The sequence below is a fragment of the Pleurodeles waltl genome, chromosome 2_1, assembly GCF_031143425.1.
Source record: "Pleurodeles waltl isolate 20211129_DDA chromosome 2_1, aPleWal1.hap1.20221129, whole genome shotgun sequence".
Taxonomy (NCBI): domain Eukaryota; kingdom Metazoa; phylum Chordata; class Amphibia; order Caudata; family Salamandridae; genus Pleurodeles; species Pleurodeles waltl.
Genome location: NC_090438.1, coordinates 225,734,497 through 225,806,585, shown reverse-complemented (window position 1 = coordinate 225,806,585; position 72,089 = coordinate 225,734,497).

Genomic DNA, 72,089 nt, shown 5'->3' with positions numbered 1-72,089 from the left:
ACTGAACTAGCAAAACATGGATTAGCAAAATAGATGTATTCCTAGATCCAAAATGATGAAAACTTCCAGCCAAGTTGCCTATGCACAATCATGTACCCAAAACATACATGCCTGTTTTCCTGGCATGTACCATGTGTTCTGCATGTTGCCGGACACACTTAAATATGGTAGACAAACAAGTTTTCACAAGATTCTCCTTGTTACGCCTGTCTGGGGATGCGCAAATGATAGTGTTGTAAAATGCCCTTTTTTGGATGGAAAGCCCCCACTTTTTGCTGTTGGATGGTGTTGTTTTTGATCTTAAAGTGTACAGAGGCCTGATAATCAGAGCCCAGGGACAGTGCTTATTCTTTTTAAATGTATTTTGATTGGTAACCCCAATTGGCAAGGACGTTAATACCCCTGTAGTCTCCTAGTAAATAATTCCAGTGGCACCCAGGACAGGTATGATAAAGGGGTAACTGGGTCTGTAGCACTGATTGTGCCACTCTTCTTGCCCCAATTATAAACAAACCATGCAGAGCAGCCAGCTCAGTCACCCCTTAAGAAGCACTCCTAAAGCCCAGGAAGTAGGGTGCATTGTGTTATGAGTTTAGATATAGTTGGGCAAGCATATATGACCCTCAGTCAGCATTTAAAACATAATGCTACCACATAGAACTGCCAGTCTGTAGGATACCATGTGCAAGCACACAGCCATGTCCCAGATGTCCAGCTCCATGATGTGCCAAATGAATTCCCTTATGTTTTGTATGAAACACACTTCTATTTGATCCCTGAACACATTTATCGTGACCAGGATTACCTAGCATTTACCCAGGTGGCGTCATTAGAGGATGTCAACTGAGTTGCCACCTTTCTCCTGCCTTGGTGGGCTTCCACAAGTGTTTGCAACCAAGACAGAGGGTGTCATTTTGACCCTGGCGGTAAAACCGCCTACTGCCGCGGCGACGGTCTTTTGGCTACCAGCCGTCCACCCTATTATGACCACAGCTGGATTTCCGCCAGGAGGATGGTGGAAATCCAGCTGTGGCCATGCCGGCGGATGGCGGTAGGATGGCGCAGCAGCGCCACGCCAATAGAACGCTGCAGGGACATGATACGGCCTGACTGTGTTCTGCTGGCGGACGCTGCTGCTGACAGCAGCGCTCCATCCCATCCCCTGCTGGAGGACCCCCTCACAACAGGTAAGTCGGGTGTTCCGACAAGGGAAGACGGTGGGGGGGTGTTGTGTGTGTGGGTGGGGGCTGTGTATTTCTGTGTGTGCATGAATGCAGGTGTGTGTTGTGTGTTGTATGTGTGTGCATGTATGCATGTGTGAGTGCATGTATGTTATGTTATATGAATGTGTGTGTGCTTGAATGTATGTAAGTGTGTGCTGATGTATGTGTGAATGGATGTCTGCATGCGTGGATGAATGTGGGAATGAATGTGTGAATATGTGTGTGTTTGTGTGTGTGTGTGTGAATGAAGTTGTTTGTATGAAGGGGGCTGGAGAGGAAGGGGTGGGGAAGAATCTGTGGAGGGGGAGGTGGGGCAGGGAAGACCCCTATCAGTGACAGAAAAGGGATTCCCTGTCACTGATAGTACCTACCGCGATAGGTTTCATGGCGGTAAGGTTGCTACGAAAACCATGGCAGTAGGTGGGGGTCATAATCCCGCAGGCGGGCAAGTGACGGCCGCCAGGTTGGAGAGTGAAGTCTCCAGCCCGGCAGTCCTTACCGCCGTGGCGGGTGGTGTGGTACATAGGCAGTTTGGCTTGAGACAAACTGCCAATGTCTTACTATGGAGAAAAGTACTGCCAGCCTGTTGGCAGTACTTTCCTCCATGTTAATGCCGTCCACCGGGGTCATAATGACCCCCAGAGTTCTGCCCCCATGTTGGGATGTGTGTGCCACTCCCAGAGGTTTGAACTAAGGCCTGTACAGGTTACATCTCCGCCCTGCCAGGGTGGCTAGTGATTAGGCCCATCATGACGCTGACCGTTGAAGGCTGCACTGCTACTGCTGGACAGAGGAATTTGTCAACCACTCGAAGACATAGCTATCATGTTCCCAGGCACCTTCTGAGGTGGGCATGTGGGAAATGTAGCTAGTTAGGAGGTAGCCGCTCCCCTAGAATTGACCACCCACCCCTAAGGTGGGCCAGCTGGTATAGACTGATGGACTGTGGTAGATGGCCTCTGCCATCTTGAAAAGGCTTAAGAATAATGGGTCCTGGGTAGCTAAGTGATGCTCTCCCACTTTATGTGGTCATCTCTGGGTCATGGTAGCTTCAGGACTAGATGCCCAATGGCCACTAGTCCTTACTCCCCTACATGTAAGAATTAAGGGTCACCCCTGACACCAGAACCTTAGATCTGCTGTGAAACAAGAAGAGACCCAACTCTAAGACAAGGCAGAACACCACAAAGAGGAGGCACAGTACCTTCACCTGTGGCAGCCGCTCTGCAGACTGCTCGACTTCGACTCACACCGGATCAGAGACTGGTTCCAAAAGTAAAGGTGAACCCTTTATAGCCAGACCTCTTCACCAGGACTCTCTAGGACTAAAATAACTATCCCCCTAATGATGGCAGGAGCAGATTGCATCCTTCACCTTGTCTTCTGGAAGTAGGTTTTTCAAACCGCTTGATCAATCTGAACACTACCTGCTTTACTCAACACTCCAGGCCCAAAGAAACATTGTCACTGTGCAACCATACAGTTCTGGGGCTCTGTTTTCCAGTCTTTTAGTCTCTTTTCTGCCTGCATTGGCACACCTGTTAAAGCCAGCACCTGCAGATCCTGTTCAATCCTGTTCGTCACTCAGGACATCCAAGATCACTCAAGTCTCACAAAGTGTCACCGCCTGGAGAGTTCTGATATGAGGCGAGCTCTCTGCTCAAATACCCAAGGTCTTTGCTAACCTGAGCTGCAAGATATGTTTTGCTAAGGTGCCACTCAAAGATCACAAGTCCTGCTCAGCACCAAGGACAGCCAGCACCACTCTGCAGCCTGGTCCCATGAGTCAGGTAAAATTATGTGGCTTGTTGTTGCTTGGTCTGAGGGCTCACAAGACATTGAACCCAGGTTTTCACAGAACTAGCCCCACGAATGAAAGATTTCATACTGTGTTTTCTGCCATTGACCGTAATGATAGAGTCTGACCTTTGAGGTTATGTACGGCTATGCGGACTTGTACAACTAGTGTGAATAAGAGTCCTGAACATCATTACATTCAAGAAAGGTAGTTTCCTTTGGGGCTGGATCCGTCAATATAAAGAGCATAATGACATGAAATGTCTAATCTACTGCCTCAAGTAGGTACCAGTCTGCATCAACATTGCCCCTTTATTGGTACACAACAATTACCCAACTGAAAATTGACACACGAGCCAGGAAAGAGATACCCCCCTTGCGTGTGTCTCAGTAACATTAATACTCCACTGTATCCAGTGCAGCAATGTGTCACTATTAATTCTGAAATGCAGGGATGATTGTCTTTGTGCAGGAAGAAACACCTTGCTGCACATAAGGAATCACAAAAGGCATTTTACTCTTCCAATGTGTGCTGTAGTATGAAGCACACATAGAAAAATTAAGAAACATTGAGAAATTAAGGTATTTACCCTTGTAGTGCCTCCCTTATGCCTCCCCTGGGGAAGCACAGGTTTGTGACACATTCCCAGGTTTACAAAACCTTGTAAATGTGGGAATGCTCAAAATATATGGGTTTGCATGGGACCACCCAATGCAGCACCCAAGTAACATCTCTTTAATACAAAATGAGGCAAGGCAGAAAATTGTGTCACTTTGCCTTACTCAGTGCCTACAAGGCCATGAAAAACCATGCAAAGTTGCATTTCATGGCCTTCTAGATGTGGTCACACAGCCTGCGCTGTCGGAGCATCAAAAACATTATGCACCGGTGGCACAAGATACTTTTATTTATAGCTCAAAGACCCTCATTACAACCCTGGCGGTCGGTGTTAAAGCGGCGGTAAGACCGCCAACAGGCCGGAGGTAAAAAAAATGGAATCACGACCATGGCGGAAACAGCCAACATAGATAGCCACTTTAACACTCCGACCGCCACGGCGGTACAAACAAACAGCATGGCGGTCACCGCCAACAGACAGGTGGAAGACAATGTACCACCCACACTATTATGAGAGGTCAATCCGCCACCTTTGCCGGGGCGGATTCAACGCAAATAAAAACACAGCGGGAACAGGACTTGGAAGGGAAAACACTCACCTCAACACAACCCACGAGGAACCAGGACGCCATGGAGCCTGAACTCCAAATACTCCCTGCGATAGTATTCCTGCTCCTCTACCATGAGCACGAAAGACGGCGGCAACAACCACGGTGAGCACTGCACCTACAACACAGGGGAGGGGGGAGGAAAAAGAGAGTGAGACACACACACAACATGCAAAACCCCCACTCCCACCCTCACCACCAACAACATACACAGAAATACATGCTGCAACATTGCATTTACACCCACCCCCACCCCTCTGGAAGAATGCAAGGACAAAAGGAAATCAGTTGAACGATTGTAATCAATAAAAATCCATCAGTCAAAACTTTATATACAGTATAAACAATTATGTACACCAACCAAACAAGTCCGGGAAGTGCCCAAAATGCATGGGCGAGGCCCACACTCGATACCAGACTCGAAACGGAGAGAACACTGCTGGGGCATCAGATCGAAATGAAACAGGCACCTCAGGCGGAAGGGAAAGGGGGCACCTCAGCCAGATGAGTGCACGATGCCAGCTCCATGAGGGGGCTCCATGCCCATTGATGTATCCTGGGGAGTGCAAAGCCACAGTCTCTCAAGTCTCTCCAGTGGGTGGGTTGCCCACTGCTTTATCCTGGGGAGTGCAAAGCCACAGTTTTTCAAGTGGATAACAGTCTCCACTGGTTCTGGAGGGTGCCTGGTGCCCAGAGTGCTTCATCCTGCCAAGTACTGAGGTAGTGAATGTGAATCTCCACTGGTTTTGGAGGGGGCTTTGTGCCCAGAGTGCTTCATCTTGCCAAGGACTGAGGTAGTGGATGTGAATATCCACTGGTTCTGGAGGGTGCTTTGTGCCCAGAGTGCTTCATCCTGCCAAGGACTGAGGTAGTGGCTGCCTTTCTCCACTGGTTCTGGAGGGGGCTTTGTGCCCAGAGTGCTTCATCCTGCCAAGGACAGAGGTAGTGGATGCCTTTCTCCATTGGTTCTGGAGGGGGCTTTGTGCCCAGAGTGCTTCATCCTGCCAAGGACAGAGGTAGTGGATGCCTTTCTCCACTGGTTCTGGAGGGGGCTTTGTGCCCAGAGTGTTTTATCCTGCCAAGGACTGAGGTAGTGGATGTCATTCTCCACTGGTTCTGGAGGGGGCTTTGTACCCAGAGTGCTTAATCCTGCCAAGGACTGAGGTAGTGGATGTGAATCTCCACTGACGGTGGTGCAACATGCAAGCTGCCCAGGCCCCTGGAACTGACCACCAGCCTCATACGAATGACCACTGCGGATGGCAGCCATGTCTGTGGTGGTGCCACTGGCTCAGGATGTTGCGGGGCCGCTGGCGGTGCTGGTGGCAGGGTCAGTAGCAGTGGTGCTTGCGGTGGGCTCTGTGGCATTGGTGCTGGCGGCGGTCATTATGGCTGCGGTGCTGGTGGCGGGCTCACTTCCTGCAGTGCTGGTGGCGGGCTCACTGACTGCGATGCTGGCGGTGGTGTCACTAGCGTCGGTGCTGGTGGCGGGCTCACTGACTGCGGTGCTGGCGGCGGTGTCAGCAGCGGCGGTGCTGGTGGCAGGCTCACTGACTGTGGGGCTGGAGGTGGTGTCAATAGAGGCGGTGCTGGTAGCGGGCTCACTGACTGCGGTGCTGGCAGCGGTGTCAGTAGCGGCGGTGCTGGTTACGGGACCATTGAATGCGATGCTGGTGAAGGGCACAGTGTCTGAGGTGCTGGTGAAGGGCTCAGTGTCTGGGGTGCTGGTGAAGGGCTCAGTATCTGGGGTGCTGGCGGTGGTGTAGGTGGTGGTGCCGGTGGCGGTCTTGTCCGCCGTGCAGGTTGGTGTTGATGTGGACTCGCCTTTCATTTTCAGGCCCTTCCCCACCTTGGATGGTGGCGCAGCTGTCTTACCACTTTCAACTTTTGTCTTGCCTGAGCCCTTGGTGGCAGGTGTTTTCACCTTCTCCCTCCGGGATGAAGGCACCTTTTTCTGTTTTGGAGGTGGCGTAATGTCATTGCCCTCGCTCCTTGGGACACTGGCAGCACTGTTGCTTGGCGCACTCCAAAATCCGGCTATTGCTGGCACCACTGTGCCCGGTGATGTGGTGGCTGAGGTGCTGGGTTGGGACCTGGAAAGGCAGGCCCTAGGGGAAGGAGCGGGGGAGGTGTAGGGAAGAGGTCAAAATTTGCTAGGAAAAGTTTTTTAGACACACTGGGACGGGTAGATGGAGGGGGGGGTTTGGGAGTGGAGGAAGAGGTAGTGGTTGTAGGAGGTGTTCGTTTGGTGACTTTGGGTGAAGGTGCATGGGCTGGAGGATGTTGTGAGGTGGATGGCTGTTGGGTGGGTGTGTGACTGCGTTTGTGTACTTTGGGAGGAGGGCTCACAGACTGGTAGAGAACACAAGGGATGTGTGAATGGTAGTGGGGGTGGTGAGTGCACGTGATCAGTGTGTGGTGATGGGCGTGCTGGTGATGGAGGTAGTGGCTGAGGATGTAGTGCATGCAGGTGTGAGTGGAGACATGACAGGGAGGAATGAGGGAGACGTGGAGGAGGGGGACACAGTGGAGGCAGTGGATGTTGGTATGTGTGCATGGGTATGATGCTTATGTGAGTGCCTGTGGGATGTGTGGTGCTTATGTTTGCCAGAGCCACCCTTGTGTGTTGAGGTGTGTGCATGCTGGTCTGATGGTGGGCTTGGGATAGGCTGAGGTACAGGGGATTGGGTCTGGGTGGAGGAAGTTGGAGGGGGAGGCTGGACACAGGGACAATGGCTGCCATCAGTGCTGAGGCCAGAGCCTGAAATGCTCTCTGTTGGGCTGCCTGGCCAGAATGAATGCCCTCCAGGTATACATTTGTTTGTTACAACTGCCTCTGTACACCCTGGATGGCATTCAGAATGGTAGACTGCCCAACAGTGAGCGATCTAAGGAGGTCAATGGCCTCCTCACTGCGGGCAGCAGGGCTGACTGGGACAGGGCCTGAGGTGCCTGGGGCGAAGGAGATGCCCACCCTCCTGGGTGAATGGCCACGGGACTGCTGGGAGGGTGTTGCTGGTAGGGAGGGTGGCAGATGTACCTGTAGATGTGGTGGGCACAGAGGGGCCTGCCACCGCAAGGGAGCTCCCATCAGATGAGGAGTCAGTGTCGCTGGTCTCTGCTCCTGTCCCCGCCGTGGAGTTCCCCTCGCCCTCCGCCCCACTGGTGACTTCAGACTCCATTGTCTCGCTCTCCAGGGCCATGTGGGATGCAGCTCCCTCCTGCTCCGGTGGCACTGCTCCTCCGCCTGATGATGCTAATGCACACAAGAACAGGGAGACCACAAAAAGGGGGGGGAGAAAGAAGTAAGACATGTTCAGTGCATGCAATACCGCTACCGTTGGCAGACACTAGAGACACAGCAGCCCTCTGTACTACGCCATGCACTTAGAGTTCCCTAATTAGTCACAGGGACATGTGGTACATGCCCTATGCCCGATTGCTGCACACATGGAAATCACAGGAGCCTGACTAGGTGTAGATGGCTCTTACCCCTCGTGGGGTTGGGGTGCCACTTAGCCTGCCTCACAATGGGTCCTTGCCTACAAAGCTCGCCCTAAACTAGGGGAACCCACTGCCCACCTCCCCAACCAGACACCTCCTAATGCAGGCAGAGTCAGATGGATGTGACAGTACTCAACCCCTTGTGGCTGCTGTGATGCCCTCAAGCACCTATCCAACTCCAGATACGCCACCGCCAGGATCCGGAACATCAGGGGGGTCATGGTGCGACGGGCACCCCTCCCACATTGGGAGGCCATCCCCAGCTGGGCCTCTGCCATCTTGTTGCTCCAGCGGCGAATGTCCTCCCATCTTTTCCGGCAGTGGGTGCTCCGTCTGTGGTGGACCCCCAGGGTCCAGACGTCCTTGGTGATGGCACGCCAAATATCCTTCTTCTGGTTGGCGCTGACCTAGAGGAATAGTACAGGAGAAAATGAAAAACGTTAACCTCCCGGACCATCACAGTCATTGTCCCATGTTCCCACCCTTACCTTGACGCAGATACACTCACCGTCCGCTCATGCATGCCTCATCCCCCCACCCATATCTTCCATCCACACCACTCCAAACAGGCATTGCCCATACAGCATGCTCACAGTGTACTCACCTGTTTGTCTGCAGGACCGTAGAGTAGCGTGTACTGGGGGAGGACCCCATCTACTAGTTTATCCAACTTCTCCGAAGTGAAGGCAGGGGCCCTTTCCCCAGACACATGAGCCATCGTCGCTTCCAGACTGAGGTCACACCAGCACTTGCAGTGTAGGTCCTCTCCTGTTGAAGCTGGACTAGCTCTGGAGCCTGTGGACAGTGAAGAAGAGGAGGCAGAAGAAGAGGATATTGACAACAGAAACAACGTGATCCAGCAATACTTCCAGTGAGACACAGGTAAGAAGACATCACTGCCTCCTACATCTCATACAATTGTTAGACCTATCATATGTCTGTCACTTTCACCCAGTGTATGGACCCTGACCTGTCACTTTGCCTTTCCATTTCACAGATGTGGGTTCCACCGTATGACCTCTGTTATGCTACCTCTTGGACTAGAGCTGTGTGACATAGGTATGTTGACAATACAATGGACATTGCTATTTTCCTCAGTTATTGCAAATACACGTTTGTGAAAGCACAGACTGACTCCAGATTGTTTTGTGATTCAAGGCTGTTTATTTAAGTGCAAAATAGTGGAGGGGGTTGTAAAATGGTCAGGGGTGATGGTGGTGGAATGTCCATGGCAGAGTCCAGTTATTAGTCTCACAGGTGCATTGTCCAAAGGGGCATAGGAAGTCGAGCTAGGGCAGTTTAATGATGGACAGGGTGACGAAGTGGGACAGAAGGATGACATTCAGGTTGGTCTTGGCATTGTTCTCTGTCTTTGTCCTGGATCTCAGGGACCGTTTGCGGGGTGTTTCTCCATCTGCAGGGGGTGGGGTGCTGGTGTTGTGGTCCTGTGGTGGTGCCTCCTGTCCAAAAGCACCGGCGGAGGTGGTGGGCTAGTGTCAGGGGCCCCTTGTTGTGCCACAGTGTCCCTCCTGGTGTTCTCAAGGTCCTTCAGCAACCCTACAATGGTGGCCAGGGTGGTGTTGATGGACTTGAGTTCCTTCTTGATCCCCAAATACTGTTCCTCCTGCAGCCGCTGGGTCTCCTGAAACTTGGCCAGTAGCATTGCCATCGTCTCCTAGGAATGATGGTACGCTCCCATGATGTTGAAGGGGGCCTCATGGAGAGTGGGTTCTCTGGGCCTGTCCGCCCCCTGTCGCACAGCAGTCCTCCCAGTTCCCCTGTTTTCCTGTTCCTCTGTCCCCTGAACCGTGTGCCCACTGCCACTACCCCCGGGTCCCTGTTATTCTTGGGTTGGTGGGTTTGCCTGGGTTCCCTGTAGTGGTGGACACACTGCTGCTTGACGTGTCCTGGGGAAAGAGGGATGGGCCCGCTGGGTGGGTGCTGTGCTGGTGTTTCCTGAGGTGGGAGGCTCTGTGGTGGCATGTGCCAGTGTGTGGGGAACCGACTGTCTCAAGGTCCCAGATGGGCCGGGCTGGTCATCTTGATCCAGTTGGACAGAGCTGCTGTCATCACTGTGGGCCTCTTCTGTGGGAGGTGGACATTGCTGGCACCTCCTGTCCGGTAACGTTGGGTAGGGGCCCTGCAGGGGTGTAAAGGCATGATTATTGCATCTGTGTGTGCCATCGTGTGCAATGGGTGGGTGACCCTGTACCCCAGTTCTTACATTCTTGTGTAGGACCTTGTGTGATCATTGTTTTGGGGTCTGTGTGGGTATCTGTAGTGGACATGCTTTGTTGATGGGTGTACATGCTTTGTTGGTGCATGTAGGGCTTGGTGTTGGGATGGGTGGTTTGTGATAGTGGGACATATGTGAGGTGTTGGAGTGATGGGGTGAGGGTGGGGGTATGTGATAGCATGGAGGTGGGGGGGATATGGTAGTAAAGAGTTGACTTACCAGAGTCCATTCCTCCTGCTACTCCAGCGAGGCCCTCAGGATGCAGTATAGCCAAGACCTGCTCCTCCCATCTTGTTAGTTGTGGGGGAGGAGGTAGGGGTCCGCCGCCAGTCCTCTGAACTGCAATCTGGTATCTTGATACCACAGAACGCACCTTCCCCCGTAGGTTGTTCCACCTCTTCCTGATGTCATCCTGTGTTCTTGGATGCTGTCCCACTGCGTTGACCCTGTCCACAATTCTGCGCCATAGCTCCATCTGCCTAGCTATGGAGGTGTGCGGCACCTGTGATCCGAATAGCTGTGGCTCTACCAGGATGATTCCCTCCACCATGATCCTGAGCTCCTCCTTATAAAACCTGGGGTGTCTTTGCAGTGCCATGGGGTGGTGTGGGTGATGTGTGAGGTGCTGTGTGTTGTGATGTGTGAGGGGATATGTTTGTGTGTGTTGTGTGAGGTGCGTGGATGTTGTGTGAGTGATATTGTTACACACGTCGCTGGACCTACCATTCCTAGAAATATGTACGGATATCTTGTCCACATCTGTCAAGTTGATTGCCATTGGTTGACAGGATGCCGAGAGTGATTGTGTTCAGACATGTTGAACCCACTGCTGTTCTGATTACAATTAATCCCCAGGTTGGTTGCATTCCCTGTAGCAGTATTCATCTCACTGATCCTTAGCATCTGATGTTGCTCTGCCCATGATGTTGGTATGATCCAGCAATCTTGGTTTCACGCTGTACACTATGAGACTCTGCCCTGCTGGTTACCATGCGCATCATATATCGATGTGTTCGGGGGTTGCATTTTTTACACTAATCCTGCACAACACTTCACACATTAGAAACGTCTTAGCCTGCAGACATGTGTGCAGGCATGTATTTGCCATGAAGTTCCTATTTCTGTTGCCAAAGTCTTAAGATCTGCATAAACATGTGAGCCCATCATTGTTGACAATAGGCACTAAGTCCACGTTCTTAGGATATGGTGAATGTCACACTAGGACCCATAGTTACAAATGGCCTGTGCCGCTAATGCATCACTCTTTGTGCTGCACCAGCAGCACAGGCTGCACACCCATATCTACAAGGAGTGTCTTTACATAGCCTTGTAGATATGGAGGAAGGCAATGTAGCACAAGTCACTGCGTTGCCTTACTTTGCACCAGGGAGCCGTTGCCATGGGGTTGCATGGGAGGTCCCATGCAAAACCAATGGGTTTTGATGCATTCACCGATTTACAAGGTTTACTAAACCTGGTAATACGTCAAAAACGTACCCCTCCCCAGGGGTATTGTAAGAGTGGGCAATGGGAAAAAAAAATATTATTTTTCCCCATTTTTTCCTCTTTCTTCACACCACCTCTTGTGATTTCTTTTGTACAGAAAAGTGCCCCTTTCTGAATAAAAACAATCATCCCCACAACACAAACACCCTTGCACCAGTGTGCAAGGGTGTCTGCATTGGCACATGGCATCAATTTGTGCAGCAGTGCAGAGGGAGAGGACAAAAATGTGATATATTTGATAGATACAGTGCATGTCTGCCCTTTCACAGTGGTGCATGGCAGTGTAAATATAGCCCTAGGAATGTTTGTAGCACTGACAGTCATCCGAGTTAATACGTGGTCTATTTGAGTTTCAGCACCGGGTGACACATCATTCAACTGAATTCTATTAACTTGGATATTTACATGCCTCCTCTATAACTCATCGTTTTGGGTAAGGTACAATATTTACTACCACATAGTGATGCCCCTCAGGTCAATACATTTGCCTGCAACACCACCAATATGTCTTACCATGTGCTAAATGCTGACATGTCTGTCTTCTATTAAGGAATTCAGTCCAATCTGTACCCCACATGCTAGTTACACTGGAAACGATGAAATGTATCAAACTGTTTTTTTGCAACATTACTGATAGCATCCACCTCAGTATCCAAACATCACTCACTCCTGCCCTTTGAGTTGGCAGGCTTTTTTTTACATGTCCCATGACAGATCCATGTTTAACATGATACAACTGGGAGATGTCTGGCAAGTTGACTGATTTTTTCTAGTCAGAATCCCTCTTGCCTGATGCTACTTCTTCACCCAGGACAACATTACTTATAGGATGTTGTACCTCAATGGCCCGTTCTATGTCATTCTTTCCCAGCTGCAACAAAGGTGTGGCACTGTCAGACACATCAGTGCATGTGTATTGTTTAGCTTACCTTTCAGGACACACATCCATTAACTTATTCTGGCTATTCACTGTCGAACCATTCAAACACAGTGGCAGTTCCATCTACACAAACATCGCTTACAACCCTCCTAGCACCACCAGAGCTTCACAATTTTTAAAATTCCAGTGGTGCACTGTGCTGGCCCATATTTAAAAGGCCATGCAAAGTCACTGTGCGTGGCTTTTCATGTCCTTGTAATTATGGACCCCATTCACACACCACTGGGCACATGCGCCATGGTGTACTTTGTTTTTAATATGACCCATCCATGGCATAGGATTCTGTCATACTGGGGCACAAGTTTTTTTGATGCATCACTGATGCAATGCGGCACATCTTGTAAATATGGCCCATAGTCTGTTCTAGGTGGGACTATGTAAACTCTATATATATTGGACTGCCTTAAATGATGATTCACAGACTGCAGGATAACCAAAGTCAGATAGCTAGAATGATTTATAATCATCCAAGAAACTCTCATGTCATGCCCATTTTGAGGGATCCCCAATGGCTGCATATAGAATGGAAAAATACATTTAAAGTGCACTGTCTCACGTTTAGGGCTCTTCAGATAAGAGCAAATAGAATCATTCCCACCCCACAAACTTAATTTGTTGTCATCTATTCTTGTAGTTATGCCCAGTTTCTGGAAGGAACATATAGGAGGGTGCAGTTTTTCTGTCCTGGTGGCAATTTTATGGAAATTCTTACTGCTACACCTACAACTTCCACCCAACTTAACTCCCTCAGCAAATCTCTGAAACTGGCTCTTTAGACAAGCTTTTTAGCTGTGTTATTCTTTTGTCTTTCTACTATTTATCAGCACCTAGTGGTAAGAAACAACTAAATGTGTACTGTACATGTTCTATTGATGTTACATGAGATTTGGCCCGGGACCAGGGTTCAATTCCTGCCTCAGCGGGTCTTGGGCTCAATTCCCTTGGACCAGATCACTCTCGCCTCGGTGCCTAATCTAATTAATGGGTCCCACTCTGTAACTCTGGGCAATAGCTTGCTTAATCTCCACAACGGCCCTGACAGCGCTCAGATGCCTAACTTCACCCTGGGGGTTGTCCAGGAGTGGGCGCCTCACAGGGAAAAGCCAGGAGGGGTTCCACAGCGGTATGCGTACAGCTCCTTGAGACCCTAATGGTTGAGTAGTGCGCTATACAAATGCAAAGTTTAGTTTTTAAATAACATAACATACTGTGGCAAACTTGAAATGGCAATGCCTCCTAATACTTCTCACTCAAGGTCCATGTTACCACACTGCAATCGGTTTCTTATTAACTATTTGTTATTATGAGGATAATTGTAATCTGACACTTCATTTTGCAGCACTTTGCTGAATTGTAGTTTAGAGACTTGTTAGAAATGGCGTTTTTGGTTGACAGTCAGGATACCCCCTTTTCAAGCAAGGACCCTCACTCTAGTAGGGTAAAAGAGAATCACCCTCAGCTAACCCCTGCTTAACCCCTTGGTAGCTTGGCAGAGCAGTAGGCTTAACTTCAGACTGCTAGGTGTAAAGTATTTGTACCAACACACACAGGTGGTCATTCTGACCTCGGCGGTAAAAGGCGCCTACCGCCGGTCAGAAATCCTCCATAATTCCGCCGCGGTCGCGGTAACCCACCACGGTCATTCTGACCCACAGCAGCCAAACCTCCGAAAAACCGACAGCCACAACAGACCGCCAGACCAGCGGTCGGCGGAAAAGTGGAGGTGACCAAACCTCCACCGTCACGCCAACAGAAATACGCCCATGCCATTACGACCCACGAATCCACGCGGCGGTCTTTCAAACGCGGTTTTCCATTGGCGGTACACACCGCCGCGGTCAGAATACACACAAACGAACAAAACTCAGCCACATTGGCCGATTTGAATTCCACACACCTGATACACATACACACACCACTCCCACACACACAATACAATATAAAACACACACCCACATCACCCACAAACCCCTTCGACCAAAATCCAAAAAGAAGCACTGAGAGACACAGCAGCGATCACAGAACACCATCACACAGAGGCACACTACACCATCACCCACACAATATCCACACACAAAACAACACACACCACCACACTCAACACACTTAACTATACATACTCCACCCCACACATCATACACACCACTCCATGGCACCCCAAAGACACCCCCGCTTCTCAGACGAAGAACTCAGGGTCATGGTGGAGGAAATCGTTCGGGTAGAGCCCCAGCTCTTCGGCACACAGATCCAATACACCAGCATTGCCCGGAGGACGGAGCTATGGCAGAGGATTGTCGACAGGGTCAACGCTGTGGGACAGCACCCCAGAAATCGGGAAGACATCAGGAAGCGATGGAACGACCTACGGGGGAAGGTGCGTTCCATGGTATCCAGGCACAACATCGCCGTGCAGAAGACTGGCGGAGGACCCCCACCTCAACCCCCACAATTTACAACATGGGAGGAGGAAGTCTTGAACATCCTGCATCCTGACGGCCTCGCAGGAGTCGGCGGAGGAATGGATTCTGGTAAGTTGAAGCTTCACTACTGCTTCCCCCCCACCTGCATGCCAAATCATACCCCAACCCTCACCCCCATCCTCGAACCCCACCCTCACCCCCACCCCCATCCTCACCCCCACCCTCACCCCCACCACCATCCTCACCCCCACCACCATCCTCACCCCCACCCCCAGCACACCTATTCCCTGCCAATGTCTCACCATCACAACCCACACATCCCAAAACCTAGGCCTGCATGCGTCCACTAAGCATGGACACCCATCACCAAAGCATGCCCAATGCATATACACATCCCCCCCACAAGCCACCCTCACCAAAGCCCCCACACACGAATGCCAGCACTTGGGGACACGGGAACCCACAGATACACCCATATGGCACACATTGAAACTATAACCATACCTCTATACCCCTGCAGGACCCGACCACCAACACACCGCCACGGAGGGCCCAGAATTCTCCACACCCCCCACCCAAGAGGCCGTCAGCGATGACAGCAGCTCTGTCGACCTGGACACTGATGACCAGCCCGGACCATCGGGGACCTCTGGACAGTCGGTTCCCCTCACACAGGCACAGGCCACTACAGACCCAAACCCCTCTGGGAACACCAGCACAGCTCCCACCCAGCGGGCCCATGCCTCTGTCTCCAGGGCGCGTCAATCTGCGGTGTGTCTACCACTACAGGGCACCCAGGATAACCCACCACCCCAACAACAACAGGGACCTGGGGGCAGTGGTAGTGGGCACACCGGCCCGGGGGCAGAGGCCCAGGGAAACAGGGCAACTCGGAGGGCAGCTGTGCGACAGGGGGGGGACGGGCCCAGGGAACCCACTCTCCACGAGGCCCTCACCACCATCATGGGAGCATACAACCGCTCCCAGGAGACGATGGCGACGGTACTGGCCAGGTTCCAGGAGATCCAGGTACTGCAGGAGGAACACTATCGGGGGTACAGGGAGGACATCAGAGCCCTCACCTCCACCCTGGTTACCATGGTAGGGCTGCTGCAGGAACTCATCAACACCAGTACGGACACTCAACAACAACAAAGGGCCCCTGCCATTAGCCTGGACCAAGAACAGCCAACCACCTCCGCCGGCGCTAGTGGACAGGAGGCCCCCGCACAACAGCAGCCCACCAGACCCCCACCTCCTGCAGGAGAAGAACCACCCCGCAAGAGGGCCCTGAGATCTCGCAAGAAGACAGAGTAGGATGTCAAGACCCCCGCCAGCAAAGGATACCACCTGATGTCATCCCACTGTCCCACATTGTCACCCTGTCCATCCTTGAACTGCCCATGCTCCATCTCTCCACAGGCCTATGGACAATGCACCTGTGTGACTGTTACTCTGGACTCTGCCATGGACATTCCTTCACCATAGCCCCCACCCACTTGAAACCACCCATCCCATTTTGAGCACTGAAATAAACACCTATTTTGCACAAAACTATCTGGAGTCTGGCTGTGAATTCAAAATATTGTAATTGACATGACAGTGCAAATATGTCCTTGTACATAGTGAAGTCAACAAACAGCTGCCACAAAGCTGTAGTCCATGGGGAAACGAAGCACAGGACTCGTAGTGGGGACCCCAGATCTGAAATAGGGAGGGAAAAGCCACAACTCAGTCATCATACACTGGGGCAAATAGACAGGCAGCAGAGATGCAGGAGAGTAGTTTACATTTACTAAATTATGTTTGAATTGTTACCTGTGTCCTATTGGAAGTACTGTGCAATGATTCTGTCCCTGTTGTCTGTTTCATCCCCGTCGTCTTCCTCCTCTTCACTCTCCACAGGTTCCACAGCTGCCACAACACCACCATCTGGACCATCCTCCTGCAGGAAAGGCACCTGGCGGCGCAAAGCCAGGTTGTGAAGCATGCAGCAGGCCACGATGATGTGACACACCTTCTTAGGTGAGTACATTAGGGATCCACCTGTCATATGCAGGCACCGAAACCTGGCCTTTAGGAGGCCGAAGGTGCGTTCGATCACCCTCCTAGTACGCCCATGGGCATCATTGTACCGTTCCTCTGCCCTGGTCCGGGGATTCCTTACTGGGGTCAGTAGCCACGACAGGTTGGGGTACCCAGAGTCCCCCAATAGCCATACACGGTGTCTCTCTAGCTGTTCCATCACGTAAGGGATGCTGCTATTCCTTAGGATGTAGGCGTCATGCACTGACCCAGGGAATTTGGCATTTACATGCGAGATGTACTGGTCAGCCAAACACACCACCTGGATGTTCATGGAATGGTAACTTTTTCTGTTCCTGTACACCTGCTCCCTGTCTCTTGGGGGAACCAAAGCCACATGGGTCCCATCAATGGCACCAATGACGTTGGGAATATGTCCAAGGGCATAGAAGTCACCCTTCACTGCAGCCAATTCGCCCACCTCAGGGAAAAGGATGTAGCTCCTCATGTATTTCATCAGGGCCGACAACACTCTGGATAACACCTTCGAAAACATGGGCTGAGACATCCCAGAAGCAATTCCCACTGTTGTCTGAAATGACCCACTTGCCAAGAAATGGAGTACTGACCGGACCTGCACCAGAGGGGGAATCCCTGTGGGTTGGCGGATGGGGGACATCAGGTCGGGCTCCAGCTGGGCACACAGGTCATGTATAGTGGCACGGTCAAGCCGGTAGGTCAGGATAATGTGGCGTGCTTCCATTGTCGACAGGTCCACCAGCGGCCTGTACACGGGAGGATTCATCCGTCTCCTCGCCAAACCCAGCGGACGGTGCCTAGGAAGGACAACATGGAGCACACAGTCAAGCAACCCACAGGTACGTACTCACAGCTTGCACAGTAAACGATTCTCTATGCAGTGAATGGCGTGTCTGAGTGGCTATGCAAGGCCTAGGCCTGTGTGACGCAGTTGAAATTGAGCCATGTGGACCCTCGAAATGGCGGCTGCCTGACCTGTGAAGTGTGACAATGGGATGTGAGGTCAATGCGCTGGCGTGGCACACCGCGGCGGTCGGCGGTCGAAGACCGCGGCGCGAAGCCGCATTGGTTAACATTGAAGCCTATGGGTTTCAGGAGCCAATGGCGAAGGGCGCCGGCGGTGGCGGTACGCACCGCCGCGGTACGCACCGCCGCGGGCGTGACCGCCATTTTCTATCTACTTATTCACTTGCGACTTGAACTTTCACAGGAGAGGACCTATACTGCAAGTGTTGCTGTGACCTCGGTCTGGAAGGGACAATGGCTGCTGCGCCTGGGGAAAGGGCCCCTGCCTTCACTGGAGAAGAGTTGGAGAAACTTGTGGATGGGGTCCTCCCCCAGTATGCGATACTCTACGGTCCTCCAGACCAACAAGTGAGTTTAATTCAATATGGATTTGGGGCCACTGGCTGGCTTGGGGGCATGTTGGGCCTGGCGGGGGGCCTGGCGGGGATGGGGGGCATGTTGGGCCTGGCGGGGGGCCTGGCGGGGGGCCTGGCGGGGATGGGGGGCATGTTGGGCCTGGCGGGGGGCCTGGCGGGGATGGGGGGCATGTTGGGCCTGGCGGGGGGCCTGGTGGGGATGGGGGGCATGTTGGGCCTGGCGGGGGGCCTGGCTGGCTTGGGGGGCATGTTGGGCCTGGCGGGGGGCCTGGCGGGGATGGGGGGCATGTTGGGCCTGGCGGGGGGCCTGGTGGGGATGGGGGGCATGTTGGGCCTGGCGGGGGGGCCTGGCGGGGGGCCTGGCGGGGATGGGGGGCATGTTGGGCCTGGCGGGGGCCTGGCGGGGATGGGGGGCATGTTGGGCCTGGCGGGGGGCCTGGCTGGCTTGGGGGGCATGTTGGGCCTGGCGGGGGGCCTGGCGGGGATGGGGGGCATGTTGGGCCTGGCGGGGGGCCTGGTGGGGATGGGGGGCATGTTGGGCCTGGCGGGGGGGCCTGGCGGGGGGCCTGGCGGGGATGGGGGGCATGTTGGGCCTGGCGGGGGCCTGGCGGGGATGGGGGGCATGTTGGGCCTGGCGGGGGGGCCTGGCGGGGGGCCTGGCGGGGATGGGGGGCGTTGGGCCACTGGCAACGAAAATGCAGACAAACTTGAACGTGGTATTTCTCCCTCCCTGTACGTATCACATAGGTCCGCGCCCATGAGAAGATCGGGATTTGGCGGGCCATCGCCAAGGAAGTCCGGACCCTGGGGGTCCACCATCGACGGGGCACCCACTGCCGCAAGAGGTGGGAGGACATCCGCCGCGGGACCAAGAAGACCGCCGAGTCTCTGCTGGGGATGGCCTCCCAACGTAGGCGGGGTGCCTGCCGTCAACTGACCCCCCTGATGTTCCGGATCCTGGCAGTGGCCTACCCTGATTTGGATGGGCGCGTGAGGGCAGCACAGCAGACACAAGGGGGTGAGTACAAGCATAGTCTACTCTGTTGTCGCGCAGTGGAGGTGTCTGGGTGGGGGAGGAGGGCTGTGGGTCCCCCTAGGCCAGGGCGATATCTGTAGGCTGGGCACCCCCGTAAGCCCCTGTGTCCCCAGCCACCACCCTCAGTAGTGTGCCAGTACAGCCATCCCTGGGCCGTGTCATCCATGGGTGCAGTTGTCAACTCTAGGCGTGTAGGGCATGTTCCACGGAATGCGTAGGGGACCCCAAGTGCGCAACTTAGTGCAGGGGGCATCTGTGTCTGTCATGTCCGCTAACTGTACCGGTGATCCATGTACTCAAAATCTCTTTATTTCTCTCTCCCCCCCTTTTTGTTTGTCTTTCTGTGCTTGTGTGCATCAGCATCATCAGGCGGAGGAGAAGTGGCATCGGGGCAGGAGGGAGCTGCATCTCACATGGCCCAGGAGGGCCATGCCACAGAGTCTGACTGGACCAGTGAGACGGAGGGCGAGGGGAGCTCCACAACGTGGACGACTGGACCCTGCAGCGACACGGACACGTCCTCGGAAGGAATCTCCCTTGCGGGGGTGGCACCATCCGTGCCCCCCGCCATTACAGGTACAGCCGCCACCCAGCGCACCATCTCCGCCCTCCCAGCAGCCCCTCAGCGTTCGCCCCGTGCCCGCTCTGCCAGGAAGCCGGGCATCTCCTTCGCCCCAGGCACCTCAGGCCCTGCCCCTGTTACCCCCGCTGCCCTCAGTGAGGAGGTCATTGACCTCCTCCGAATGCTCATTGTTGGGCAGACTACCCTTTTGAATGCCATCCAGGGGGTGGAGAGGGAGGTTCATCGCAGCAATGCGTACCTGGAGGGCATTCATTCGGGTCAGGCTGCCCATCAGCGATCGTTCCAGGCTCTGGCCTCAGCGCTGACGGCAGCCATTGTCCCTGTCTCCTGCCTCCCTCTACTAACTCCCTCCTCCCAGTCTCCTGTTCCTCTGCCTGTCCCACCCACACCATCAGACCAGCCTGCACACACCTCAACACCCAAGAGCAGCTCATCCAAACATAAGCACCACAGATCACGCAGACATTCACACAAGCAACATTCCGATGCAGACATGCCAACAGTCACTACCACCTCTGTGACCCCCACCTCCTCGTCTCCCTCCTCCCTCCCTGTGACGTCTACACTCACACCTTCATTCACCTCACCATCAGCCAGTGTTTCCATCACCAGCACACCCTCCAGTACAGTCCGCACACGTGCAGTCACCACCCCCACTGCCATTTACACGTCCCCTGTGTCCTCTCCCACTGTGTCTGTCACCCCCTCTTCCACACCACACAAGCGCAGCCACCCACCCACCCAACAGCCATCCACCTCACGACAGCCTCCCGCTCCTGCACCTGCACCCAAAGACAGCAAACTTGTCTCGCCTACAACCACATCCTCTCCCTCCACTCCCATACCCACTGTACCTACCACTATCCATTGTCCCAGGAAAATCTATCTCTCTACTGCTACCTTCTTTCCTGACCCTGAGCCCCCCCCTCCTTCTCGTCGGGGTAAGAAGAGCACCTCAGCCACCACCAGCCCTGCAGCCCCCTTGACAAGGGTGCAGGGGTATTGGAGCCCACCAGCCCGCAGGTCTGGATCTTCGCCCAGCAGCAAGGGGACAGCCAGCCCACCCCCTGGGAAGAGGAGCAGAAGGCGGAAGGGCCGCCGCAGGAGCCCGGGTTCTATATCCCCCCAGGACACTAGCCAGCCACCGTCAACAGCCACAGCTCCAAAGGGAGGAAAGGGCCACAGACTCCCGACTAAGGAGGGCAAGGGCAGCAAGGCGGAGAAGTCAGGCAGCAGGCCTGCTGCCCATGAAGGACCCGTCACAGCTGCCCAGGAGGAGCCCGCAACCCCCATAGCCGCTGCCCAGGGAGGAACCGTCACAGCTGCCCAGGGAGAGCCCACCACCCCCAAAGCCGCTGCCCAGGGAGGACCCAGCTCAGCTGGCCAGGAGGGCACCACCAGGCAATGAGCAGTTGGCCATAGAATGGCCGCCATCTCCAGCAGCGCTCCGCTGGGGACCGCCGTCTCAAGAACCGCTGAATTGGGCCCTTCAAGACAAGAACCGCTGAACTGGGCCCTTCAAGGCAAGGACCGCTGAACTGGGCCCCGCCGTCTCCAGCACCGCTCCGCTGGGGACCGCCGTCTCAAGAACCGCTGAACTGGGCCCTTCAAGGCAAGAACCGCTGAACTGGGCCCTTCAAGGCAAGAACCGCTGAACTGGGCCCTTCAAGGCAAGAACCGCTGAACTGGGCCCCACCGTCTCCAGCACCGCTCCGCTGGGGACCGCCGTCTCAAGAACCGCTGAACTGGGCCCTTCAAGGCAAGAACCGCTGAACTGGGCCCTTCAAGGCAAGAACCGCTGAACTGGGCCCTTCAAGGCAAGAACCGCTGAACTGGGCCCTTCAAGGCAAGAACCGCTGAACTGGGCCCTTCCAGGCAAGAACCGCTGAACTGGGCCCCGCCGTCTCCAGCACCGCTCCGCTGGGGACCGCCGTCTCAAGAACCGCTGAACTGGGCCCTTCAAGGCAAGAACCGCTGAACTGGGCCCTTCAAGGCAAGGACCGCTGAACTGGGCCCTTCAAGGCAAGGACCGCTGAACTGGGCCCGCCGTCTCCAGCACCGCTCCGCTGGGGACCGCCGTCTCAAGAACCGCTGACCTGGGCCCTTCAAGGCAAGAACCGCTGAACTGGGCCCTTCAAGGCAAGGACCGCTGAACTGGGCCCGGCCGTCTCCAGCACCGCTCCGCTGGGGACCGCCGTCTCAAGAACCGCTGAACTGGGCCCTTCAAGGCAAGAACCGCTGAACTGGGCCCTTCCAGGCAAGAACCGCTGAACTGGGCCCGCCGTCTCCAGCACCGCTCCGCTGGGGACCGCCGTCTCAAGAACCGCTGAACTGGGCCCTTCAAGGCAAGAACCGCTGAACTGGGCCCTTCAAGGCAAGAACCGCTGAACTGGGCCCTTCAAGGCAAGAACCGCTGAACTGGGCCCTTCAAGGCAAGAACCGCTGAACTGGGCCCCGCCGTCTCCAGCACCGCTCCGCTGGGGACCGCCGTCTCAAGAACCGCTGAACTGGGCCCTTCCAGGCAAGAACCGCTGGCCCTTTGGCAGACGTGGCAGGGCAGGATCTGTCTCGGGCAGGGCTGCAGGATGTCCTCTGGCCAACATGCCTCCTCCAGTGGCAGTGGAGTCTGTTATGGACTGTTTGGACTGTGGCTTTGCACTCCCCAGGATGGCCCAGTGGGCAGGCCACCCACTGTATGGACTGTATGGACTGTGGCTTTGCTCTCCCCAGGATGGCCCAGTGGGCAGGCCACCCACTGTATGGACTGTATGGACTGTGGCTTTGCTCTCCCCAGGATGGCCCAGTGGGCAGGCCACCCACTGTATGGACTGTATGGACTGTGGCTTTGCTCTCCCCAGGATGGCCCAGTGGGCAGGCCACCCACTGTATGGACTGTATGGACTGTGGCTTTGCTCTCCCCAGGATGGCCCAGTGGGCAGGCCACCCACTGTATGGACTGTATGGACTGTGGCTTTGCTCTCCCCAGGATGGCCCAGTGGGCAGGCCACCCACTGTATGGACTGTATGGACTGTGGCTTTGCTCTCCCCAGGATGGCCCAGTGGGCAGGCCACCCACTGTATGGACTGTATGGACTGTGGCTTTGCACTCCCCAGGATGGCCCAGTGGGCAGGCCACCCACTGTATGGACTGTATGGACTGTGGCTTTGCTCTCCCCAGGATGGGCCAGTGGTCATGGAGTCCCCTCGTGGATCTGGCGTCATGTACTCAAGTGGCTGAGATGCCCCCCCTTCCCTTCCCCCTGAGGTGCCTGTCCTTTTTTCTTTCTGATGCCCCTGCAGTGTTCTCTCCGTGGAGTTCTTGTCGTGGGACTGGGCCTTGCCCCTTTGCTCAGGACCCCTGTGGTCCACGGACAGTGGTTGGACTACATATAGTAGATGTATATATTTTGTACATAGTTTATTTATTTATTTGGATTACTGCTGTCCATTTTTCAATATATCTGCCCGTTTAAGATCTCGTCTTTTGGTCTTTGCATTATTTCGGAGGGGGGGGTTTGTGGGTTGTGACAGTGATCTGTGGGAATGCATTGATGTGTGTGTTGTAGTGGGTGTGGTTGGGTGGGTGTGTGCCGGTAATCTTTTCCCTCCCCTGTGTCGTAGGTGCAGTACTCACCGATGTCTTCCGCGCCGCCGGGCGTGCTCCTGGTACAGGAGCAGGTATAGGAGTGCGGGGATGACCTGTAACTCGGGTTCCATACTGCCGGAATCTCGCGTGGAGTATGTGGAGGTGAGCGTTTTCCCGTTCGTAGTCTGTTTCCGCCGTGTTTTTATCGGCGGTGCTCCCGCCCCGGAAAAGGTGGCGGATTGGTGGGTCGTGATAGGGTGGGCGGTACATTGTCTGCCGCCTGGCTGTTGGCGGGGACCGCCGCGTTGTTTGTTTGTTCCGCCGTGGCGGGCGGAGTGTTAATGCGGTGGGCTGTGTTGGCGGTTCCCGCCAGGGTCAGAATTGCATATTTTGGACCGCCGGCCTGTTGGCGGGTTGGCCGCCGCTTTATCACCAACCGCCAGGGTCAGAATGAGGGCCACAGTAACTTAATGAGAACACTACAAAATGACACAACACCAGTTTAGAAGAATAGGAAATATTTATCTAAACAAAACAAGACCAAAACGACAAAAATCCACAATACACAAGTCAAGTTATCAATAAAAATGCAAAAAGAGTCTTTAAGTAGTTTTAAACACACAATAGCTTTGCTAGCATGAAAATGTACCTGGTGTACGTCACAAATAACCCTGCACAGGTGGGTGTGCAACAAAAAGGGCTTGCGGTGTGTCGATGTCGCTCACGAGTGAGACCTTGCGTCGTTTCCCACTTCTGTCGAGTCAGCGTGTGTCGGTTCTTCTCTCTGCAGGAGAGTGATGCATCGATTCAGCCCGCACACGGGTCCAGGCAGGCCTTGCGTTGCTTTTGCACGCACACGATGGTTCACGTCAGAAATTCAGCCGCACGATGATCCGAAAACCACACAGCGCGGGTTGCGATCTCCCAGCCTCTGTCAGCGATGCTGCACGTTGTTTCTCCTGCTCCGTGCATTGATTCTTCAGTTGCGTTTCTGACGAGCGTCGATTCTCAGCCGCGGAGCCGGCGGCGCGCCATTTCTTCAGCCTCAGATCAGAGTTGCGTCGATCTTTTCTCCGCTCCGCGCTCTGTGCATGGATTTCTTCCTCTTAGGTTGCCAGCTTCTCCTTTCAGGGTCCCAGGAACTGGATGGGCACCACAGGGCAGAGTAGGAGTCTCTACAGATACTCCAGGTGCTGGAAGAGAGAAGTCGTTGCTGTCCCTGAGACTTCAAACAACAGGAGGCAAGCTCTGAATTAAGCCATTGGAGAGTTCTTCTCAAGATGGAAGGCACACAAAGTCCAGTCTTTGCCCTCTTACTCTGGCAGAAGCAGCAACTGCAGGATAGCTCCACAAAGCACAGTCACAGACAGGGTAGCTCTTCTTCCTCAGCTATTCAGCTCTTCTCCAGTCAGAGGTTCCTCTTGGTTCCAAAACTGTTTCTAAGGTCTGTAGTTTTGGGTGCCCTTCTTATGCCCAATTTCTCCTTTGAAGTAGGCCTACATCAAAGTAAAGTCTCTTTTGAATGTGAAATCCTGCCTTGCCCAGGCCAGGCCCCAGACACTCACCAGGAGGTTGGAGACTGCATTGTGTGAGGGCAGGCACCACCCCTTCAGGTGTGAGTGACCACTCCTCCCTTCCCTCCTAGAACAGATGGTTCATCAGGATATGCAGGCTACACCACAGCTCCCTTTGTGTCACTGTCCAGTGTGAGGTGCAACCAGTCCAACTGTCAAACTGACCCAGACAGGGAATCCACAAACAGGCAGAGTCACAGAAATGGTATAAGCAAGAAAATGCCCACTTTCTAAAAGTGCCATTTTCAAACACACAATCTTAAAATCAACTTTACTAAAAGATGTATTTTTAAATTATTTTTAAATTGTGAGCTCAGAGACCCCAAACTCCACATGTCCATCTGCTCCCAAAGGGAATCTACACTTAAACCAGATTTAAAGGTAACACCCATGTTAACCTATGAGAGGGACAGGCCTTGCAACAGTGAAAAACAAATTTAGCAATACTTCACTGTCAGGACATATAAAACACATTACTATGGGGGTCATTCCGACCCCGGCGGTCAAGGACCGCCGGGGCCGGGGATACGGGAGCACTGCCAACAGGCTGGCGGTGCCCCGCAGGGCATTCTGACCGCGGCGGTTTGGCCGCGGTCAGACCAGGAAAACCGGCGGTCTCCCGCCGGTTTTCCGCTGCCCTGGGAATCCCCCATGGCGGCGCAGCTTGCTGCGCCGCCATGGGGGATTCCGACCCCCTCACCGCCATCCTGTTCCTGGCGGTTCCGACCGCCAGAAACAGGATGGCGGTGAGGGGTGTCGTGGGGCCCCTGGAGGCCCCCGTAAGAGGACCCCACTTTGAATTCCAGTGTCTGCTTTGCAGACACTGGAATTCGCGACGGGTGCCACTGCACCCGTCGCACATCCTCCACTCCGCCGGCTCCATTCGGAGCCGGCTTCCTCATGGGGAGGGGTTTCCCGCTGGGCTGGCGGGCGGCCTTCTGGCGGTCGCCCGCCAGCCCAGCGGGAAAGCCAGAATGGCCTCCGCGGTCTTTTGACCGTGGAGCGGCCATATGGCGGCTCCCTCCAGGCGGGCGCCTCCCGCCGCCCGCCGGGGTCAGAATGACCCCCTATATGTCCTACCTTAACCATACACTGCACCCTGCCCTTGAGGCTACCTCGGGCCTACCTTAGGGGTGTCTGACATGTAAGAAAAGGGAAGGTTAAGGCCTGGCAAGTGGGTACACTTGCCAAGTCGAATTTACAGTCAAAACTGCACACACAGACACTGCAGTGGCAGGTCTGAGACATGATTACAGAGCTACTTATGTGGGTGGCACAACCAGTGCTGCAGGCTCACTAGTAGCATTTGATTCACAGGCCCTGGCATCTCTAGTGCACTTTACTAGGGACTTACTAGTAAACCAAATATGCAAATCATGAATAATCCAATTACATACACATTTTGTAAAAGAGCAATTGCACTTTAGCACTGGTTAGCAGTGGTAAAGTGCCCAGAGAAACAAAAACAGTAAAATCAGAGTCCAGCACACATCAATAACTTGGGGAACAGAGGCAAAAAGTGAAGGGAAACCACGCCAAGGATGAAAAGTCTAATAAGACTCCTTTGCACATCACTTGCAATCAGATGAGAGCCAGCGTTCAATCAATTAATTAATCAGGCATTATTTATAGAGTGCGACTAATCACCCCTGAAGATATCCACGCAAGCTTTTGCCAGTCTCTAGTCTAAGAGCCAGGTCTTGAGTCCCTTTCTGAAGTCTGCTTTGGTGGATGCGAGGAATGTGGGTGAGGGGGAAAGGAGGGAGCGCAGTTGTGTGGTGAGCTGGTGAATGTTCAGGTGGAGGCTGATGTAGGCTGGACCCTGGTCATGGAGGGCTTTGTAGCAATGGGTCAGCAGCTTCAACTTGTGTCTCTTCTGGATGGAGAGCCATTGAAGTTTCCTGAGGTGGAGGGAGATGTGGGTCCATTTGGGAAGGCTGAGGATGAGTCTGTGTTCTGTATGGTCTGCAGTCACTTGAGGAGTAGGGTAATGGTACCGTAGAGTGTGTTTTCATGGCCGGCTGGTGTTGAGGGCTTGTGTGGCCATTTCCTAGTGTTGATAGGGATTCATCTGAAGATCTTTTGAAGCATTAGTAGGGTGTGGAAGCAGGTAGAGATGATTGCAATGACCTGGTCCACCATGGGCAGTTTGAGCCACCAGGTGTTGTCCCACGGTGAGGTATTCTTCCTGAAACTCAACACTTCCATGTTGTCCGTGTTGAGCTTCAGGCAGTTGGCCTTCATTCAGCTGGCAACACTCGTCATAGCATTTCAGAAATGTGATGGCTGGTGATGTCTCTGTCTGCTTCTCTGATGGCAAATCAAAAGGGGTGACACATCGACCATACGTTTGCTGCCTTTCATGTCTTAAGAATTCTGCCGACTGTAAAAAAAAATACTTCCAGTGATTATTTCCAGTGATCAAATTCACCAAGCATTGAAAGGCAGTGATGGGCAAGGAACAAATCATGGAAGGAACGGCTGACTTTATGTCTTTGACAAAAAAAATCCACTTTGATTTTTCTGAAAAAATAATGCAGAGTGATCCTAAAGATATGATGCCTGTTTCGTAGCTAACTCTTAATATTGTGGGGAGACTTCCGATGGGTACAGCTAAGACGTCTACCACCACAACCTCCTTTCATAGACTAAATGAGTCTCTTAGTAACTCAGTTACAAGAAAAATAATTCATAGAAAATAGTTAGTACAGAAACCAATAGTTCTTCCTATCTCGGCAAGAACTCTCTCCGAATGTACAAAGATGAAACATATTGTCCCTGATTATGAATGGTTCGGTAATTCCAAACCATCAACAAACCGCTATTTTGCATAGGGCTTGGAATTCTCAGTGGCCTTGGTATTTACCACTCGTGGTAATTACTCGATTTTATTGGATGCAATAAATAGCACCTGCTTCTTGGATCCACTCATAATCAGGTCCTTTGTGTGTGTTTATGAAAGCTTAAATACGTCTACATAAGCACTCGATGGCAATATTCCAAATTTCAGGCTGCAAGTGGCGAAATATTACCAGTGTCGAGCTTCGATGCTCGAATAATCGTTTGATGTTTCTTCATTAACCTGCGCGTTGCCCTGCAGGACAATTCGTAATAGAATAGTTTTACAACAGCTGGAACCTTGTACTGTGTTCAGGTGTTGTCAGATGGATTCTTTTGTGTTCTACAAGTATTTTATGTTTCCTCCATTATCTCATAGAGGAGTTTCATACATCCCAGGGGAAGTTGAAATTAGTCTGCTGAGGCTGCAACCTCGCTTGTCACAATGGTTCTGTGATCACTCGCTCTCTAAACAGTAGAAATGGATGGAGGTCAAGATGCACAACCTACTTTACCCTGGGTCATCCGAACCTAAAATAATATCAAGAAAAGCCATATTGAACTATAATAAACTCGGCCAATAGGCAACCTTGTGCCTGCATTTTGTACAATTCTAAAGGGAGTTCTTAATGTTTCAAACTGTTAAATGTGTTATTTAATTCGTCTGATGCCTTTATCTATTTTGTCATGGTTAACACTTGCCTCAGCTATGTGTGGTGTCAGATGTAAACATGTTTTATTATGCGATGTTACACTCAGGATATGTCCGAAGAAAAAAACGATATGCAGAATATTCGCAAAAGAAGTGTGTGACATCATATTACACTTCTATGCATAAATACCCTTTGTGCAGCTGGAAAATAATTTTCGTTCTGATTTAAAGTTTTATGCTACATTGGTTTCACTGCCAACTTTGCGAGTCCATGGTAGATCCAGGATACAGCGGGCTTCATTTCCTAGGCCCTATCGGAACACTGCTCCACCGGAGGATCATATTTGTTGAATGCTTCCGTGGTGCAGTGTTCCATCCCATACTTACAAGGCCACTCAAAGCCACCTCATGGCCTTGCAAATATGGGCTCCTTTCACGTATAAAATAGCGCGAAAGGGGCGTTCCATGGGTGCTGCTGTGGGTGTTCCCATACAATACCCAAGGAACACTGAGGATGATGACGCATTCCCAGATTTACAAGTCTGGGAATGCGTTGGTTTCTTACGCCACCTCAGAGGTGGCGTTGAAGTGAAGCAACAAGAAGAAATATCTTCATTTTTCCCCATGTTTTCTCATTCTATGGGGCTCATTCACAAGAAACTGGCAAATCGTGATCAATGCAACAGTTTTCTTACACCGCCCTGCGGCCCCTAATGATGCCATGGGAGCACCATGTTGGGTGCTTAAACCTTAACATTTTGACTCTAGTTCAGCAATGTTAAGGGGCCCCATAGACAAGAGCACAGCTTCACCTTTAATGCCTGCCCTGAGCAGTCGCTAAAAAAAATGAGGCTATGCTGAAACACATGGTGCAGTAAAACCTTGCAGATTTCACTGCACCTTTTCTGTGGGGCTTTCAACGGGGGAACTCCTACCTTGCATAGATTATACCTGGTGGAGGTATATTGTGACAGAATGCTTTACAAACTGGCACAATGGTGACATTGCACCAGTTTGTAAATATGACATGGGGTGGGGCACTGTTTTGTGCCACCTTAGAGTAAGAAAGAATGATGCTAAGGCGGCATAAATTGCTTGTAAATGAGGCCCTATGTGTGCTGACTTCTTCAGCAAACATAGAAAGAGGAGAATACCTCTCTTGATTGCTACTGTGCAGAAAACTGTCTTTTCCTGCACAAAAAAAATGATCCCCACAACACAGGCATTCTTGCACCATGGTGCGAGGGTGCTTGCATTGGCACTAGGAAGCAATCTGTGCTTCAGCACAGGGGGAGAGGACAGAATTGCGCTGTATCTTCTAGACTCTGGACATTTGTGCACTTTCCCAGTAGCACACTTGGTGTGCTGCTCTGCACCACGGGGCTTGTAAATAAGCCCCGTTATGTCTTATAAAGTCCATTGTACATTTTAGCAAGACTAACCTCGTTGTTAAACCCAGGAAGTGAAGCTTGTTTTAAAAAAAATATATATAAAAAAAGAAGAGTCAGTATTTGTGTAAATGAATGCTATCTTCTTTCCAAGTCAGTTCAAGTGCTACCTCAGAGGAAAAGTTCCAGACACATGCGTCTAAGATACGTTTCTGCTGAATCTGATTAACTGTTATCACACAACCTTCTTCCATTGACTTGCAATAGGCTGAGATAAAGGATGTAAATTTGCATGTTTTAGCCCACTGTTCCAACTGACCATTTCTCAACTGTGTTAAAATGATAATTGTTTTTGATATTTTTGCTTTGTTTCCTGCTATTTTGTATTAAAAAATGGTTTGTATTTGGTTTCCCTTTGTTTTTGTTTAATTGTTTACACAGGATCGACCCCAGTCTCCTTGTTTCTTCTGAGAATTATGCACTAATGCCTTTGCATATGTATGTATTCAAACTCTATCTTGCACAGGCTGTTTTCAACCTATGAGAAGAAAGTGTGTGCTAAATAACTATGAGTGGATAGCTAGCTGCCATATGACGAGAAGTTGTTTTCGTTTGCGTCCTTGTTAGATAGTGCAACTTCATGCAATTCTTCTATATTCCGGAATAGGTTATGCAGGTTTTTGCATGGAAAAAACATCTAATTTTCTACAAACCACTGCCTGCTCTGAAAAAATGAAAAGAAAACTTTTTTTTTTTTAATTGTATCCCTTTTTCCTTTAAGGAAAACAGTCAGCATTTAGAAAAAAAAAACACTGCTTTATTTAAAAGCAGTCCAAACATGGTCGTAAGCTGTCCCCAGGTAGATCATATGCAGCCCCACTGGGAATCGCAAACAAAGTAATTGACACTGTTGTACAAAAGGTTTTGCTTGTCGCAAATTGTGAGTCACAAAGACTCGCTGTTAGACTTGACAGCCTTATGGTGGTCACCCCTAACTTTTTGCCTGCCTCCCTCCACTTTTTAGAAACTGTTTATGCTGGTTTTAGGACTCTACACACTTTACCACTGCTAACCAGTTCTAACGTGCATATGCTCTCTCCCTTTAAACATAATAACTTTGGATCATACCCAATTGGACTATTTAATTTAATTATAAGTCTCTACTAAAGTGCACTATACGTGCCCAGTGCCTGTAGATTAAATGCTACTAGTGGGCCTGCAGCACTGATTGTGCCACCTACTTAAGTAGCTCCTTAACCTTGTCTCAGGCCAGCCATTGCAAGGCCTGTGGGTGCAGTTTCACTGCCAATTCGACGTGGCATTTAAAAGTACTTGCCAAGCCTAAAACTCCTAATTTTTCTACATATAAGTCACCCCTAAGGTATGCCCTAGGTAACCCCTGTGGCAGGGTGCTGTGTAGGCAAAAGACAGGACATATACCTGAGTAGTTTACATGTCCTGGTATTGTAAAACTCCTAAATTTGTTTTTACACTGCTGTGAGGCCTGCTCCCTTTATAGGCTAACATTTAGGATACCCTCATATACTGTTTGAGTGGTAGCTGCTGATCTGAAAGGAGTAGGAAGGTCATATTTAGTATGGCCAGAATGGCGATACCAAATCCTGCTGGCTGGCAAAGTTGGATTTAATATTACTATATTAGAAATGCCACTTTTAGAAAGTGAGAATTTCTCTGCACTTAAATCCTTCTGTGCCTTACAATCCACATCTGGCTGGGTTCAGTTGACAGCTCCCTTGTGCATTCACTCTGACACACCCAAACACAGGATACTCAGGCTCACTTGCATACATCTACATTTTGAATGGGACTTCCTGGGCTGAGAGGGTGGAGGGCCTGACACTTACATATCAAAGGACAGTAGCCTGCCCTCACACAAAGGACGTCCACACCCCCTACTGGGACCCTGGCATACAGGATTGAACTGAAAGGGAACCTTGTGCACTTCTAAGCCACTCTTTGAAGTCTCCCTCACTTCTAAGGCACATTTGGGTATTTAAACAGAGCCTCTGCCCCTACCAACTCAGACACTTCTGAGGTAGACACTCTACTTCATAAAGACACTTCATGGAGAAGAGAATCTGAACCAGAACCTGCAACCTGCCAAGAAGAACTGCCTGGCTGCCCAAAGGACTCACATGACTGCTTTCTGTAAAGGACTGCTGCCTTGCTGTTGCCCTGCTGCCTTGCTGCTGTCTGGCTGTGGTGAGAAGTGCTCTCCAAGGGCTTGGATAGAGCTTGCCTCCTGTTCCCTGAAGTCTCAGGACCAAAAATACTTCATCTCTACAAGAAGGAATCCTTGTGCAGTGAAAATCGACACACAGCCTGCATCGCGGTGAAAAATTCACTGCACGCTGAACCGGAATGAGGCAACCTGACTTCGCAAGGAGAAGATCGACGCAGTGCCAGCATAGTGACTGGAAATTTAATGCGCAGCCCACGGGATCGACGCACAGCTGAGCCGGAACGACGCAGCCCAACTTCCAGAGAGGAATCAATGCAGTGCCTGCCGTGAGGTAGAAATTTCCACGCAACGGCGCCCGCATCGACGCAGTCCCTGTGACTTCATCCTGTCAGCGCCAGAAATCCACGCATCATCCCTGGGGGATGCGGAAACCCCGCAACCCGAAGAGGATCCACGACCGAGCACCGGAAATCGACGCACAGCCACCGCTGAGTGAAAAATAAATGACGCATCGCTGTGTGTGGCCCGAGAAATCGATGCACACCTCCTTGTTTTCCATGCATCTCCTCCTCTGCCTTTCTTTGCTGAGATTTTAAACACAAACCAGGTACTTTGTGCTTGAAAGAAACATTTCTTGCTTTTAAAAGACTAAATACACTTTATATCATTTTTACAGTGATTTCTCAACATATACTTATTGCATCTTAATTGTTTTGACCTGCATTTTGTCAGATAAATATTATATACTGTGTGGTGTATTTTTGTGGTGTTATATATATTTTACACATTGCCTTCTAAGTAAAGCCTGACTGTTCAGTGCCAAGCTACCAGAGGGTGGGCACATGATAATTTGGATTGTGTGTAACTTACCCTGACTAGAGTTAGGGTCCTTGCTTGGACAGGGGGGTAACCTGACTGCCAACCAAAGACCCCATTTCTAACATTGGTGATCAGCGCTGAGGCTAGGACTTGTATTTGTGCACTACCCACCCACAGTTGAAGGTCAACTTGATTTATATCTTTTTTCTGCAATTTCGTTTTTCTACTTGACATTGTTTAACTAAAATCCTCACTAAACATGTCTCTGGCTGGGTCTCAAGCAGGAGATGATGATTTTGATATGGCCAGCTTGAGACCTACTGTTAAGCAGCTGAAAGGGTTCTGCAACGATATGGGGTACCCACCCAAGGTGCCTCCAGAAAGGAGGAATTTCAAATAGCACTGAGGGCCTGGGCAGAAGCCCAATTGGAGGAGGAGATTGAGGAAGAGAGTCCAGAGGATGGCCCCTCAGAGGATTATTTTTCATAAGTGGAGGATGTTACCACTGTAATTGTGCCCCCTGCCAAACCAGGGAGCAGTGTCTCTGACCGTGGCCTGACTGCAGAGCAAAGGAGGGAAGAAAGAGAATTTTGGTTGCAATTGGCAAAGTTAACCATGGAAGCAGAAGAAAGGAAAGCTCAAAGAGCAGCAGAGGACAGGAGAGCTGAGGCTGCAGCTGAGAGAGCCTTCGCTGAAAGAAACTTTTGTTGGCTCATGAACTGAGTCTCAAGGAGCTGGATATCAAGGCAAGACAGTCTGAGTCCAGCAGTGATGGTGGCAGCATGCATGCAGGACCTGTTGGGGAGAGAAAGGTTTGTATACCCAAATAATGTGGTGCCAAGGTTTGTGGTGGGAGATGACATTGATAAGTGGCTGGCTGCCTATGAAGTTGCACTAAGGGCCCATGGGACGTCTGATGAGCAATGGAGGGCGGACTTGTGGTTTTATGTACCAGCAGTGGGAAGGGACACACTTCTTACACTAGCTCCACATGATCAGAATGTCTATGCACCCATGAAAGCAGCTTTCATGTCCAAATTTGGCTGACCCCTGAGAAATACCATCAGGGGTGTAGAGACAGCCCCAAACTTTCCACACAGACTTGGGTAGACTGTTTTGATTCCAGTTGCCAGGAAATAGAGCACAGATATGACTTGCACAAGAGGGGGGATCCCGGTGGGGTGACAGATAGCAGATATTAGGTCAGGAACCAATTGGGCACACACCTCTGTGATTGCGGCCCTGTCAGGTCTATAGGTGAAGATAATGTGCCTGTCCCCCATTGTTACCAAGTCCACCAGGAGTCTGTATACGGGGGTATGTCTCCATCTCCTATTCATCCGTAGCGGTAGTGACGGTACGCACCTCAACCCCAACCTATCCCAAGCACACAGTCAGCCGAGCATGCACCCAGGACAACACTCAAGAGTAGACATGGCAAACACAGGCACCACGCTTCATCCCACAGGCACTCATACAAACACCATCCAGAAGCAGACATACCAATATCCACTGTCTCCACTGTATCCCCCTCCTCCTCGTCATCCACCTCCCTCCCAGTGGCGTCTCCACTCACACCTGCATGCACTACATCCTCATCCACTACCACCATCACCAGCACACGTATTAGTACACAGCCCTCACTGGCAGTCATCACCCCCACATCCAAGCACACATCCCCTGTGTCCTCTCCCACTGTGTCTGTGCCCTCTCCTCCCAAAGTACACAAACACAAGCACTCAGATACCCAACAGCCATCCACCTCACAACAGTATCCAGCCCATGCACCTGCACCCAAACACAGCAGACTGACATCTCCTACAACCACTCCCTCTTCCTCCACTCCCAAACCATCTCCCTCTTCCTGCCCCAATGTCCCGACGAAGCCCTCTTCCCTACCCCTACCCCCATCCCTCATGTGAGGCCAGGCTGGTCAAAACCCAGGCAAGCACCTCAGCCACCCAGGCCACGGATACAGTAGTGTCCCCATCAACTCCAGGTGGGAAAGGATCCCGGCCACCAGCCAGTCAGATGGAAAGGGTGTCTGCCCTGAGTGCTTCAAGAAAGTGCAAGGAGACAGCCCCAGCTGCAGGAAGGAAAGGCAAGGAGGCAGCCCCAGCTGCAGGAAGGAAGGGCAAGGAGCCAAAACCACCTGCAGGGAGGAAGGGCAGGGAGCAATCCCCAGCTGCTGCTAAAAGGGGCAAGGAGACATCCCCAGCTGCTGGCAGTGAGGACAAGGGGCCTGGTGCTGGGACTCAGTCTGAGCCACCATCACCAACCATGGTGGTGCAGCCGTTCGAGGCTGCAGGGGATGGGCAGGAGCCTCCCCCCACTACCAGCACTCCCACCAGCAGCACCGCCACCAGCACTACCAACTACAGCAGCAGCCCCAGTGGGCAGCTGTCTGAGGCTGCAGGGGATGGGCTGGAGCCTCCCCCCACCACTACCAGCTGCACCAGCAGCACCGCCACCTGCAGCAGCAGCCTCAGTGGGCAGCCGTCTGAGAATGCAGGGGATGGGCAGGAGCTTCCCCCCACTACCACCAGCTCCACCAGCAGCACCGCCACCTGTAGCAGCAGTCCCAGTGGGCAGCCGTCTGAGGCTGCAGGGGATGGGCAGGAGCCTCCCCCCACCACCAGCTCCACCAGCAGACCAACCACTGACACCATTGAACAGTCATCATCGCCGGCGGACAGTGTGTAGTCCTGCGTACATGGGCTGTTGTGCGGCCTGGCCCCTGCAAATCCTGTGGGTATGACACCCAGCTGAGAGACTGTGACCATGCACTCCCCAAGATCTGCATCATAGGGCACAATGATCCCTCCGGAACCAGTGGAGATGCCATCCACTCACCCCATCCTCCCCAGGATGAAGCTCAATGGGCACGATGCTCCCTCCAGAACCAGTGGAGAAGCCATCCACTTGAGAGACTGTGGCCTATAACTCCCCACGATCAAGCACAGGGCATGTTGCCCCCTCCAGAGCATGTGGGAAAGCCACCCCCTTGAGGGACTGTGGACTTGCACTACCCAGGACAGAGCACAGGGCATGTTGCCCCCTCCAGAGCATGTAGGCAAGTCACCCACTTGAGAGACTGTGGCCTTGCACTACCCAGGATGGTGCACAGGGCATGTTGCCCCCTCCAGAGCATGTGGGCAGGTCACCCACTTGAGAGACTGTGTCCGTGCACTCCCCAGAACCAAGGATAGGGCATGTTGTCCCCTCCAGGACCAGTGGTGTTACACCATCTTCCGGCTGAGGTGCCCCCCGTTCCCATTCCCCCTGAGGTGCCTGGCTATTTTTGTCCTGATGCCCCTGCAGTGTCCTCTCCGTGTTGTTGCAGGAGTGAGGTGGGGCTTTGGAATTTGTAATGTGGCCCTGTGGACCACAAACATTGAGGACTGGGCAGTGTCCCTTCATTTGTAAAGATGTATATACTTTTTGATTTGGACGCACGTATTACTTCTAAATTTATCTTCTTACACTCTTTTTACTCTATTGCATTATTCCTGAGGGGTATGGGGTCAATATGTTATGTTACTGCATCTGCTTGTGTGTATGGTATTGGGGGTGGGGGTGCTGCGTGTTGAATGTGTGTGTCACTCACTTTTTCCTCCCCGCCACCCCTGTGTGGTAGGCTACACTCACCGTGGTCGTCTTCGCCATCATTGGTGTTCGTAATGGAGCAGCACGTAGATGAGCATTGGGAAGAAATGCAACTCCGGCAGCGTGTTTGTTCCCAGAGTCTCCAGAGGTGAGATGTTTCCCTTCTGTGCAGTGTTTCCACCAGGCTTTTGATGTTGTTGGTACCGCCCCAGAAAAGGTGGTGGATTGGACTGTCTTAATACAGTGGGTGGAACATTGTCTTCGGCCTGGCTGTAGGCGGTTACTGCTGTGGTGCCTGTTGATTCCGCCATGGCGGTTTGTGTATTAAAGTAGCTGTCTGTCTGAGCTGCTTCTGCCGTGGTTATAATTTTGTGGTTATTACAGCCGACCTGTTGGCGGTATTACCGCCACTTTATCACCAACCGCCAGAGTTGTAATGAGGGCCTATATGATTTGATTCAGAGAGAGCATGTGCTCAGTATTTGTTTTACAGAGTTGTGCCAGCACTTAGTAGACAGTAAGCTGACTGATTCCAGGAAGCTTGCTGAAGTGGCAGACCTCTGGGTTAGCACAAGAGTGTTGAAAAAGGTATCTTGGGGGACACCCACAAAGGTGGCCAGGGTTCTCAACAGAAGAAAGAGGGGGGAGAAAAAAGTAAAGATAAAGAACTCTTAAAAGGCCCCCAAAATAATTCCCAAGGGGGGGAAGGTAACCATTCCTCATCTAAGGTTGGGAAGAAATCAGGGTACTTTGATAAGAAGATAGGGAAGTTCACCCCCAAATGCTTAGACTGCTACCAGCATGGACACTCTAAGGGCGACTCCCAGTGTTCCAAGAGAGCACAGCCCATCACTGGAGGGCATACACCTGGGTTGGCTAGTGTAGCGCTTGGGGGGAGACATTCTCAGTTAGCTTTGGGGGCAGATAGAGGTGTCCCTAATGTCCCTGGGAGATAAGGAGATGGTGCCAAATGCCCACATTCCTGCAAATACTTCCAAGTATCGGCAGTGGGTCACCACTGATGGGCAAAGGGTGGAGGCTCTGCATGACACGTGAGCCAGTATGACTACTGTCAAGAGTCAGCTGGTGTCAGCAGAGCAGATAGTCCTAATTGTCAACACCAGAGCAGTACGCGCTCTATTGGCGACAAAAATGCAAAAACCCAGCACTCTTAAAACAACGTAATTTATGCATTGTGCTGATATGTTGTGGTTTAACCTTTTGCATTGCAGAGTTCAATCCTGAAAACTTATTTTTAATATGCTTACAAATACTGTTCCTTTGCAATGTATTGCTGCAGGTTTTCAGAGTGTGTTAGGGTGTGGCCCCTTTCCAGGGCCTTCCAGAGACTTTCCCTGCAACATGCCTGGGCGTGGTTCTGGGCTGGGCCAAGACTCTATAAAAGAGAGCCAGCCTAACTCCCAGTGCTCACTATTCAGAGGTCCCGGTGCAGAGCAGCAGCTTCTTCCTGAGCTCCTGTGCCGGAGGCCTATTTGGATCTTCCAGTCTTCTGCCCTTCATTCCTTCATTGGTGATCATTGTTCCAGGCGGTAAGACGGTGGTTGGACTGTCCCTACACCGTTATTGAGAATTTTCATATTCTTGGTTTAATTCTTAAATGAGTAACAGAATACTTGCGCGCTACCAATTCTTGACATTTATATGGTAGTTTACAAATAGGCAAGACGCGCAATTTGTTTCATAAAGGTTTGACTTTGTTATTCATTGCGTGCTACCATTTCTTGACATTGCATGGTGGCTTAAGAATCAGCAAGACGCGCGATTCGTTTTATGGTGCTTAAACATTGTTGTCCATTGCGCGCTACTATTTCTTGACATTTACATGATGTTTTACGAATTGGCAAGATGCACAACTCGTTTCATGAGGATTTAACTTTGTTGTTCATTGCGCGCTACCATTTCTTGACATTTACATGGTGGCTTAAGAATCGGCAAAAGAAGCGCGATTCGTTTCATTGTACTTTGATCTTGTTATTTATTGTGAGCTGTTATTGCTTGACATGTACATTGTGTTTTACGAATCGTCAAGACGCGGGATTCGATTAATGATGATTAGACTTTGATATTCATTGCGTGCTACCATTTCCTGGTATTTTACATAGTGACACTCGAATCGGCAAGACGCACGATCCTCTCCTCGAGTTTATTTCATGTTGTTTAATGTATGCCACTATTCTAAGATATTTATTATGTAATATTCGAGTTGACAAGTTATGTGATTTGTTTCCTGAATCCATATTGTGTTATTCATGGTGCACAATCCTTTATGGTGTTTACTATATATATATATATATATATATATATTTATATATATATATATATATATATATATATATATATATATATATATATATATCTGCAATATGTGCAATTTGTGTTGAAACATTTTAAGAGTACACAGAAGGCCAGAGTTTCAAAATGCAATATTGTATGGTCCTAGTATACATTCTCAAAACAGGATTTATGTGAGTGGTTTAAAATTTAGTCAGAATGTTTTTCTGATTCTCATGTAAAGGAAAGTACTTGAATAAGAAAGTTTTCATTTAATTCATCTTGATTCCCCTACAGGTACCCGGCCATTTTGAAACTTAGGGCCTGATTCTGACCCCAGCGGTTCCTTACCGCCGGGGCCAGGGTCGGCAGGAGCACCGCCAACAGGCTGGCGGTGCCCCGCAGGGCATTCTGACCGCAGCGGTTTTGCCACGGTCAGAAGTGGAAAACCGGCGGTCTCCCGCCGGTTTTCCGCTGCCCTGGGAATCCCCCGTGGCGGCGCAGCTTGCTGCGCCGCCATGGGGGATTCTGACAGCCCATACCGCCATCCTGTTCCTGGCGGTTCTCCCGCCAGGAACAGGATGGCGGTATGGGTTGTCGTGGGGCCCCTGGGGGCCCCTGCAGTGCCCATGCCAATGGCATGGGCACTGCAGGGGCCCCCGTAAGAGGGCCCCACATTGTATTTCAGTGTCTGCATTGCAGACACTGAAATACGCGACGGGTGCCACTGCACCCGTCGCACCTTCCCACTCCGCCGGCTCAATTCTGAGCCGGCGTCCTCGTGGGAAGGCTCTTTTGCACTGGGCTGGCGGGCGGCCTTTTGGCGGCCGCCCGCCAGCCCAGTGCAAAAGCCAGAATGACCGCAGCGGTCTTATGACCGCCGAGCGGTATTCTGGAGGGGGGAACTCTGGCGGGCGGCCTCCGCCGCCCGTCAGGGTTAGAATCACCCCCTTAGTCATTTTAAACTTAACGTTTAGATTGTTCATGTTTTCAGAGTGAATAGGCTTAGAATCATAGGGGGTCATTCTGACGGCCGCCAGGGCCACCGACCACGGGAGCACCGCCAACAGGCTGGCGGTGCTCCCACGAGCATTCTGACCGCGGCGGTTCAGCCGCGGTCAGAAGCGGAAAGTCGCCGGTCTCCCGCCGACTTCCCGCTGCTCGGGGGAATCCTCCATAGCGGCGGAGTGCGCTCCGCCGCCATGGGGATTCTGACACCCCCTACCGCCATCCTGTTCCTGGCGGGTCTCCCGCCAGGAACAGGATGGCGGTAGGGGGTGTCGCGGGGCCCCTGGGGGCCCCTGCAGTGCCCATGCCAATGGCATGGGCACTGCAGGGGCCCCCGTAAGGTGCCAAACCGCACCCGTCGCACCCCTGCAACTACGCCGGCTCAATTCTGAGCCGGCGTCCTCGTTGCAGGGGCATTTCCTCTGGGCCGGCGGGCGCTCTTTTGGAGAGCGCCCGCCGGCCCAGAGGAAATGTTTGAATGGCCGCCGCGGTCTTTTGACCGCGCTGCGGTCATTTGGCGGCGGTACCTTGGCGGACGGCCTCCGCCGTCCGCCAAGGTTAAAATCACCCCCATAGTCTAGTATTGATTTCAGGAGATATAGGGGGTAATTACAACATTGGCGGTAAAAGCAGAAGACCGCCAATACACCGCCGCGGCCGCGGAAATCCGCCACAGCTATTGTGACCCACATCTCGGAATCTGCCGAAATTCAGACACCCACACAAGTCCGCCACACCAAAGGTCGGTGATAAACTGGCGAAAACAAATCCTCCACCGTCACGCCAACAGAAACACGCCCATGCTACCACGACCCACAAACCCACGCGGCGGTCTTTCAAACGCGGTATTCCATTGGCGGTACACACCGCTGCGCTACAAATACACACACATCTCCAAAACACCGCCACATTGGACAATTCCAAATACACACACCTTATGCACATACAAACACCACTCCCACACACCCCACACAATATAAAACACACACCCACATCACCCACAAACCTCTACGACCAAAATTATTGACGAATGCCAGAGAGACTGCACAGCATAGACAACCCCACCACACAGAAGCACACAACACCATCACCCACACAACATCCACGCACAAAACACCACACACCACTACACATCACCACACTCATCACCACATACACCACCCCACACATCACCTACACCACCCCATGGCATGTCAAAGACACCCCAGGTGGAGCTCAGGGTCATGGTGGAGGAAATCGTCCGGGTAGAGCCACAGCTATTTGGATCACAGGTGCAGCACACCTCCATAGCTAGGAAGATGGAGCTATGGCGAAGAATAGTGGACAGGGTCAACGCAGTGGGACAGCATCCAAGAAATCGGGAGGACATCAGGAAGAGGTGGAACGACCTACGGGGGAAGGTGCATTCCGTGGTCTCAAGACACAACATTGCAGTACAGCGGACCGGCGGCTGACCCCCACCTCCTCCCCCACAACTAACAACATGGGAGGAGCAGGTCTTGACCATTATGCATCCTGAGGCCTCGGAGGAGTCAGTGGAGGAATGGACTCTGGTAAGTTAAATCTTAACTATCATATTCCCCACCTACCTGCATGCTATCACAGACCCCCACCCTCACCCTCTCCCCTATCACTCCAACTCCTCACTAATGTACTAATAACACAAACCACACATCCCAACACCAAGCCCTGCATGACACAACAAAGCATGGACACCCCTCACTAAAGCATGCCCACTGCACATACCCATAACACCCCCCCAACCATCATCACACAAGCCCCCACACGGGAATGCTGGCACTGGGGTACACCGTCACCCACCCATTGCACACCATGACACACACAGATGCAATAATCATGCTTTTACACCCCTGCAGGACCACTACCCAACATCACCAGACAGGAGGGTCCAGACATCTCTACCCCACCCACAGAAGAGGCCCACAGTGATGACAGCAGCTCTGGGCAACTGGATCCAGATGACCAGCCCGGACCATCGTGGGCCTCGGGACAGTCAGTTCCCCTCACACAGGCACAGCCCACCACAGACCTTCCACCCTCTGGTAACACCAGCACAGCACCCACCCAGCGGGCCCATACCTCCGTCCCCAGGACACGTCAATCAGCTGTTTGTCCACCACTACAGGGAACCCAGTATAACCCACCACCCCAACAACAACAGGGACCTGGGGGCAGTGGTAGTGGGCACACGGTCCAGGGGACAGAGGCACAGGCACACAGGGGAACTGGGAGGGCTGCTGTGCGACAGGGGGCAGACAGGCCAAGGGAACCCACTCTCAACAAGGCCCTCTCCTCCATAATGGGAGCATACCACCACTCCCAGGAGACGATGGCTACGGTCCTGGCCAAGTTTCAGGAGACCCAGCGCATGCAGGAGGAACAGTATTTGGGGTTCAGGGATGAACTCAGAACCATCAGCTCCGCCCTGGACACCATCGTATGGGTGCTGAAGGACATACTGAACACCATGAGGGACACCGTGGCACTCCAAGGGGCCCCTGACACTAGCATGGATGATGAACTGCCCACCACCACCGCCGGCGCTAGTGGACAGGACTCCCCGCCACAGGACCACCACACCAGCACCCCACCCCCTGCAGATGGAGAACCACCCCGCAAGCGGTCCCTGAGATCCAGGAACAGGACAGAGCACGATGGCAAGACCCCCGCCAAGAAATGAGACCACCCTGATTGTCATCCCACTGTCCCACTTTGTAACCCTGTCCATATTGGAACTGCCCCAGCTCCACTTCCTATGCCCATATGGGCAGTGCATCTGTGAGACTAATAGACTGGACTCTGCCATGGACATTCCTCCACCATCACCCCTCAACATTTTACCACCCACTCCAATATTTAGCACTTCAATAAACACCCTTGAAGCACAAAACAATCTGGAGTCAGTCTGTGATTTTGAAAATGTGTATTAGCTATGACAGTGACAAAATCCGTTCTCAAATGTAATGTCAACATACCTATGCCACACATCACAAGTCCATGAAGAATGTATGCAGATGACACACGTTGGTAACCACACCTGTGAAACCGTAATGGAAATGTACAACTCAGTTACCAAATACTGCTTGAAATTGACAGACAGGATTGAGGTAGAAGTGTGAAAGTACTTGTAGTAGGCAAGAATGTGTTCTCACCTGTGTGTCACTGGAAATATTGCTGGATGACTGAGTCCCTGTTGTCAATGTCTTCTTCCTCTGCTTCCTCCTCATCACTGTCCACAGGCTCCACAGCTGCCACAACGCCGTCATCTGGACCATCCTCCTGCAGAAAAAGCACCTGGTGTTGCAAAGCAAGATTGTGAATCGTACAGCAGGCGATGATGATCTGGCACACCTTCCTTGGTGAGTAGTATAGTGAACCACCTGTCATATGGAGGCACCTGAACCTGGCCTTCAGGAGGCCAAAGGTGCGAACGATCACACTCCTAGTCCGCCCATGGGCCTCATTGTAGTGTTCCTCTGCCCTGGTCCTGGGATTCCTCACTGGGGTAAGTAGCCATGACAGGTTGGGGTAACCAGAGTCACCTAGGCCCATATTTATACTTTTTGACGCAAAACTGCGCCAACGCAGTTTTGCGTCAAAAAAATTAGCGCCGGCTAACGCCATTCCGAAGCGCCATGCGGGCGCCGTATTTATTGAATGACTTTAGCCGGCGTTAGCCGCCGGCGCTGTCTGGTGTGCGTTAAAAAAAACGACGTACACCAGGCAGCGCCGGCGTAGGGGGAAAATGGCGTATGGGCGTCAAGAAATGGTGCAAGTCAGGCTGAGGCAAAAAAATCGCCACAACCCGATTTGCGCCATTTTTTTACGACGCCCATCCCCCATTAGCAAAGACAGGAGTCATGCCCCCTTGCCCAATGGCCATGCCCAGGGGACTTCTGTCCCTTGGGCATGGTCATTGGGCATAGTGGCATGTAGGGGGGCACAAATCAGGCCCCCCTATGCCACAAAAAAAAAAAAAAAAAAAAACTTACCTGGACTTACCTTAATATCCCTGGGGTGGGTCCCTCCATCCTTGCGTGTCCTCCTGGGGTGGGCAAGGGTGGCACGGGGTGTCCCTGGGGGCAGGGGAGGGCACCTCTGGGCTCATTCTGAGCCCACAGGTCCCTTAACGCCTGCCCTGACCCAGGTGCTAAAATCCGGCGCAAATGCGGGTTTTTTAGCCCCGCCCACTCCCAGGCGTCATTTTTGCCCGGGAGTATAAATACGACGCATATGCATCGCAGTCATTTTTTAAGACGGGAACGCCTACCTTGCATATCATTAACGCAAGGAAGGTGTTCACGCAAAAAAATGGCGCTAACTCCATGAACTTTGGCGCTAGACGCGTCTAACGCCAAAGTATAAATATGGAGTTAGTTTTGCGTTGAATTTGTGTCGAAAAAAACGACGCAAATTCGGCGCAAACGGAGTATAAATATGCCCCCTAATAGCCACACACGTTGCCTCTGGAGTTGACCCATCACATAAGGGATGCTGATATTCCGCAGGATGTAGGCGTCATACACTGAGCCAGGGAACATAGCATTTACCTTGGAGATGTACTGGTCTGCCAAACATACCATCTGTACATTCGTCAAATGATAAGTCTTCCGGTTCCTGTACACCTGTTCACTCCTGTGGGGGTGGGACCAAAGCCACATGGGTCCCATCAATGGCACCTATGATGTTGGGGATATGTCCAAGGGCATAGAAGTCACCTTTAACAGTAGCCAAATCCTCCACCTGAGGGAAAACGATGTAGCTCCTCATGTGTTTCAGCAGGGCAGACAACACTCTGGGCAACACTTTGGAAAACATAGGCTGGGACATCCCTGATGCCATGGCCACTGTTGTTTGAAAAGACCCACTTGCAAGGAAATGGAGCACTGATAGCACCTGCACTTGAGCGGGGATCACTGTGGGATGGCGGATAGCTGACATCAAGTCAGGCTCCAACTGGGTACACAGTTCCTGGATTGTGGCACGGCCAAACCTGTGGGTGATGATTAAATGTTGCTCCTCAAATGAAAACAGGTCCACTAGCGGTCGGTACACCGGAGGATTCTGCCATCTCCTCACATGTCCCAGCTGACGGTGCCTAGGAAGGACAACAGTGACCACAGAGTCAAGCAACTCAGAGGTATGTACCCACAGTCTACACAGAACACAAAACATAATCCAAAAAGTTGTCTGTATGTGTGTTGAGTCCAGGCCTAGGTATGTGTGACACAGTTGAAAATGAAGCCATGTGGGCCCCTGAAATGGTGGCTGCCTGACCTTTAAACTGGGACAATGGGATGTGAGGTAACTGCGCTGGCGTTGTACACCGTCCCGGTAGGCGGTTGAAGACCGCTGCGCAATGCTGCATTGGTTAACATTGGACCCTATGGGTCCCAGGAGCCAATGACGAAGTGCGCCGGCGGTGATGATACGCACCGCTGCAGACGTCACCGCCGCAGACGTCACCGCCATTTTCTATCTGTTCAATCACTCGATACCTGATCTTCGACAGGAGAGGACCTACACTGCAAGTGCTGCTGTGACCTCGGTCTGGAAGAGACAATGGCTCGTGAGTCTGGGGAAAGGGCCCCTGCCTTCACTGCACAGGAGTTGGAGAAGCTCGTGGACGGGGTCCTGCCCCAGTACACGCTACTCTACGGTCCTCCAGACCAACAGGTGAGTACGCAGGGAGCAAGTTGAATGAGCTATGCCTGGGTGGAGAGGGCTGGTTGGAAGAAGGAAGGGGGCAGAGTTCTGCGTGCATGAAGGACTGTGAATGCATGTGCCACATGGCAAAGGTAGGGATGTGGGCCACTCACTTTGACGGTGCAGTTGGTAATGACTTCTCTTCTTCCCCTGTACATGTCATGTAGGTCAGCGCCCACCAGAAGAAAGCTATTTGGCGTGCCATCGCCAAGGACGTCTGGACCCTGGGGGTCCACCAGAGACGGAGCACCCACTGCCGTAAAAGATGGGAGGACATTTGCCGCTGGAGCAAGAAGACGGCAGAGGCTCAGCTGGGGATGGCCTCCCAACGTGGGAGGGGTGCCCGTCGCACCATGACCCCCCTGATGTTCCGGATCCTGGGGGTGGCCTACCCTAAGTTGGATGAGCACTTGAGGGCATCACAGCGGACACAAGGGGGTGAGTACACTCTCATTCAGCGGACTTTGCACACAGTGAAGGTGTCTGGGTGGGGGAGGAGGGCTGTGGGTTTCCCTAGGCCAGGGCGAGTTCCGTAGGCTAGGCCCCTCCATAATGCAGGCCATGTGGCACTCCACCCCACCTCTGTAGAGTGCCAAGTACAGGTAAACATGCCCCTGTGTCATCTATGTGTGCTGATGTCCACCATAGCCATGTAGGCCATATCCCAGGAACTGCATCAGTAGAGCCCAACAGCGCAGCGTAGTGCAGGTGGCTGCTGTGTCTGTATTGTCCGCCAATGGTAGCGGTAAGCCATGCACTCAACCTGTCTTTCTTCTCTCATCCCCCCCCTTTTTGTGCTCTTGCTGTTCTTGTGTGCATGAGCATCATCAGGCGGAGGTACAGTGGCACTGGAGCACGAGGGAGCTGCATCCCACATGGCATGGAGGGCCACACCACAGACTCTGAATACACCAGTGGGACAGAGGGTGAGGGGAGCTTCACGGCGGTCACAGGATCAGCAACCAGCAACACGGACTCGTCCTCCGATGGGAGCTCCCTTTTGGTGGCGGCAAAATCTGTGCCCCCCACTTCTACAGGTACAGCCGCCACCCCCCCTACCAGCACCGCCCTCCCAGCAGCCCCTCAGCCTTCGCCCCGTGGCCGCTCACCCAGGAGGGTGGGCATCACCTCCGCCCCAGGCACCTCAGCCCCTGCCCCTGTCACCTCTGCTGCCCTCAGTGAGGAGGCCATTGACCTCTTCAGGTCACTCACTGTTGGGCAGTCTACCATTTTGAATGCCATCCAGGGTGTAGAAAGGGAGTTGCAAAACACTAATGCATTCCTGGAGGGCATTCATTCTGGTCAGGCTGCCCTTCGTGGAACCCTGCAATCTCTGGCCTCAGCACTGATGGCAGCCATTGTCCCTGTCTCTAGCCTCCCCCCTCCAAATTCCTCCACCGAGACCCAATCCCCTGTCCCCCAGCCTATCCCAAGCCCACCATCAGACCAGCCTGCACACACGTCAACACACAAGGGAAGCTCAGGCAAACATAAGCACCACACATCCCACAGGCACTCACGCAAGCATCACACACATACAGACACAGCAACATCCACTGCCTCCATTGTGTCCCCCTCCTCGTCGTCTCCCTCCTCCCCCCAGTGTCGTCTACACTCTCACCTGCATGCACTACCACTACAGCCACTAGGTCCTGCACCAGCACAGCCACCACCACACCCAGCTCACCTGCACTCACCACCCCCACTACCATTTACACGTCCCCTGTGTCCTCTCCCAGTGTGTCTGTGACGCTCCCTCCCAAAGTACACAAACGCGGGCACACACCCACCCAACATCCATCCACCTCATGACAGCCTCCAGCGCATGCACCTGTACCCAAATCAACAAAAGTTACACCTCCTACAACCACCTCCTCTTCCTCCACTCCCAGACCCCCTCCAGCTACCCGTCCCAGTGTTCGTAAGAAACTTTTCCTGAGCAACCTTGACCTCTTTCCCACCACCCCCCCTCCAATTCATAGGTCCCGTACTAGCAGCTCAGCCAAACAAATCGCAGGTACCAGTGGTGCCTGTTAGAGGTATGTGGAGTGCACCGGGCACCAGGATAGCCAGTGTGACACAGAGCCACAGCACAGCCAGTCCCCCCCTGTGAAGCACCAGAGGTTGGACAGTGCCCGACGGGACAGGGGGAAGACTCCAGCCGGCAAAGCCGCTCACAAGTGTCCCAGGGGGAGTGTCCACTCAGCTGTGACTCCTCCCAAGGTGGGGAAGGGGCAGAAGAAATCGCCAAAGTCTGAGAAGAGCAGCACGGCGGAGAAGCCCGGCATCATCCCCGCTGCCCAGGAGGCCACTGCCAGCCCCATTGTCAGTGGCCAGGAGGCCACCACCAGAGTCAGTGCCCAGGAGGGCAGCCCCATCTCAGACTGTTTCCCACTGGGCTGGCGGGCGACCGCCAGAAGGCAGCCCGCCAGCCCAGCGGGAAACCCCCTTCCCACGAGGAAGCCGGCTCCGAATGGAGCCGGCGGAGTGGGAAGGTGCGACGGGTGCAGTTGCACCCGTTGCGAATTTCAGTGTCTGCTGAGCAGACACTGAACTTCTTTGTGGGGCCCTCTTACGGGGGCCCCACGACACCCCATACCGCCATCCTGTTCCTGGCGGGCGAACCGCTAGGAACAGGATGGCGGTATGGGGTGTCTGAATCCCCATGGTGGCGCAGCAAGCTGCGCCGCCATGGAGGATTCAGCAGGGCAGCGGAAAACCGGCGGGAGACCGCCGGTTTTCCTGTTCTGACCGCGGCCAAACCGCCGCGGTCAGAATGCCCTGCGGGGCACCGCCAGCCTGTTGGCGGTGCTCCCGCCGACCCTGGCCCCGCCGGTCAAGGACCGCCGGGGTCAGAATGACCCCCCTAGTGTCGTATTTAGCCAACTTTAACTGGCTGTTGCCGAGACATCCTGGCCTGAAGAAAAACAAGCGGTCTTGTTTTACAAGGGACTCAAAGAGGAACTAAAAGATATCTTAGCGCAAATCGACCCACAACATAGAGACTGTCAAGAATTAATAAATCTTGTCTTGAGACTTGATCATCATTTAGCAGAACGTAAAGGAACGGGCAAAAAGATTTAAAAATATTCATGGCGCGTTCATGATAACAGAGACTCAAGAACTCCGAAAGAAAGAACGCCAGAACCGATGGAAATTGGAACCATCAGAAGACCTTTGACCAAAGATGAAATGGACCTATGCAGAAAAAATGGACAATGTCTTTATTGTGGGCGAAAAGGTCATTTTGCCAAAGATTGTCCAATCAAACCAAAGAACAAGCAAGGTCCAGTTCAGAAGGTCGCAGCCAATGCACCAGTCGAGTTGGAAAACTAAAACACCCAAGATGCAGAGAAGGGTTGCTCTTGGGTGTCACCGTGGACCCTTCACAATCTAGACATTTGAAACTGGAAATAAAAGTTCAGGTCAAGAAAACGATCTATTTCAAAAAAGCTCTAGTCGATTCTGGGGCTACTGGGAACTTTGTTGATGACCAATTGGTTTGTGCATGGGGGATCCCATGTATTGAAAAGAGGACCCCAGAAATCATCCAGGCAGTCGATGGAAAACTCTTGACTGGAGGTCTGGTAACTCTTCAGACTATCCCCTTGTCGATGATTTGTGAAGATAAGAATCAAAGAAAGAAACATAAAGTGAAAATCATCTTCGACGTGATCCATGCTCCCCAATATGGGATTATCCTCGGCTTGCCATGGTTAACTCATCACAATCCGGAGATCAATTGGGCAGAACGAAAAATAGTGTTCTCATCTGCGGTATGTAATGAACAATGTCTCCAAAAGATTCAAGTACCAAAAGTTTGCAACTCTTACATAGCTACTGCCGCAGAGAAAGAAATTCAGCTGCCCAAACAGTATTCATCTTACAAAGATGTATTTGATGAGAAAAGAGCAGAGACTCTACCTCCTCATAGATCTTACGACTGTTACATTTATCTAGCCCCAGGTGCGATACTTCCCAACTGTCGTGTATATGCCCTGTCAGAACATGAAAATCAACATTTACGAAAATACCTAGATCAATTTTTGGAGAATGGCTTCATTCGCCCCTCTAAGTCTCCTGCAGCTTCGCCTTTGTTTTTTGTTACAAAAGCTAATGGAGAACTTCGAACTTGCATCGACTATAGGGGTTTGAACAAAGTCACCATCAAGAATAAATATCCTTTACCCCTAATTCTGGTCTTATTGGAACAAGTAAAGAGAGCAAAAATCTACACAAAGCTTGACCTTCAAGGTGCTTATCATTTGGTCGGAATGAGAGAGGGTGACGAATGGAAAACAGCATTCAAGACAAGATATGGCCTTTTTTAATACACCGTCATGCCTTTTGGTCTGTGTAATGCTCCAGCAGCATTTCAATGTTTCTTGAATGACGTTCTTAGAGAGTACCTCGACATATTTGCCATTATCTACATCGATGACATTTTGATATACTCAGACCAAGAAAACGAACATGTCCAACATGTCAAGAAAATTCTTGCAGCCCTTCGAAAACACCATTTATATTGCAAACTAACCAAGTGTGAGTTTCATGTTACCACAGTTGAGTTTTAAGGGGTTATTCTTACCCCTCAAGGAATGGTGATGGCAGAAAAGAAAGTAAAAGCCGTATCTGATTGGCCCACCCCAAAGATTGTTCGTGATGTACAATGTTTCCTGGGGTTTGCAAATTTTTACCGGAGGTTCATAAATCATTTCTCCCAGACAGTGGCTCCAATCACTAAGCTACTAAGAAAGAAAGAAAAGTTTGTATGGTCCCCAGAAGCTGATCAAGCCTTCTCGACTTTGAAGGAAGCTTTCTCCACTGACCCAGTCTTGACTCATCCTGATGCTAATCAACCTTTCATAGTGGAAGCTGATGCTTCAGATGTAGCAATAGGAGCCGTTTTATCACAACAAAATAAAGACACTGGTCAACTTCATCCTGTAGCTTATATGTCTCGGAAGTTGAACGAAGCCGAACAGAACTATGTAATTGCTGAAAAAGAGCTTCTGGCGATTCGTGACGCCTTTAAAGAATGGAGACATCATTTGTTGGGTGCCAAATACACTGTCACAGTATATACTGATCATCGTAGTCTTCAATTCATGAGTTCCGCCAGACTTTTGACCCCTCGGCAATTACGCTGGATGCTTTTTTTTGACGAATTTGATTTTGTAGTAACCTTCCGGCCTGGTAAAGATAATCGCAAGGCTGACGCCTTGTCCCGTCAAGAGTCTATCACGTTGCCTGCATTTCAAGCCTCCAGAGCTATCAATTGCTCCTGACAAGGTTCTATGTATCATAAAAACTGAAGATTTCTTTGAAGAAATTTGCAACTCTTTCTCTGTTGAAAACTGGCAAACATGGACCCAAGCAGATCCCAAAAGATCAATCAAGAAAGGTTTACCCTTTCATGACGATCGTTTGTTCGCACCCACTACCAAACTTCGCAAGATAGTGTTTCATTGGTTGCATGTTATACCTACGGCAGGTCACCCGGGTACTCCTAAAACTCTTGAACTGATCCAACGCTATTTTTGGTGGCCTACCCTAACAAAAGATGTAAAACCAATGGTAAACAACTGTTAATTTTGTGCTCGCATTAAAACAAGTCATTCAAAACCATAAGGGTTGTTACATCCACTTCCAACCCCAAGTCGTCCATGGGAGCACATTTCTTTAGACTTTATTACCGGTCTGCCAGTGGTTCAAGAGCATTCAGTAATTTTGGTGGTAGTAGATAGTCTCACGAAATATGGACATTTCATCGCCATTTCACTACAAGGATTGACAGCTCAGCAGTGATTGAATGGTTAGACAAGCTGAATACCCCACAGAGTGCTCCTAATGGAGAGGAGTATTTGAATTATGCTAGGCTAAGCATGGAAGCGGGTGAACTAATTGAGGGAACTATGGGGGTTAATAGATTAGAATCCTACACAGAAGCAGAATTGAGACATTTGTGCCTGAAGATTATGAGAGAAGTGAGCAATGTGCATCAGAAACTAGCAGACTTGGCAGAGAAGTACGGCATAGAAATAGAGAAAACAAACCATTTGAAAAGGAGTTAAAGATTGATTTTGAGGCTAATGATTTTGAACACATGAGATCTGACAGAATGAAGACACACCTTCAGGAATTGCTTCAAAGTGCCCAGACCTGGGGAGCATTGGACAAATGGGAAGGAAGATGGGTAAAGAAAAGAGACAAGAGAAAAAGGGATTCTATGGAGCTAAATGCAAATGTGCAGCAGGATAAAGATCCAGTGAAAATGTTACCAATGAGAGAGATTCCAGGGGGGATTTGTGTTCATGTCCTTTGGAGCAGAAGTGACATTCTATCATTTACAAATGAGTATCCAAAATTGAGAGAGAAGCCACTAGAGTGGGATCAGCAGACAGACAGGTTTCTGAAACTTGCGAAGTGTATGTGGGAAGATTTGAACACATAACTAGAGATAGTGGTTCCAGCTGATCTGTGGATCGAGTGTAAGAGGAGTGTGGATTGGCCAACAAGCAAACCTGAGAGAGACAAAAATACAGGCGCACTGTCTCCTGAGGTAAGGAAATATTACTATAAGTTGAACTGAATTCTTGAAATCGAGAATATCGCCCAAGAATATTGATATTGATTGGGAGAGGATTGACAGGACAGCTCACGAAGCAAATTAATTGATACATGTGTATTATGAAAGATTGTTGCAGGCATTTAAGCATTACAGTGTTACAGAAACAATTGAGGCAAAAGACATGTTTCATTTGGTGTTCAGATGTGTGGAAGGATTGAGACCTGAAATTAGCCAGATGATTAAGAGTCACTTGATTTGCTAGCAAGCAAAGCTGATTGATGAGGTGTTACAGTATGTGAAATACTGTAGCAATGAGATTGAGTTGAAGCAGAAAAAGTTGAAAGAAAAGGTGATGGTGATGCAGAATAAAGCAGCTCAGACGGGAGTGCAAGGGAATGTTCCACAACAGTTCCCACAGCAGCAGCAGGAAAACATGATGTTTCAACCGCAAATGAGAGTAAGGGTCATGGAGGAAATATGACTTGTGGTCCAGACTTAGGTACTGTAAGAGTTCAGAATGATGTGCATGGAATGAAGAAGTTATTGCCATGTCACATTTGCAGAGCCTTTGGACATTGGAAACAGGAGTGTCCGATGATGGTGCAGGAAGGTGTCATTCAGCAGAGTAATGACATCAACGCATTGTAGAATGTGAGAGGACCGAGAGTGAAAAGTCCTAATCCAAATTTTCAGAATAATGTGAATCAAATTCAGAATTTCCAACACATGCAGCAGGTGCAAATACCACGTGTACAAATGACACAGTTGCAGCCAATGCAACAGCAGGTTCCCATGGTACTCAGACAGCAAATTCAAATACCTCAAGCCCCAATGGAACAGCAACAGATGATGGGTTCTCAACAGGTCACAGGTCAGAAGCTTAACCAAAGTAGTAACACAGTGCACCAATTCCCGTTACACAGTGAGAATGGAATAAATGATGATTGGACAAGTGATAGTTCAGATGAGGAGCCATGTGTGCTTGCAACTTCTTAGAAGTAGATCAAAGAGGACCCTATGTGAAGGGAAAGGTTATGGGTCACAGAGTTTCATTCTTGGTTGACACGAAAGCTACACACTCTACAGTAAGAAGTGCAGATGTTCCAAATTTGCCCCTTTCAGGAAGGGCAGTTCAGGTTGTGTGAGTAGCAAACCAGTATTTGACAAACCTGATTACAGATCCAGTTCAAGTTAAGATTGGCAACTTTTAGGGATTGCACAAAATCGTAATCTTTGTTTCAAGTTCGGTATCTGTACTGGAAAGAGACTTGCTGTGTAAAATTAAGTTTGATAACATGTTCAAATGATGGGATTAAGGTCCAGGCGAATAGTGATGATAAAGATGACCAAGCCCCTGTGACAGAGTGTGAAACTACAAATGAGGAATATCTTCTGATTTAATTTCTCCTGCTGTTCACAGTGAAAGATTTTCATCCTGATTTGCATGGAACGGTTAAAGAAAGTGTGGGATTTTACAGGAAAGGAAGTAGGTTTGATAAAAGGAGTTGAGCTAGTCAAAGTTACTGTGAAGCTGAATGCAGTTTGTCCTCAACTTCCGCAGTACCACATGCCACAAGATGTCCTAATGAAGGTTGCCCAGATAATTGCAGACTTTGTAAAGCAAGGGGTCTTGAATGAAGTATTGAACACGCCATGTAATTCACCGATAATGGGTTTGCAGAAGCCCTGTGGGAAAGTGCAAGCTGTCCAGGATTTGAGAAAAATAACTGAGATTGTGGTCAAATGTTGTACCATGGTGCCAAATCCAGATGTGATAATGTTTCAGATTCCATTTGATGCTGAGTGGTTCATTGTTATTGATTTGTCGCAAGCCTTCTTTTCTGTGCCTCTCCATGAGGATAGCCAATTTCTCTTTTGTTTCAAATTTCTGGATCGAGTTTATTGCTAGTGCAGAATTCCTCAGGGTATTTCTAAGTCACCTTCCATATTCAATCATATCTTGAAAAAGAATTTGGAGTCATTGGAACTGCCTTTCCAATTGACCTTGGTGCAGTACATTGATGACTTGCTGATTGTGTCCAAAACAAGGGACAAGTGTAAGTATGATACAATCGCCCTGCTGAACCATTTGGGAAGGAATGGTCACAAAGTGTCGCCGCTTAAATTGCAATACAGTAAAAAAGTAGTGAAATACTTGGGTCACCAGATTGAGAATGTTTCAGGAAAGATAGCTAAAGAAAGGATTATAACCATTTTGCTGCTAAATCCCCAACCACACAGAGAGATGTCAGGATATTTTTAGGGATGGTAGGCTATTGTCACCAATGGATTCCACATGTTTAAGTCATTTCGAGACCATTGCAGAAGCTAACCCATAAGGAAGTCACTGATCATATAGTGTTAGACCAGGCTGGAATGAAAGTGTTCACTGAATTGAGAGAGCATCTGTGCAAGGCTCCAGCGTTAGGTATGCCTGATTACATGAAACCTTTCACACTGTTTGTCATGAGCATGATGCATGTTCTTTGCCTGTCTTGACACAGGTCCATGGATGTGTAAACCGGCCAGTAGCATATTTTTCTTCTACCTTGGACCCAGTTGCAGCAGCCTTACCGGGTTGTTTGCTCGCAGTTGCAGCAATTGGTCAAAGCCTTACACAGTGTGAAGGCATTGTGATGGGACATCACCTGACTGTAATGTACTGTAATAGTCCCTCACTATATTAAGATTCTACTTACAAGGAGGAAAACCCAATATTTGACTGGTGCAAGGTTGACCAGATATGAAACGAGTATTCTAGGGTCACCAAATGTGTAATTGAAAAGATGTACAATGCTGAACCCGGCAACCTTACTTCTAAATAAAAATGTCAAAATCGAAAAGATGGAAGATGTTGAGAATGATTGTCTTGAAGTAACTGCCATGTGCACAAAACCAAGAATGGACATTAGAGACACCCAATTGGAAGAAAATAACCAAATTATTTTGTTGATGGTTCTTGTCTGAGAGACAATGCAGGGACACTGAGAGTAGGATATGCTGTATGCACCATTACTGGTATTTTGGAAGCTTCTTGGCTTTGAGGAGTGTAAACTGCCCAAGTAGCAGAACTAGTAGCCCTTACTAGAGCATGTCATGCTTCTGCTCAGCTGAAAGTTTCAATCTATATAGATAGCCAGTATGGATTTGGAAAAGTCCATGAGTTTGGCCAGTTGTGGTCAAAGAGAGGTTTCATGACCTCTTCTGGTTCACCAGTGAGAAATGGTGGGATAATTAAAGAATTGTTACATGCTAATCAAATGGCTAAAAAGATAGCAGTGATGAAATGCCATGCACATCTGAAGTCGCAAGACTTTGTTTCATTGGGAAATGGATATGCGGATCAAGTCGCAAGGCTTTGCGCATTGAACTGTATATCAATCAAAGACAAGTGGGAACTGTTATCCGAAGAAGGTGAAAGCTCTACAAGCTATGCATTAAAGGTAATCAACACTTTGGAGGAATTGAAAATGTTACAAAATAATGCTGACAGGGAGAAAAAACATTCATTTAGCAAAATAAAGTGTGTGCAAAGACAAGATGAATTGTGGGTTTCAGAAGAGGGTCACTTGGTTTTGCCAAATAGCATGTTGTCTCAAATGACGAGGCACTATTATGGTCAAGCACATATTGGGAGGAATGCAATGATCTGATTGTTCAAACATGATTGGGTTAACCCAAAGTTTAGACAAGTTCCTAAAGCAGTTTGCCATTGTTGTGTCATTTGCCAACAGTTAAACGCGGGGAAAGCGACAATGGTTAATTTGAGCCACACTGGAAGAGCGGGAGGTCCAATCAGCAGAATGCAGATGGATGTTATTGAGATGTCTGTGTGTGAAGGTTTGAAATATGTGTTGGTGATTGTTTGCATTTTTAGTCACTGGACTGAAGCTTCCCCTACACGAGGCTATTGCTTAGGGACCTGATACCGCGTTTCGGGTTTCTAATCTCTTTAGAATCAGATAGGGGAAGTCACTTCAACAATGAAGTAATTAAATTACTGTGTGCAGCATTGAACATTGAACAGAAGTTGCATTGTGGTTACTGCCCTGAAGCATCAGGACTAGTGGAACAGTTGAATGGTACCTTGAAGTTGAGAGTTGCAAAAATGTGTGTGCCAACGAATTTGAAATGGCCTGACGTATTGCCTTTAGTTTTGATGTCAATGAGAAACACACTCGACAGGAAGACAGGATTGTCATTGCATGAAATCCTTATGGGCCGAGGCAGGAGGTTGCCAGCGGTGCCTGCAAATGCACTTGTCAACATTCCAGATGATATGGTGTTGGACTACTACAAAGATGTGGCTGATGTGGTTCACTCTTTTTTCTCAGTAGGTGGAGCCACCACACTGCCACTGATCCAAGACCCAGGGCACAATCTGAGAGCTGGAGTCTGGGTTGTGGTACAGAAACACATGAAGAAAACGTGTTTAGAGCCTCATTGGAAGGAACTGTATCAGATTGTACTGACAACTACCATATCTGTGAAGTGTGCTGGAATTCCGAACTGTATTCATGAAAGTCACACAAAGAAAGTGTCATTTCCACTGGATCATGAGGATGAAGAGTTGTTGAGAGTACCAACAACAAGTATCAGGGCCGGAAAGAGAACGAAGGGGAACTGAGGCCAGATCTGAGCCCGTTGAGGACGGTTAAGCCACTCCTGTGAGCAACAAAGGAGAAGACCTACAGGAGGGTGACCGGTAGCCTATCTTAATTGAGGCAGCAGGAGAGCCTAGTCAGAGGAGGGCTTTCCCAGAAGTAGACGATCTTGATAGACAAACACAGCAATTGCTAGACACATAAGGGAAAGGAGTTGAGGTGGATCAAAACCATTGTGATCCGACTTCTCTTGAAATCACCTCAGAACAAGGAGAAGGTTCAAATTCAACTCTGAAGAGAACACTGTCAAAATGTCCACTGAAAGGAGATAAGTGGCTGCAGTCGCAAGTAGAAAGAGGAAAAGATGTGGTTATTGAGACAAGAATCAAGGAAAAAGTAGATACAACAAGGAGAGAAGATCTAAGTGAAGGAGAATTGAATGGTGATCGGAAGTTGAAAAGAAAGAGAATAGCAAGTCGGAGATACGCAGGTCCTGAATGGGTGTATGCAACTACAAGTGAATGGCAGCAAGAGTTTTTGTCTTTTTGTTTTGATAGAGACATTCTGGGCCAGTATTTTGGCACTTGAAGGTAGCTGATGAACTGAAGTGTTGAAACAATCTGAGAGAAAAAAAATTGAGAAAATAGATTATTGAAATCAATTGGAAGAGACATTGATGACCTGATTTGACTTTTGAAACCTGATTTTGGCAAGCTGCTTACCGTTGTTTATAAGGGATCCTGGAAGTGAAACTGAAAGCTGTAAGCAACTGCTGAAAGAAGAGTTGACTATTTTTTATTTTTGCTGCATGTTTTCTAAATTTTTGTCTGCTTTCTGATTCTTTACAGATCATGAGTAACATTAGTTAACAGGGTAGGAATAATAGGTGCTGTTAATATATGAGTATTGGTTTGATGATTTTATGTGGAATATTGTTTGTGGTGCTGATTGTGGGTATGTATTTTTTGATAAGAGTGAAGCCAACCATACTTCTGCTTTTGAGACAACTAGTGGACTAGAGAAGTTTAGGTTAGATGAGAAATATTTGCATGGGGTTACTAATTTGCAATGAGAACTTTCTTCTAATGTCTTCTATCACTTATTGAGTGAGTATGTTGAGATGATGGATGCGAGGAATTGTTATGGGTGTACGCACATTCCTTCATCTATTGTGGAAGGAGTTATCTACCATAGCTTGCCATTAACTTATGGAAAAAGTTGTAGTCTGCTACTAATAAGATTTTATAGCCAGGAGTACATACAGTACTTTTACTCAAATTATGATATTGTGTCCTCGTTAGTTCCTATAATTAGGTATTGGAGTAGAGTAGCTAAGGATAATGACATAGTGGTAGTTAGAGGTTTCTTTGAGCCCAAACTGACATTTGACACAGCTTATGCACATAGGAATAATTTGAACTGCTTGCTTACACCATTAGAGAAAAGCTTCTTAGAGCACACAGATGACAGGAGAAAGGCATTGAAGGAGAAGTTAGAAAAAGGCTTAGAGAAAAGGACTTACAGGAATGATTATGCTTATAGTGCAATTAAAATGAAAGGGAAATTAGCTTTGGATGCGCACCAGGTAGGGAAACTTTGTATACACATGCCTAAATCATGCACTGACACTTTGTTTGTGGGAACAAGTAAATGTAAGCATGTGTTTTTGTTTCAGAGTAAATGGACGTATAAGTTGAATGGACAGGACCCAGCGATTCCCAGAATTTAGAATATTTGTTGTATTAATGCTTATTACCATCTTCCAAAGGGATGGTATGGGACATGTTATTTGGGGATAGCTTTCCCGAAGATTTATCAAATGGATGATTTGAAGAAGTTTCCGATGTGACTGAATTACATCATGTGAGACAGAGGAGGGAGTCCTCTTCTGGTATAATGGGAGATATATTTGGAGCAGTGATTCCTTCAGTGGGAGTCATTCTGAATTCAATAAATATTCAGAACTTGTCTACTATTGCAGATAACATGCTGACACATTTTTCAGGGGCCATACCTGGTAGATACTGAGTTATCTGCTGGTAGAGCTATGACCCTTCAGAATCGTCTTGCTTTAGACATACTTTTAGCGAAGGATGGCGGAGTCTGTAGAATTAATATTTCTAGGCATTGTTGTTTGCATATTCCTGATAACAGTAAGGAAATTAGAGACTTAATTAATACTCTGACTAATGAAAGTGCTGATTTGAAAGAATTGAAAGAACCAGGGGTTTGGGAAAGATTGCCAAAGGTTTTGCTTCAGTGGAAAGTTGGCTCAGCAACATTTAGAATGGGATTCTATTGAAAATATTTCAAGGGATATTAATTATTGTGATTTGTCTAATTGGAATATGGGGATTGTGTAAATTATGCAGAAGATTAAATTGAAAAGGTCAAAGAACAATCAGAGGAGGGAAGAAAAGAAAGGGGAAAAATTGTATAGGGAAATTCAAAAAGAAAACAAAAGTATGAAGGGATCGAATTGACATAATTTTAGCTGATGCCAAAATATGTGGGTGGTAGTTAGTGTGATGACACATTTAGTCATCAGAGGAGGAATTGCTAGCACAGGTGTATTAACAACAATTATTAATTAATGCTCATTTGTTCTGAATAAGTCATTTATGTAGAAAATATAATAACGTAGAAAAATTATGCACGCATTCAAAAATGTGATTGGCCGCCAATGTTCACAAAGTGTACTTACTAGTAAATTGATAGTGTGAAATGTTGAACATATGTTTGACTAATGTAGTAGTACGTCATATTAAGGCAGGGTGACCAGACGTCCTGGATTTCCCCGGACAGTCCCGGTTTTTAGAGGACTGTCCTGGTGTCCTGACGCTTCTCTTAATTTTAAACAAATGTCCTGGTTTTTGGGACAAAGGTCAGATAATTAAATAAATGTCCCGGTTTTTGGACAAAGGTCAGATCATGTAGGAAAGCATAAGTAAAGTATGAAATAATGAAAGTAATTTATCTGTTACTATCAGGCAACACAGTCCACTCCCAGCAGAGAGGCAGAGTGGGGAGAAGAGAGAGGTGGGTGGGGGTGGGTTCGGGGTACAGGGTGGGAGGTCAAACCATAGCTAATTTTATACATGTAGTCTTGAAAATGTGTATGTGTATGTGTATGTTGTGATATATATATATATATATATATATATATATATATATATATATATATATATATATATATACATACATATATATATATAAAAACACACACATATGTATAGGCACACATTCACAAAGCTACACACACAAAAAACGGGACAGGCCAGATATAAAAGTGAAAGTAAAGTATTTAGTCCTTCTTTTATGTCTGACCTGTCACGGTTTTTGCTCCTCAAAATCTGGTCACCCTATATTAGGGGTTATGCATTATGTCCTAATTTTCTTATTTGAAGGCCTTAACTTAGCAAATGTCTTGGCCTACTTGTCAGGCCTCATGTCAAAGCTGTATTTCTGAACGTTTAATAAATGGCTGTCCTAGAAAGTTAAACTGTGATTTCCATTTTGCATTGTTTGAATGTGCTCATAGCTGAGGTCCTTTCTCAAGACAACCGACTGCTAGAAGATAGTGTTCTTGCTAATGTAACATTTTGTGTATAATGTGTGTGACTGACTTTCTCAGGAGAAGAACAGTGGAGATACTGACTGGAGTAGAAGCTCCAACAATGTTACCTGACAAGCCGTATGATGAGGACATTGCAGGACAAAGCAAGCAACGACATGTGAACTGAGAAATGGTAGAATTAATAGATTTGGGTTTTATTCTTATTGGACAAAGGTTGAACATGCGATTAACTGACTAATGGGGAATTGGGAAGTAGTTTTAGTAGTTTTGATTTACCGACACTGCACTAGGAGAAAACACCATCATTGCCCATTTTCTTGCTAGCCGAAAGGTCAATATTTCTTGTACGTCTTGACAAGAGATGCGCTCAACTTTATTGCTTAAAGACTTTGCATTTTCTGAACGTTGATGCTGAATCCTGATGCCTTGCTGATCGACTGATGTCCTGAGGACGAAGACTGACTCTGCTTGCTGATCCACATTGAGGTAATGTGAATTAGACTGCTGATTATTATGCATATTTGATTTTATTTTCTAGGTACCAACTGCACTGTTTTGATAGAGCCATAGTTAGATGCTTTCCCAAATGTGTGTTACTAAATCGTTTTGCATGAAGCCAAACATGCTGATGCTCATCTGATGTTAGTTAAGGATCCTCACTAATGAGATTATGCTGATAGGGATTAATGCTTGAAGAATTTTTCTGCTGAATTTGAATGTATGTAATTACTTTGACGCAAATGACTTTACTATTAATTTGCACTGTGACCTTAGAATGGGTTGTAGTTCAAGCCTTGATTAGATTATGTTTCCTCCACCACTTTGGGAAGCCAGTATTGTTTCTGTATGTGTTTCATTTGATTATGCAATTAATCTATATGACCTTAGCATTGTTAATATAGGGAAATAAATATTCTAACTTACTAAATGGTGTGGTTATTCATGACTGAAAGGTCATGGTGTGTGACAATTACTGACTCTTGACTATTGACGTTATTGATTGTTGGTGATTATTGATATTGTGTATTGGTTATTGATTATGTACTGGAGCTATGGTAAGAACATCTTAATTGCAAGACAAAAGGTTCATCGGCCTTTACGCGTCCTCTTGGAAGTTTACTTATTAAGGCCAGACGCGCTAACAACAGCACAAACATACCTGGGAAGCAACTGAGAGCTGAATAGTGAGTGAAAGCTGACGAATGTGTTTCCCTTTGTTTACAATTAGGCTGGTAATACGTCGGTTCCCTATTGTGTGTGTGTATGGTGATGCTTCCTTGAATAGCTGTGTTTTCAGTTTCTTTATGAATTGAAGGATGGACAGCACTTTTGTTGTTATACATCGTGGATGTGCAGATGGAGAAGAACTGCTTTCAGGTTTATCATTTCAGCCAGATATGTATGTATAATTTCTGATGGTCCTGTAGGTAAGGCAATCAGTGTTATGGGCATAGAGTGGAGGTTTGTCTTGGTTAATCAGTTTAGGACTGGTATGGTCAAACATCTTCAAATTCTCAAACAGACATGTTACAACATGGAAAATGGCCTTTCCAATGTGTCAATCTGTTTTTGTGAATGTATTTGAACTGTTAATTGCCTCCATCTAGGTAAGAGAGAATCAGAGGTTGTACTTGCATTATGATTGCGGAGTCTGGTGTGGATGGGCTCCCTTGTTAAGGATGAAGAGCTTTCTTGTGATTTGTTCTTAGAAGCTGAGGTTTAGCTCAAGTATACTTTGCAGTGTCTGACTGGTGGTGGGTGGGAATTCTCCAGGTTCCTGGTCAATAGTGTCACACACTCACTTGGCTCCAACCATGGGGATGATGCTGGATCTCCAATCCCATCTAAGACAGGGACTGAACAAAGGGAATCTACCTTTGTTTACCTGTTTCCTCAAGGGGGAAGGGAGGAAAAGAATAAAACAAAAAACTGTTCCTGCGTCGCTGAGGAACTGCTCAACTGTCTACTGCTACACCTAGTATGGTCAGGATTCACTGTTCCTCATATCCTCAATGTAGGTCTGATGCCCTAAAACAACAAGAGACAATGTTACCCATGGGTTACCAAATCTCACTGATCTATCAATTATTTACACCTTTTGAACACTTACAGACTTCATCCCAAATGTGAAAGAGAGCAGAAGACAAGTTGAGGAATTACAGAAATGGTTCCAGTACTCCAGAACATACGGATTCCAACTAGAAGTTCAGATACAACTTCAAAGTCAAGAAGTATCTTCTAAGGGTGCTTGGTACGATTTGTCAAGAAAACACAGAAGCAACATTAAGTTCAAGTACAATTGAACTCAGAGGTCTGCAATGAAAGAGTACGGAAAGCTGGGCCTCAAGGGGGCTGAAGGTGAACACTCAAATAATGTCAAAATTTCAAGCAAGTTCTCATGAATATGCAGGTAGCAGTATTTGGTAACAAGATTTATCCTACAGATTAGTGTACACTAACAACAGGGAGAGGTGCCTAGCCAAAACAGTACTCAAAACAGGAATCTCAAGACACAAGAAAACTCACTCTAGGGGAGCCTGGTTCATAGCTTTACGGAGAAAGACAGTGGAAGTGTTGCAGAAACTTGGATTACAGAATCAACAGAAGGACGTGGAAGACTAGGGCGCTGAAGGTTCTGGGAAACTTAGGAGAATGAGTGCAGGGAGGAAGTTTCCTCTGTACAGGAACACAGGAAAATCTGGGTAACTCAAGAGATGAGTGTGGCAACGTTGCTTGCACAGGGCCGAGAGGAGGTAAAACGCTGATGCAGGTTTAAAGGGGAGGGAGGTATTTATACAAAAAGCAACAAGGATTCCAGAAGGGCATGCGACCCACATGAAAGCATGGAATATTCCAATGAACCTGAGGAATACAACGGAACAGATGTTCAAGGGTTCAAAAACTCTGGGAGGAGATTCATGGCACAGCAAGAGTGGAAGGAGCAAAAAGAAAGCACGACTGGGAGTGCTCGTGGTAATGAGGCGCCACAAGGGAAGGGCAATATGAACCCATCAAGTAAAAGCCACGAAACATAGGGCACACAAAGATGGAGTCATGAGAAACAACTGAACTTGAATCTGTAATAGTTTAAAATAGTCTGTCCGCAAGATTATGTCGTGAGTAGGCTCGGGTGAATTAGCAATTGTTTTACTACCCTAAATATGATTTTTTTCAAACAATGTTGTATTTTATGTATCACATTTATGTAGGTAGTTGTCCTCTATTATGTACAAACCTCGTGTGAGATAGCACACAAAGTACATGCCTCCACAGCTTATGTCCATTTTCACAGATACCAAGAGACATTTTCTCCAGCCATTCTATCATGGGTGAATATTACATAAGTATCCATATGTGGGAATAAAAAAATACTTTGGATTTACATGAGTTTATGTTCCTCTAATAAAAAATCATAGGCCTAGTGTTCAGTTATCCACTGTTATAATTGAGGAGATTTAAAACTTTGAAAAAGAGTTGTGTATCGTTGGCATTGTGATGTATCTTAATGGTGTTGTTGGTAAGTACATCTAAAGAGATCTGTGTAGATGTTCAAGATTATGGAGGAGAGCATGGATTCTTAAGGCACTCCATATGTGATAGGGAGTGTCTGAAAGCTTACCATTTACTATTCATGATGATGATAGTTGTTAATGTATGTGTTCGACAATTGCAGAACAGTGTCAAATAAACCAAGCATGTTTCCATCTTGTGGATCACTGACTGATGATCAACAGTGTCAAAATCTTCAGAGATGTCAAGCAGATTATGGAGACATGTGCCATGTTGGTTGCAGATTGGTAGGGTGACTTATGTTTGAGGTTGGATGCTGGATTTGTAGTTCTATAGTTCTTATTTGTATTATCATGTAATTGATTGGACATTTCTTTCAACAAGTTTCCCTCTGAAATGTAGGTTGGTGATAATGCAAACGTTGACTAAATCATTTTGAGGAGATGCTGGAAGGGAGGCGCTAAGAGATGAATTGATAATGAAGAGGAGGGGTGTGAGGGCATCTTGTTAAACAGATTTGATAGTGAATGATGCTAGGATGTAGTCTTTATATGAGAAGACATTAAATGATTTCAAGATGTTAAGGAGCTGAGTCTGTGATAGCCTGAACATCATTGACTTAGTGGTGGAGCAATAATGGGTAGGAAGAAATGTGGGTGTCTTTTCTAATGTCAAAGTTCGATATGATTTTGTTAATCTCCGAGATTGTTCATATTGCAATTGCCAACAGAATGAGACAATGAACTGCATCAGTGAGGGTACATCACACACTACCCTGAGGATGAGTGCTTAGATGGAAGAGTTTGGAAATGTAGTGTGGCAGTTGTGGAAAGTCTTTAGTATCATGCTTGATTTACCAAAGTGGTACTCTTATCGTGACTTAACTTGATGCACTTCGGCAATTAATTTAGGGAAGGAAAGATGGGTAGTCAAACATGTGCATTTTATACAGCTAAAGGAGTGCCTATGAAGCCCATCCAGTTACTACAGAGAATAGATAATGACAGGATGCATTACATATAGGCAGTCATTTTAGGCTCCTTGTATACACCCTAAAGAGACCATTTACTCATGATCCTTTGTTTTGCCTCAAGAGTGCTAGAACTGACTGTGTTTTGTGAAAGATTCACCATCCCTAGATTGAACAACTTGGCCACCTTTACCTTGGTGAGGTCATGGCCATTTTTTCATCAGCTTTGAAATATTGACTGCATTCTGTGCCAGTACAATGCCTAATTACTACAGTTTAGCAAGGTAGTCAAACCCTGATCTCCCCACTGTGTGTTGCACAAATATCAGATAACTAACTTTAACAATACTTGACTGACTGTAGTTTATCTTTTGCCTTGTGCATCATTTGGGATAGCTTTCCCATGTTTCTGAGCATGAGGGGACGAATGTTAAAAGATAGAGGTCACACATAGTGGTCACATTTTGTGCACTGTCTTTTTGTGACCAGTCTCAAATTGTGTGATGTGACTTATGTACTAATACAATATGTAGCAAAATCTCTGGTTACAAAGGATCAAAGGAAGACCACTCTAATGAACTTCAATTATGCAGGACACTACAGAAGACCACTGTGTGCTCCATTGAGGCCACCAAACACAATTCCCAAATGGAAAGCTGTCTAACAGGAACAGCTTCACTGTTGCAAATAATATATTACCTCTTTTGAAGAGGCTGCAACATTCCAATGGATGACAATCACAATTGTACTTACATACCATTGTGAATTACAAATAGTAGGGATTGCCACTCCTACCTCTCCTCATATTTGAGATTTGGAATGAATTAGTAATCCCGTTCTGCTATTCAAAAATGTTTTACCAAATTGCATAATGGTTTTAGTACATGTGAAAAATACTTGTCATTTTATGAATCACAGGGAGTTCATCATACTTCAGGCCCACTCTTAATTACACCATTTGTGGGAGATCTCAGTGTTGCTTTGTATGCTTTCTTTTTCACATGGGGTGAAAGAATGAAGCTGAATTGGCTTATGTCCTCACTATTGTGTTACACCTTCCACTTGCTAAAGAAAGATGCCCTGCTACCTCCTTAAAGGTTTCTACGTGCTACCATTATACTTCTCTGCATTTTTAATGCTGCTCTAGATCTTTAGTTTGCAGTAATTTGATGTAGGGAAAAGGTAATGTCCACAAACCTCATCACAAATTGTTCTTGTAAAAAAGGAAATGATTTTGTAGCTGTCCCTACACTTTTCCTGTTTGCTTGTACTGATTTTAGAGCTTTGTGAGCTAGGCCACAGTGCATGTAGTTTTACGTTAAGACATTCACTTTCATTTTTTTCACCTGATTGGCTTGCGTGAGTAACCAGACAGGTGATGATAGTTTACATTCAAATAATTGCCCCACTTGTGTTAAAGATGCAGGTCATGTGTGAACTGCAGTGGGTAGTCATGCTAGTAATATATTTGGCTAAAGTGTATGCCTACAGAAAACGTCATAATGCTCTAGCTGGGCAACATTCTTAAAACTTTTGCACGTTAGGGACAAATATTATTTCATATAGGTAAACCTACTTATTTATTAGCTCATTCAATTATAAGCGTGGCTTTGTAAGACCACAGGGCCATTTGCTTAATGTACAAAAGGGGACCATGCTAGATAATAAGGAAAAGTACTACCCACAGTGAAGAGTTATATTATACTGTTGTCACTATTCAAGTAAGTCTGTATTTGTCATGAATGGAGCTATTTGTGAAAAATTAATGAACTCCATAATTCAGCTTGAGAACATTCTAGAATATAAATCAACTTTTGATTCCATACATAATTCAATTATGAAAGTAGATTTGTCATATGTTTAATAGAAAAGCAACTTTCAATAACTAAATTTTGTGCTGCATGAGTGCAAACTGCTTAAAACTGCTTTGCCCAGTAACGCTTCCCTAGAGCCTGGAATATATTTATTAGACTGTCTATTAATGAACATATTCCTTGAGGACAATAGAACTGGCTCTGGAAGTGAGATAGCTGAAGTGCTGTCAACAGTGACCACTTAACAGGGTGTTTCATGGGAAAGGTGCCAGGACTGGGTGTAGGGAAGTCTCCAATCACTGCACAGTTTACATAAGAAGACCAGATCCTCACCATGGCCCTGAACCTGGAACAAAGAAGGAGGAAGATTCCACCTGACTGGCAGTGAAAAGAAGGCCAAAGATCTTGTGATTTCTGCTGCCACCCAGGGACTAGATCTGCTCTTCTAGGTCCAAGTGGTTGACATTCTGTTGCAGCTACAGACACAAATGGCAGAAGAGCTCTGTCCTGTGAAGAAGGGCCAGCCTAAATCCTAAGTCTGGCTATAGAGAGACCTGGTGCCTCGGAGCCTGTCCTGAGGATATGCGGCCTTTATGAGATTCCTGGCAGCTAGTTACAAACAACAAGACATTGTTTGACCTCCAGAGAACTTGGAAAAGGTATTGAAGCTTCCCATGGTGTGTGGACCCTAAGCCTCCTTGCCCCCTACAGGGCACTTTGTCAAAAATACAAGTTATCAGGGGGATTGTGTTATGGAGGTGTCCAACTCTGAAACAGAATCCAGCATTGCTGAAGGATTTAAAAAACAAAAAAAAGTGACATGGTCTGAAGGTAAAACCTTTGACGAGGGTGCAGTAACAATTCTAACAAGTACTGCAGTGACCTCAGTGTTTATGAAATCTTACTTTATCCAGCTCAGAGCTTTTGGTACCATAAATGAAGGCTTCAGGTGGAGCACAGTGATGATATCAGGAATAAGGGAGTTATGGGGAGACAGGGATTTGCTTCAAGAAAGGATTCCAGTGGGTTTGTGGAAGACCAGTCTATGGTGGTTGGAGTGTCAGGCTCACTACTGGTGAAGGCTGAGGAGATGAACGTTCAAGTCATGAGTAGCAAAAGGGCATTATAGTAGTTCACTCGCCTGCACTTCAGTTTTCTCACGGTATTTGCATTATTCACCTTTGTTGTTTAGTTCTGTTTTTTGGTTAACGTGGTATATTTGCCTTTGTCTGTACTCTTACTTGCATTTGGATTATGATTTGGTATTATTTACGGATCTGTTGCCTGAACTCAATTTTGCCTTTGATTATGATATTGCAATGGCTGTTGTATTTGTTCTTCTTCAACCTCCCATGTATACCTGGTACTGCTTCCATTGATTACCTCTTAGGTTTACTACAGCCCACCTTTTTGAAGGTGGCAAGCTTTATCACCAACACCTTCTTTTGTGATAAAATTCCAATGTTTACAACTCATACTGAACACTTGTTAGTTTTTTATACTTGGCTCTCCCCTATGAAAACACCATTGTGAATCGCCTGACATATGATGTTTGTGTGGTTAATAAGATCACAACACTTTAGCTGTCCTGCTATTGATGCTTACCTATGAATGGGAGGAGCTGTTTTAGAGCGTGGGGAGGAATGCGTTGGGACCTGACAGATGATTTATCTAACTTCAATATACCCTTGCTGGCTTCCAATCTTAGTCCACTGGAAGATTTTGAGAAGCAGAAAATCATCTATACCCCAAGGTAAAAACTGGTGCAACCGAGTTAGCTTATCCAACCCCCAATCCTTCAAAGTAAGTTTGTAGCCACTCATGAGTTCCAGTGTAGCACAAACATAAGCTATGATTGTCCCTTCTTGTTTTCATCATGCTTTTGACCGTTCAACCCACCCCCATCCTATTCTTTCTTGCTTATTTCTTAATTTGTTTAGGAATAATATGGTGTTGAATTCCTACCCTTAATGTTAATGTTGTTTTGTGTTGCTTGAAGCCATTTCTTTGGGCTATCACTACTTCAGGCTATACAAAGCTACCTTTAGAACATTGTTGTGGTCCAATTTTAGTGTGTTTATTAAGAATGGTATAAGTAGATTCTCTAACAGCAATAACTTGCTTTCTGTCATTCTTTCCATAGAGAGATATGATGTTGATCCTCCAGTAAGAAATCACCATCTCAGTGAGTCAGCTTGTGGACAAATCTCCAAAAGAGAGCTCTAAGCACAACAGCAGTAGTATTTCTCATAAGGATGGTCTCATGACAACTTCTGGAGTGGCCCACTGCAAGTAGGACATGTGCCCATAGGAAATAGAAGGATGTAGGGGACAAGAATTGTTAATCACTACCTTCTCAAGTGAGGGAGCAACAACCACTGTCAATATGCTTCTGACATATCAATCAGTAGACAATTTAGCTATTCCCATTAACAATTTGCTATATTTACTCCCTGCTGTTCTGCTTTCCCTCTTATCTCATAACCGAGCTTACAGAACCTCTCTGGAATGCACTTCTGAGTTTTAAAGAAGACACCCACAAGTTCCTGAGAGACAAAATGAGTAGATTGGAAGCACATGTTCAAAAGTAGTCGCAGCAATGAAAGCAAAATATATCAAAGTACTTCTCAGTTGCAATGTACACAGCAAATATAGGTAATTATATTATAGCATAACTTCAAAGCAAAGCATAAAAGTCAAAATTCATCACCGTACGGGCAAGGCGGTAGGGCCTATATTCAGCTTCATCTTTCTGGGGTCTGCAAGTTGATGACTCCGGTCAACTGCGAGAAAGAGATTCTCTAACCAAACGGGAGACAGGCAACTGACGCCTAGTTCCTGTCTGAAGTCAAGCAGATTTTAATCTACCTCACCGTAGCCCAGAGTCATCCTTAAAAGCAAACTCAGTGTGAGAGCCGAAGAACCTTGGGGAGAGGCCAATTCACCTGAGCTCCCCGTTCTCAGACTGGATTGCGAGGTAAACACAAAATCTACGTGCTCTTATCATCTAATGTCTGGATTGAAGAAAACAGCTTGGTCCATCTTGTGGAAAAACACAGCTTGGAAAAACACAGCTCATCTGCAATGTCTCAACTGCAATGTCTAAGCCCACGTTAAAGCCAATAGGCAGCTGACCTAAATATCAAATGTAATGTCTAATGTCATGTCAAAGCCAATAGGCAGCAAAACTGAATACAGAATGTAATGGCTAACGCCATGTCAAAGCCAATAGGCAGCTAAACTGAATACAGAATGTAACGTCTAATTCCATGTCAAAGCCAATAGGCAGCTACACTGAATACAGAATGTAATGGCTAACGCCATGTCAGAGCCAATAGGCAGATAAACTGAATACAGAATGTAATGGCTAACGCCATGTCAAAGCCAATAGGCGGCTAAACTGAACACAACATGTAATGGCTAATGCCATGTCAAAGCCAATAAGCAGCTAAACTGAACAAAACATATAGGGGGTCATTCTGACCCCGGCGGTCATGGACCGCCGGGGCCAGGGTTGGCGGGAGCACCGCCAACAGGCTGGCGGTGCCCCGCAGGGCTTTCTGACCGAGGCGGTTTGGCCGCGGTCAGAAGAGGAAAACCGGCGGTCTCCCGCCGGTTTTCCGCTGCCCAAAAGAATCCTCCATGGCGGATTCTGACACCCCATACCGCAGAGCCGCCAGGAACAGGATGGCGATATGGGGTGTCGTGGGGCCCCTGGGGGCCCCTGCAGTGCCCATGCCAATGGCATGGACACTGCAGGGGCCCCCGTAAGAGGGCCCCACTTTGAATTTCACTGTCTGCATTGCAGACAGTGAAATTCGCGACGGGTGCAACTGCACCCGTCGCACCTTCCCACTCCGCCGGCTCCATTCAGAGCCGGCGTCCTCGTGGGAAGGTTGTTTTCCACTGGGCTGGCGGGCGGCCTTTTGGCGGTCGCCCGCCAGCCCAGTGGAAAACCCAGAATCACTGCAGCGGTCTTACGACCGCGGTGTGGTATTCTGGAGGGGGGAACTCTGTCGGGCGGCCTCCGCCGCCCGCCAGAGTTAGAATCACCCCCATAATGTGCTACTGATGAACATTGAGCAACTAATATGTCCAGTGGTGAAACACAAAGTCATTGGTCAAACACAATTAATAGCATCACACCTGCCCAGACCAGTAGACCAACTGATCACCTTACCTTGTTTCCTTTACCTCTGGCTAGGGCACTTCTTCAGCCAAGTGCAACAGGGGATTCCTGTGAATATGGGGGGCCATCAATCTTTGGATTGATTTGAGTTCAGGATGAGATGGGACACTAAAAAGCAAAGTTAAAGCTCTCAGCTGCCTCACCTTGAAATTGTTCATCTTCCATCTAGTGCATGTACTCTCAGGAGAAAATCTCTGCATTTTACCAAATATTTTCCTTATCATAGCCTAATGCGAAGCTATTTATAACTCCTACAGTCCGGGTATGTTGATGGTACCAATACATGGTCCTTTGGTAAAGTTCTGCAACATCTTTTAAGAGAATTTAGCTCTGGGTTATGCACCATGCTACCCAGAGAACTGACTTGGCTAAGGGCCTGATGTAAATATTGGCAGACTATTTACTATGACACAGTTTCCTATTAAAATCCCACATTGTCTTAATAAATTAAGGATCAACTGTTAGTGACGCAAAAGCAGTGCAAACATACAAAATATAATTGTATTTTGGAAGTTTAGGCTGCTTTTGCATCAAAAGATGATGCAAATACTGTGCAAGAAAAGTATAAATATGGGCCTTAATCTGAAGTAAATTATGAATTATTATCACCTTTGTATTAAACAGAATAACTGTAACAATAATGGGACATAATCACACTAGTGGAATCATGACAAGATTATACACAAATAATATTTTTATTGTTTCCGTGAATCTATCTTTCTCTTATTCTTTTGTCTTCGTTTCTTGTTTTTGCTCTTTTCTCTCTTGCTGTTTTTCCAGGGCCGGACTGAAAAACTTAAGCAGCCCTGAGAACTGCTGTCAGACCAACCCCCATCGGTAGCATTTCCAGTACGCCTAACTACTACAATGAGGCTTGAGTGGTTCTCCCCCACCAAGAACATTTGAGACAAAATGGCAGAAACAGTGCATTCTACAACACCTCTTTCATTATACGTGCAATTGTTTTAGTTTTTAAAGCATAGTAAATGATGACCTTTCAGTGCAACAGGATACCACAATCTTCAATGATTCCCTTACCATCATCCTGAAACATTACCTCTCATCTCTCACTAGCTCCTCTCTCACATGTATTTCAATGGTTTGTTAGTGTCTCTCTTACCAGCGGGGGGTGTTAGAACAATCTACCTCATACACATCCAAAGAAACATACATGTATAAATCAGAATATAGAAATTTTTACATAAGGCAAAGGGGGCTACAAGGTGTAGGATTCATGTCAACA